A 71,903-nucleotide genomic window follows, 5' to 3' on the forward strand; every position below is an offset into this window, starting at 1 on the left:
AAATACTTGGTCATTGGATCCTCTGAACCCTTTGAAACCTTTTCCCCTAATCTTGAGTGCTTTTCTTACAATACATACTTTCTTGTCTTGTGCCATCGTGAAGTATGATAGAAATGGTTAATTTACTTACTAGGTTATTATCATTTCTACTTTAACAATCACTTCCTAATATTACTACCTCCTTTTCATTAAAAATGAAATTATCATTAATTTTAACATTATCATAGCATAGTATCTCATATATACACAATTGGTTCCTTTATAAGTGTGTCGAATTGGATGATGAAAGCAAATTACATTTATCTTATTTGTTTATTTTAACAAAGGTGATGTATCTACCAATTTCTAAGTAGTTGAAATCTCTCATTGTTGAAATATTTTTGTGTGACAAGTTTCCAATGATTTCTTTATTTACTCTGGGAGGACCATATCTAAATTTTCTCTACTATGTCACTCTCTTGGATTTCCTCACATGACTTTTTTTCCCCTTAAAGTATCATTTTTTATTTTGTATTTTAATCTTACTAAGTATTGGTTCCAAGGCAGAAGAACAGTAAGGGCTAATAATTGGGGTAAGTGACTTGTCCAGGACCATACAGCCAGGAAATTTCTGAGACCAAATTTGAACCCAGGACCTCCCATCTCCAGATCTAGAGATCTCTATTTACTGAGCCACCTAGTTTGCCTTCATAGTGCCACTCTTACCCCATCCTTCTTTTTAACTCTTCTATTCCCTTCCAGTGTCACATTTTAGTTATAAGTTTCATTCCACCTATTCTTTTTTTTTTTTTTCCAGTGGCTATAACTTTTATCACTTGGACAGAACTCTCAAGCATTTAGAATTTAGGATACTGAGCAGATACACAAAGAGAAGGGAAGCTCCATAATGTGACGTCCCCTCCCCCTCCTTACATTTTTGGGATTTCTGGTTGAAAAAGCATGCCGAAGAGATATTCCAGTGTTCCATGTAACAACTCTTTGTAACACTCAGGTTTACTGGCCACTTTTTTTAATATTTTTTTTAGTATTTAAAAATAGTCCTTGCTTATCCTCCCCTATGAAACATGTTGGGAACTCAAAAAGTCTGCAGCATTTTTGATCTGTGGAGAGTTCTGGGGCAAGAGCAGGAATCATTCATATTTCTTTTGTTCTTCAGGATGAGAAAGGACCTTCCTTCTCTGGTGTATCATGTGCAAGTACAGTTGAGGAAAAAGTGGAATATAGGAGATCATAATCAGAATTAGGAATGCATAGTAGTCAAAGGAAAAATTATATTTGTTAGGTAGGCTAATGGAATATAAGCTGGCTTGTCTGATGAAGGGCAAAGCAGCATATATTGTGAGTAACTCGCCCGACACTCCCATTGGGTAGAGCACAATGAAAAGTGTGTACCTGGCCCATTTGATGATATAAGGCAGATGGTTTAGTAGACTAAATGTATAAAAGGAATAACGAATAATCTCAGTGATTGTCCAGGCAATCACAAACAGAAGGACACTGTCTTCACTTTGAACCTCTTTGACACTGTGTGTCACTGCCCATATTAGAAAAATTCTTGACATCACTTGGAAAAAAGTCAGGACTACAGAAGAGGGAACAATTCCTATAGCACAGTGTAAAATCTCCAGGAGGGCTCCAGTCTGGAAGAATTTCAAAGGTTTTTCAATTGAAAAATAAAGGCTGTGATAGCTACCTTTTGCCAAATATGCCCTGACCAAACCAACTGCAATAACAAGCCACCCGGCAGTCATCACTACATTTTAGATGACCAAGTATGCGGTGGCCAAGGGCCCCGGTCCCTTCTTCTTTCGAGGGCCGCCAGCTTCACTGGGCCCAGCCCGGCTGCTGGTCCCATTCCCCTTCAACGTCGAAGATACTGCAGTAGCCGCCGCTGCCGCCGCCATGTCCAAAGCACCTATCTCTACCTGCCCCGGGAGAAGGCAACTCGCCACTGAGTGCCCATTCCACCTATTCTTTAGTGATATATGGTGTCAAATTTGCTTCCCAGAATTAGAATATTTTCTATATTGATATGTAGATATCTAAATCCATAGGTTTTATCATTCTTTTCTTAGCTTTTGTTTGTGAGATGTTGGTTCCCTCTTTTGCTACTCTTTTTTTCCTATGTTGTATCTTTGATTCTGTGGGACCAGGTTGGTTAAATTTATACATGCCATTTTCTTTATCCCTTTCCCCTCTCAATTTACAGTCCTCTTGATTAGATTCTCACAAGGATGGAATGAAAAATGTTTTTGCTGTACCTTTTTATGTACATTTCATCTCTTGTCATTTTTTACTGAGAGTCCATCATTTCTAAGCCATATTACAGAAATCCAGATCTCATTCTCAAATTGCTTCTTGGCCAGCTGTTTACTTCAGGTTTATAAGGCTCTCAGTCCTAGAACCAAATGGTACCTGCTTAACCTTCTAGTCATTCTTCCTCATTTTTTAGTTAAGTAAGTTGAGGTCCAGGATAACTCACCATCAAGGTCAGATAGGAGAGCTGGAATTTGAACCTTCACATTTTAAAGGTAGCTTGGCATTGAGAGGGATGGAAACCTTGGTTCCTATCATATTTGCTCACACTGTATAAAATAGGAATACTACTTAATAGATTGTGGGGCCAAAATGAGTATGGATATAAAGGGTCTTGTGTATTTTGTACCGCTCCAGAATATTTTGGGCAGAGGTATTATTCTTTGTTCTTTAAAATCATTCTTGTCTGTTTTGGTTTATGAGCTGCTGTGCTTATGTTTTGGCTGGCATTTTCATTTAGAAGTAAATATTGAATATTGACGTTTCTACTTAGGTTAATGTCAGCTATTTGGAGTTAGAAATAACTGAAGGTCTTATCTTTCATATCCATAGTTGGAGAAGATTTATAATTTTGCAAGAGATAAAGGAGATTATCAAATAGATAATTTTGATTAAACAAAATTTATAGAATGCTCACTGAAGATAGTAGTGTACCCAGAATTGGAAGAAAACTTACCGAGTGGCAAAAAATAATCTTTGTGAGGGTAATGGAAGGTAATAGATGTTCATGTTCAGATCCTGTCTCAGTCACAGAGGCAGCTTGTAGCACAATGTATAGTGTGCTGGGCCTGAAGCAAATAGGAACTTGGGAAGACCTGAGTTCAAATGTGGATTTGATGCTTATTAGTTGTATGACTCTAGCAAAGCAAGTCCAAATGAGATGTTTGTAAAAGGCCCTTGGCACAATGCCTGGCATGTGGTAGATGCTGTATGAATGCTTATTCCCTTCTTCATTCACTCCCCCTCTGTGACCACTTAAACAATCTGGGCCTCAGTTTCCTCAACTATAAAAAGAGAGAATTGGACTACATGACCTTGAAGATTTTTTGCATCACTAGATCTGTGTCTCTTAGTATCATCTTTGAAAACTTTGGTATCATAGATAGTGCCTTAAAGTTAGGAGCACTTGTATTCAAATTCTGCCAGTTTCTTCAATTGTAAAGTGAAGGGGTTGTCTAGATGTCCTTGAAGGTTCCTTTCCAGCTCTCAAAGTTTTTGAAGACAGATTTTTAAGAGTTCATTGTATCCTTGGCTAGTCAGGAAAGATTCTACAGGAATGTTTAGATTCAGAGCTGGAAACAGTAGACAGAATTAGCATTGAGGTAAAATTTGTCACTTTTTGGGATAAAAGGAATCCTGGAAACTTTGGTATTTAGATAAGCATAGAAAGAGGTATTTCAGATTTTAGGCAAAGTCAGTGAGCCAAGGCAGAATTAGAAATAAGTACTTTGTGTTTAGGGACATTTTGTAGTGTGGAGTGAAAGACTGCCCGGGGATGTGTGTTGGAGGGGGGGGGATCTCAGATTTGTAGGATGATGTAGAACTAGCTTAATTGAGGTCTTAGAAAGCTTAAGTTTGGCGCGATTGTAGGAAGCTGCTGTAAATATCAGAATGGAAGCCATGCTAGAGAGGGAAAGTAGCTTGTCACCAGTATGGATGATAAATTGTATCACAGACATATAATAGCCATTAGGCAGGAGATTGCAGTAGTTCAGGCATGAGGTCTTGCACAGTTGTACTGTAGAAATGGTAGGAGGGGTTAGATGGATACAAGAAATATTCAGGCTAAGAGTTGACAAGATGTAGTGCCTGTATATAAAGGGTTTATAGGGGAATGAGCTAGAGAGTGGTACTAAAATGGAAAGAATTCTTGGGTTGCAGTCAGAGGACTTACAAATGAATTTTGGCTTTGGCATTTGCAGTCTGTGTAACCCTGGGCAAATCATTTGTCCCTGTAGACCTCAGTTATTTCTAAAGTATCAGCTATAAATTTTGTGCTTTTATGGCTCCTGAGGTTTTATGCTTGTGTAACTAAGAAAATTGGTCATACTAATGGCAGCAAATGAATTGGGAGTGAGGGCAGGGAAGTTTGATTTTCATATGTGCTGAATGTGACATGGAAGTCTACTGATAGTCATTTGGAATAACCAATAAATTTGTTCTTTAAGGTGGATTTAGCATTCACACTGAACTGTCAGATTTTCAAAATAAAAGGATCACATAAGATGAATTAATGAAAGAGCCGGAATTTTATTTTTTGTATCTGTCATTTTAATTAAAGGGGATGCAGAATGGTTTATTTGTTTTCTCTTTTACCAGTGTTAAGAGTACAGGATTTGTTTTCTTCTTTTTTAGCAGAATGGAATCTTAATTCCATATTTATGAATAATAGCAAATAAAAGCAAGGCCAGAATTTGTTTTCATAATAAATATAAAATCCTATAATACAACTCTCATTTTAAGGGTGAAAAAAAGGAGGCCCAGAGAGAGGCAACCTGATTTTATTTTTTTTTCTTTCTTTTTTTTTTTTTTTAATTAATATTCGTTTTTAATCTGTTTACATACTTTATGCCCCTACTTTCCCCTTCACCCCCCACTCTCCCCCCACCCATGGCCAACGCACATTTCCACTGGTTGTAACATGTGTCCTTGTTCAGGGTCTATTTCCCATTCATATCCGCCTCAGCCCATGCATTCAAGCAATTGTTTATCTTATATGTTTCCTCTCCTGCAGATCTTCCTCTGAATGTGGGTAGCATCTTTACCATAAATCCCTCAGAGCTGTCTTGTGTCATTGCAGTGCTGCTGGTACAGGAGCCCATTACATTTGATTTTACCAGAATATATCAGTCTCTGTGTACAGTGTTCTTCTGGCTCTGCTCCTTTTGCTCTGCATCACTTCCTGGAGGTCTCTCCAATTTGCATGGAATTCCTCCAGTTTATTATTCCTTTTAGCACAATAGTATTCCATCACCCGCATATACCACAATTTGTTCAGCCATTCCCCAATTGAAGGACATACCCTCCTTTTCCAGTTTTTTGCCACTACAAAAAGCGCAGCTATAAATATTTTCGTACAAGTCTGTTTATCTATGATCTCTTTGGGGTACAAACCCAGCAATGGTATGGCTGGATCAAAGGGCAGGCAGTATTTTATAGCCCTTTGGGCATAGTTCCAAATTGCCAGCCAGAATGGTTGGATCATTTCACAACTCCACCAGCAATGCATCAATGTCCCGATTTTGCCACATCCCCTCCAACATTCATTATTCTCCCCTTCTTTCATTTTAGCCAATCTGCTAGGTGTGAGGTGATACCTCAGAGTTGTTTTGATTTGCATTTCTCTAATTATTAGAGATTTAGAACACTTTCTCATGTGCTTATTGATACTTTTGATTTCTTTACCTGAAAATTGCCTATTCATGTCTCTAGGCAACCTGATTTTATATATAGTTAATATAAATACAATATATATTTAAAACTTGGTAAGAACATCAGAGGTTACTTAGTACACTCCTCATATACTCTGATGTTCTTACCAATTTTAGATTTATGGTTCTGGGATCCTAATGTCACACAATTAGTGATAGCTTTAGAATTGAGAGTTTAATTCAGGACTTTATGACTCTATTCTACTGCTCTTAAAAGAAATGATCAAGGCTTAATATTGCACTACTATTGGTTTCTTTTTTCAATTCACTTTCTCTTCCCAGTGGCTCCTATACTCCTCTACCCACTCCTAACTTTTCCCTTGTAGTCAAAGAATAGCTAAGCAACATAAATGAATACATTGATCATATCTAACAATGTGGGTTTTTTTTGTGTTTTTATAGTACTCTCCTGAGAGGCAAGTGATGCTTCATCAGTCACAATTGGTCATTGCATGATGAGAATTCTGATAGTCTTGATATTTTGCAGTGTTGTTTTTCTTTACATGATTTTCTTCATTGTAGAAATTATTCTCCTGGTTGTGCTTGCTTTGTAATGCAACAGCTTATGTCTTATGTTTCCTTGAAATTTTCTTATTTGCCATTTCTTATGGCTTAACCTATTTACACACTCATGTACCACAGTTTTTACCTAGTAGATGGGCACTGTCTCTCATTTCGTTTCTTTTTTCTTTATTGGTCCTCCAAAAAAATACACTGCTATATTTTGGTACAAATGAGACTTTCCCTCTCTGTGACTTTCTTGGGATGTGTGCTTAGTTAATAGGATCAAAGATTCAAAGGGTATAGTTTACTATAGGCTATTGTGGTATAATTACAAATTGTTTTCTACAATAATTGAAGCTCTAACAGTGTATTATTATGCCTGTTTTCCCATAGTCACTCCAGCATTTATAATTCTAGTATTTTGTTATTTTTTTCTAATTTAAGTATGAAGTGAAACAAAATTGTTTTTATTTCTAATTTTCTTATTAATGTTTTGGGAACTTTCTTTCATTTGGTTGTTTATAATTTGCATTTCTTATTTTTGAAAAATATCTATTCTTATCCTTTGAGTACCTCACCATTGGGAATAGTGCTTCTCATATGTATTCATATCAATTCCCTACCTTGATCAGAAATATTTGATGCAAAGATTTTCTCAGCTGATAATTAATTCAATGAACATTGATTAAGTGCCTATTCTGTGTCAGACACTGCTTAAGTTTTGGCGATACAAAAAGAGGCAAAAGAGAGTCTTTGCCTTCAAAGAGATTACAATCTAATTATATTCCCTTCACCAGCTGCTTTGATTTTGTTTTTGCAAAAGTTTAACTTTTGGTGATCTTGATAGCATATTTAGTTAAGAATTTTCCCTTTCCATGAATATGCCAAGAAACTCCTTCCTTTCTTTTTAACGATGTGATCATTTATATTTAAGTTAATTTATCTGTTTAGAACTTATTTTGTTGTATGGTACAGGATGGCCTAAACCCAATACAATTTTCTCAGCTGTTCTTTTTGAAGTTTTTTTTTTTTTCTTATTGCTTTTTGTTTAGGACAAGCTACTATATTTCTGGGTCTTATTTCTGTTACATTGATTAAGTTTCGTTTTTTTTTTTATCACTACAAGTTTTGCTAATTGCTACTTTAAAATATACTTTGAAATTTGGTAATGCTTGGTTCCTTTAAACTACTACTTTTTTCCATTATTTCCCTTATTATTCTTGATTGCTCATTTCTCAGGATGAATTTTGTTATTATTTCAACTAGTTCAATGAAATAACCCCTTGATAATCTGCTTTGGCATTATATCTACAAATTAATTTAGCATTGTTCTAAGACTCTTGACTTGCAACATAGTGTCTTTTTTAAAATTAGGCCAGAAGAAGAAAGCCATAAGGCAATTCCAACTTTGCTTTATAACTATGGCTTATAAGAAGAATCTCCCACTCTACCTCAATTGACTGTCATCACTAGAATCTCAAGGATTCTGTGCTGTACCCCACAAAAAAAACCAAAAAACTACTTTGTCTTTATTTTCCATTTGTCAGCATCTTACCCACCATTTAAAATGTTTTACCAAGCAAATATCATAAAGCGTAGTGATTTCTTTGAATTTTTAATCCTTTCTGTTTATTATCACTACTTATTTGGTAACAAATCCTTACTGCTTTATGACATTTCTTGTCTTATAATTTAATTTCTCATGTACTTGTCATCCTAGTGACTAATTAGCTTTTAAGCTAATTAAGTGCACATATCTTTGCCTCCTCAACAGCACAGTGCAGAATAAAAATTGCCTTCTGGGTAGTCATGCATACCAAAGAGAAAGACTGGAATAATAGCTCAAATTAAGTGAATAAAATGACTGGATAATAACAAAAAATTCTTAGTATGATTTTCCCTGCTTCTGAGTTTGGAACTGATAATACACAGTAACTTAAGTCACAGGAAGTGAAAAGTGAACTCATTGTTTTCTCAACAGGATGCATTCAGTTTGCTTGCTTATTCAGATCCCTGGAGCAGTCCAGTTGGAAACCAACTTGATCCAATACAAAGAGAACCTGTGTGCTCAGCTCTGAACAGTGCAATACTAGGTAAGTAAAATTAAAAAGCAAAATATAATTGATTTCCTTTAATTTTTGTGCAGTGTGCTAGCATTTTAAGACTGGCAAAATAGCTAGGAGCATCTGTCCAACACTATTAGAAAATTACTTGTGTTTACTGTGAAAGTCTTTAAATGTGCCTTTTTAATTCCACTTCCATCTCAGTCCTGGGCCAGATGAGAGAGTAAGATAAATAATATTTGATGTAATTGTTTATTAAAGTAGTATACACTGTACATTTATTAGTTGAGTAGTATCTTCTTGATAGTAACAAATTGTTAAAATTAGTCATAAGTATTTAAGTGCTTACTATCAGCTCAGCATGAGATACAAAGAAAGCAAAAACTTGGTCCGTGGTCTAATGTAGCATTGGTGAAGTATTGGCATGCATGTAGAGCTGGTGCTGGGGGAGCTGCTCTGTTTCCCCTCTTCCCAGTCCCTGAGAACATTTTTTTTGCAAGCCCCGCCCCTCTGTCCATCCACCCAAAGTGTAGGAAAATATAAGTGAGGTAATAGGGTCACCAGGAATATTATAATAAACTAAGGGGTTTGTGGGAACATACTTTGGGATTTAAGAGAGATTAGACTTGGGCATTGAAGACTTGTACAGCTAAACTACTCCTAACTGACAAATAACAGTCAACTGTCACTCTGGCCAGAGGCCTTGAATTCAACAGACAAGGCAACAGGATGAAACTGGGTTTTAATTAGAAACAACTAAAAGGAGGGATAGGAATGACTACTCAAAACCCTTAACACCTAATAACAAAACCCACAGGGAAAGGGAAGGACTTATTCTACTCTAACTTAGTGATCTAAACTAACAGGGCCCAAGGAGCTATAAATGGAGTCTCTGGGTTTCTGCCTCAAACCTGGAACCTGCCAGGCTTGAGTACAGCTAGGGCTTTGTGGCTTTGGGATTCTCACTGCAATCCACTGATGATCTCTGGATGCCAGGAGCTAAAGTTGTCTCAGGAACCAAGTAGTAAGGGTTTTGCTTGAAGCACTGTCCGCCAGAACTCAAACTTCACCTCTTCTCTTGGCTCTGTAAATCTTGTCCTTTTGCTAGATGCCACACTCAGGATCCCAGGGGAAATCAGGAAGCAGGGTCTCCTTTGCTCTGAGGTCTCCCAGGCTGGCAACAGTTTTTGCCTACCACTAATGGAGTCCACCCTCAGGGCACAGACACACTTCCTCCTCCTTCATTCCAACCTGGAATTCCCAGCTCCAGCTCCTTCCTGCTAGGTACAACTTAATTCCTAATAACTAGCTAATCTAGTCTTACTCATAACAAAAGTAAGCACTTCCTCTGCTCTCTGGGGTAATAAGCAGGGCTAACAGTCAGCTTAAAGTTGTAGTTCAGGCATGCAAACTTGAAACCCTTCGCCAATGCTGGTCTGAAGGATTTCTCAGTATCATGAGGGAGACAACATCCACGCAGCTATGGACAGGGTAGTTCTTGTTCTCCGTCTACCTTTTACCCCCACCTTCTCTTCACTGCAGCTTATTGAGAGTGGTCGGTGCTTTTACAAGATCATTTTGTAACTTGAGTGGAGGGTGAACTGGGGTAGAAAGACCAACTGAAGTTCTTGTCACACTCCAGGCACGAGATGTCTACATACCTCTAAGTGCAGAGTGCAGCATATGAGAGATGTGAAGGTAGAAATAACAAGATTTAGCAACAGCTTGGATATGTGGGATGTTTGTTTAAGGAGTAGATGGCATCACAGTTGCAAGCTTGGGTAACTTGGATGATATTTGTGTCACCTCTTTTGTAATAGGGAATTTCAGAAGAGGGAATGCATTGGGGGTGTAGAGGTGGAATAATGAGTCCCGTTTTAGACATGGTGAGTTTGAGATGCTTATGGAACACTTAGTTCAGTATGTCTCCCCAAGTCTGTTGGTGATGTGTGCCTGGAGGTCAGGAGCTAGACAAATAGATCCAAGAATCACTTAATAATAACTACTATTTATATAGCACCTACTATGTTCCAGGCACTGCACTTAGTGCTTTACAAACACAATCTCATTTGATCTTTACAATAACCCTGGAAGGTAGATTCTATTATTATCCCCATTTTATAGATGAGGAAACTGAGGTAGAGACATAAGTGGCTCAGAGTTCACACAGTATCTGAGGCCAGATTTGAACTCATGTGCTTCTGACTGCAGGCCTACTATGTCACCTAGCTGTTTCTATTATTTACATGGAGATAATTGAAACAATGGAAGCCACCCTGTAAGAAGGGGGCCAGTGACAGATCCAATTTGGCCATGTTCAAATGTCTCATTTTGCATCTCAAATCCATTATACCTCTTTTGTCAGGACATGTGTAATTAATTAGTCCTGCAAAATCATGGTTGGTTATTGCATCAATAAGCTTGAACACTGTATTTTGGTCTTCTCAGATGGGTTTGTCAGGTAAAGCACAGAGGGAAGAGTGAAATGGCAAAAATTTGACCCTATTGTGACATGTAACTGCTGTCTTTGAGCTTGGTTAGGAAGGAAGAGAGCACCGATTTGAAAAAAAGCAACCCTTCCTTCTAAGTAGCCACACTTGAATAAGTGGAAGAAAAGGGAGCTTCCTGACTTCCCACTTTAGAAGGAAGGGTGTTAAGTGGGAGCGTGCTTGCAGAAGCTTATAAGGTCAGCTGAAAGGAGAACTGGAACTTGTGGATTGAATCGAGTCAATTCTCCAAGAGCCTTATTTTCTTCAAGATTAATATCCCAAACAAATTACAATGTTGTTCTCAGATGCCAGATTTGAATTTCCTGTAGGTTTACTTAGCCATTACAGAATTGGTCATGTGTAGCTTACAGTGACTGATGGGTCAAAAATTGTCTTGTTAACCATGTAGTTTAGTTTTTCAACATTAACCCGTGTATTCAGATTTGTGGACAATTTATGTTGTCCATTCAAAGTTCAGCCTTATCTTTCTAGGCTGCCTACACAGCCATACACTTTACCCACTCTAGTCAAGCTAGCCTATGTACTATGATTCATGTTGAGTGATCTCCATGTCTCCTATGCCTGAACTGCTCCCCCTCCTTCCTGCCCAAATATTGGTGTGTGCTCTATGCTTAATAAATACTTTTCCATTGATTTTGAAAAACATTTCTTGGTTAAACATTTTTCAAAAAAAGGAAAGCTCTTGTATAATTGTATAATTGATGTTTTCATTATTGAATTTTCTTTTCCTTGCAGAGACCCACAATCTGCCAAAGCAACCTCCGCTTGCCCTAGCAATGGGACAGGCTACACAATGTCTAGGACTGATGGCCCGATCAGGAATCGGATCCTGTGCATTTGCCACAGTGGAAGACTATCTTCATTAGCTATGCATTTAAGAGCTCAGACTTATTGTGGCATATAGTCAACATGGAAGTAGACCAGCTCTGCCGATTTGAAATTTAGATTTTTTTAAAATTATGTACTGGGGACAGGTCTTTGTCGCTTTACATTGCTTCCTAGTTTACAGCATGATGCAAATGATTTTCTAACTTAGTGTTAGGAGAAATTATTTTCCATCTTTAACCTCTTAGTTATCTAAGAGTTAAAATATTGCTGAATTTCAGATATTTGAATTTGATCATTACAAACCCTCTAAAACAATTACCTAAAACCCCCCCAAAAATCCTGCTTCCTTGGGGGGGGTGGGGAGGTGGGGGAAGGAACTATAGAACAAGTTGTGTTTGTGTTAGCATGTGGGTGATGTAAACTTCAAATTGGGAGACTTTCCAACCCCCTCCTGCTCCCATTATTAGCGATCAATCAGTGTAATTTGCAAAGTGCATAAACACCTGACAGTTTGGATTTATAGTGTTGATGGAAGAAATCATTTTTAATGTGTACTGTAAAACTTGAAATACTCAGGAGCTGAGTGAATATGTTTGTTGCTACTTACAATCCCAACCTGTTAGTCCCAGTAGTTTTGTTTTAACATGGTCTTTTTCAACTTTGTTTCCTGTTTAACTGCAGACAACTTCTGTTGTAGACTCACAAGTTTAACTGTTGTATTATAACAGTATTACATGTCAACAGTGTGGTTACGACCTTTATTTATATAAAAAAAACCAAATATTTAGTCAATTTACAGTGTCTTAATTTAATCTTTGTACACCTTCCATTTTTAAGTGCTTAAATGAGTACTATATTGCAATAAAAATGTAGTGATATAATTAACCAGCCATTAAAAATTTACTTCTACAGATACTAGTTGTGTGAATTTTAAATTACAAAACTAAAATTGACTACAAAGTAAAATACTAATGCTGCCTATTGTTTGGCCGTTACCATTGGGGCAGTATCAGTGTAGGAGTAGGTTTAGGACCTAAAACCTTAAGGATGGGGGCATCTGGGTAGCTCAGTGGAGTGAGAGTCAGGCCTAGAGACAGGAGGTCCTAGGTTCAAACCTGGCCTCAGCCACTTCCCAGCTGTGTGACCCTGGGCAAGTCACTTGACCCCCATTGCCCACCCTTACCAATCTTACCGAAGTACAAGGGTTTAAAAAAAAACAAAAAACACCTTAAGGATGAAGTAGTCAGTGGTACAAAGAAATGGGAAATTCATCCTTCAGGTAGATGAGTTATACCCCAGAATGAGTCTCTACTAAACCTATATTTGGCATTGTTGAAGATGCTGACCAAGAATTTGTAGGATTGGTTGTTTCTTCCAGTTATTTTTTTTTTAATCCCTTACCTTCTGTCTTGCCAATACTATGTATTGACTCCAAGGCAGAAGAGCAATAAGGGCTAGGCAATGGGGGTTAAGTGACTTGCCCAGGGTCACACAGCTAGGAGGTGTCTGAGGCCCAATTTGAACCCAGGACCTCCCATCTCTAGGGTTCTCAATCCACAGAGCCACCCTGCTGCCCTCAATATATCTTAATTTTACCCCATTTTAGATCAGTTCTGTTAAGCTAATAGCAAGATGCAAACTAGACCTAATTTATAAACATTTCTAGTAACAGCTTTGGCAATTGCCTTTATTTTAGCTACAATGTAGGGAAAATGATAATTGAGACCTAAGACATTTTTCCTTCAGTCTTTTTGAAAATGAATGTTAATTGCTACAGATCTTTTGTTTTTAATCAAGTAGTATCCCCATGGCCTTTGCATTGAGGAGTTCAAAATATTATCAGAAATCTTCTGCTCTGCTGTTGGAAGTTTTTTTCCTAATTGCTTCTCTTTAATACACATGTTAAAATGGTGATGGTAGGCCTTTGGGAATTTTATCACTTTAGTTTCTGGGGACAGCATGGCTTAGTGGAATGAAAGTTGACCAGGATTCAAGTTCTGACTATGATGCATTTGGACGGTCACTCAACCTCTAGGCTCTACAGAAGTCTCAAGTTGCAGAGAAGATGCCAACTTGCATTGATAGAGAAAGCTTTCTAATTCTTATTTATTTTGAAGCAGCTAGGTTGCACAAAGAGCACAGCACTGGGGCTTGGAGACAAAAATTCAAGTTAAAATCCTGTTTAATAAACTAGCTGTGACCTTGGGCAAGTTATTTGACCTTTTCTGAGCCTCAGTTTTCTTATCTGTAAAATGAAGGGATTGGACTTCATGGCTTCAAAGGGCACTTCTACTCAAAAATCTGATCCTTTGGGATCCAAAAATTTTAAACATTCATTTCACAATTCATGATATGTTCAAATTTTACAGTGTACTGTACAGGAACATTCCCAAGTAATAGGCAATTCCTATTCCAGACCAGATGTGAAAGTGAATTAATGACCGAATTAATGGCTGAAGCTATACTGGGGGGGGGAGAGCTTACTTTACTGGCATTCATTACCAGAGCCAGCTGCTTCTAGTGTTTGCTTTTCATAACCTTTAAAAATGTTTTAAAATTCTGGGGCAGCTAGGTGGCTCAGTGGATTGCCAGGCCTGGGGTTGGGAAGATGTGGGTTCAAATCTGGCCCCATATACTTCTTAGCTATGTGTGACCCTAGGCAGGTCACTTAACTTCAACCACCTAGCCTTTACCACTCTTCTAGCCTCGGAACCAATACTGTATGAATTCTAAGACCGAAGGTAAGAGTTATAAAATTTACATATACAAATACATCTGTTCTATCTATAAGGGGAGTATGGAACTTAATTTCCATGAATTTGGACTGAGACAAAGTTCCTAATCCAAAATTTTGTGTTATTAGCCCAAAAGACTTTAGTGCAAAGTTCAGTCCTAAAGAGGAAAATGAACAAGTTCTAAAAACAAAACAGGTTTAATAAATTCTGTGTGAACGTTGAAAAAAAAACTGACTTATATGATGTTTGGTCTTCTGGAAGCTAGTTTCTTTTTATGCATCCACTGTTTTTTGAACTTCTTAGCACTTTGCTTTCTCTCTGTTCCTAAAACAAACAAATGTTGAATGGTAAGAACATTTTACATTTAAGTAATTCTCATGGCAATCTTAATAATACTTAAATATCCAAATCAAGTTTTTTAAACTATAGCATTCCACTACATTATCTATCACTTAAGTGGGGCAGAACAATGGAGTACTACAATACTATGACTAAAAAACATTTACTGTGAACCTAAAAGTGAAAGTCATACATGACAAAAAGGATTTCATTAAAAAGCTTGAAGGCCAATATGCAACTTATTGAGAGATAATAGCCAATCACCCTGCAGTGAATTAATAGAAATTACAGTGAATAAGAGGCTTCGTGGGTATAGTGGATAAAGTACAAGATTTGAACTCAAGAGAGGTCCAAAGCTTATCTCTGGGGTGTGTGTGTGATCAGTCAATAAGGTAATTTAATAAGATGTGGTGGCACATACCTAACATCTCTATTGCTAAAGAGATTCAGGCTGGTGGATCATGTAAATTGAAGAGTTCTGGGTAAAAGTAGAGCTAAAACCAGGTGAATATCTCCACTGCGTTCAGTAACAGTATGGTGAGCTTCATTGGAAAAGGAACCACCAGATTGCCCAGGGAGAAGTAAATTGGCACAGGTTGGAAAAAGGGAAAAAGTGAAACTTTCTACATTACCTGACATTTCTGAATCTTAGACAACTTCCTAAGATGGGGCTATGACAATATGACTTATCCATTGTGGCCAAAATCATAGTCTTTGTGTCCACGCACCTCTTAATTTGGACCTGTTTTCAAGGGCAATATTTCTTTAAAAAATGTTAACTGATCTTCCTGTAAAAAAAGTTATTTACCCAATGTTGCTTGTTATAACTTAAAAGTATATTTGGTGTAACTGATCTTTCATGCACAGCAGCCTAAACCTTAAAATGCTACTATAAGCAGGCAAAGGAAGGAAAAGAAACACAAACTAACTTACCCCAATTATTATTCACAAACTGGACTGCAGGTTTTTTAACTAGTAGTCTCTTGTTGTTGAGGGAGAGAAATTTGTTTACTGAAGGAAAAAAAAAAGACTTAACATTTGTTGTTTCTTGGTCAAAAGTTAATTGGGCAAATAATATATATAAAATCAAGGTACCAGTAGTTCTGTTGCTCCCTCGACCGTATAAATACTTCTGCAGGAAGCCTTTGGCTGCTTGCTGCCTTAAATCTATCAGATCTTGGTCTTTTAGTCTACAGGCCATGTATCTCTTCTTTATTCTAGTGACCAAAACAAAAGGTTGAAATGAATGAAGCAAAACTTAACATTAAAAAAAAAACCTATAATATTCATATAATTACACTTTTTTCATTTTTAATTTAGCAAGATAGAGCATTGTTAAGTATAGTAATAGCTAACATTTATGTAGTGTTTTACTATGTGTAGGCACTGTGCTAAATGCTTTACTATCTCATTTGATCTTCACAACTATATTGGGATGTAGGTGGGATTATTCCCATTTTAGAGATGAGGTTTCCCAGCTAATAGGGTTTTTAACAAAACTGCATCTAATGCTTAGATACTTAAAATATTTTTGAGGAATGTTATAAAGTTGTATAATTTCCACTGAGCTTAAACAATATTAACAACCACTATGCAATGGATCCAATTTTGGAAGCCCACTAATTTGTGAAATGTTAACTACTTTCCTAAAATTATTTTGATAATCACACCAATAATATAATTGTCTTACAAAAGTCACCATATATCCCTGTACAACAGGAAGAGCTTATTACCGCTTAGGGAACATTTTTTCTTCTTTCTTCTCCTTGTTCTCATTTTCCACATTACCTAGGGGAAAAGATGGAAGGGAAAAAAACATTTATATAATACCTACTATGTGCCAGGCACTATGTTAAGTTTTTATAAATTATCTCATTTTATCCTCACAATAACCCTGTGAGATGTAGATGTATTGTTAGCACCTCATTTTTACAGCTCAAGAAACTAAGGCAAACCATACAAGTGACTTGCCTAGGGTGATATAGCCAAAACATGTTAGAGACTGGATTTTAACTCAAGTCTTCCTTATTTTAGACCCAACACCACTGTCACCTTAGTTACTTCACCTACAAAAGCAAATTGGTAATAACAATGTCTATTTTCCACGTGTATAAAAGTCCTTTGGTACTGATGCTCTTAATAAGAACATCAGAATTCTACTGAAAGAGTTATTGAATCCAAATTACTCTGGGCTGATTAACTGTATGAATTCTATCTAGGGAACTTGTTCTCTTCTAGCTAACTACAATAGTTATAAAAAAGGCCATAGATTATTTGTTTTGCTATAGTGTACTTATGTCTCCCCCATACACACACACTCAAAAGTACAGATAAGAAAAAAAGTTTTTAAATGCAACCTTTTATTTACATGCTACACAGAAGTGCCATAACTTATAATCACAATATTAAATGCATACCTTTTTTCAGTTCTGATGATGATTCATTAATTCTAATAAAAATAGAGAAATAACTGATTAGAGTAGCTGTTCCTACCAGCAAAAATCAGAAAAATCTTCAAGGTAGTGGCATTATATTGATTTTATTATTTATATTTTAAGGCTTTATAAACCCTTCCCACTCTCCCATAAACCTTTTCCACACTTATTAACCTACAGTAACAGCCAATCTGTGTCCAGGATACAGAACACAGCGCCACCTTTCATTGGTCACCTTTCATTCCAACAGCCAATAATTTGCTATGATTAAGTGTAATTCTGCGATACAAAATTAGATTTTTTTTTAAAACCTGCGATAACAATGAAGCTGCAATAAGTGAACCTCAACATATCGAGAGACAACCGTAGTTGGTTTTGTACTAACAAAGGTGAGGATTTAAAATGTCAACCAGCTTTGGGAAAAAAAGTTTTTCCCAAGGTTCCCCCAAATATCTTACCTTTCAGTTCATACAGCCAAGAGCCTACCATACACATAGTAGACTCTTTAATACACATGGCACTAAGTTAGGCATCAGGCATGTAAAAACAGAAAATAATCCCTCCATTGGAGACTTTGTGCCACTCCTGGGATATGACATGTATGAAGATAATTATTCAGAAAGTAATTTTAGGAGAAAAATTGTTAAGTTTTTCTCCTAAAATTACTTTCTGAATACTTAACACCTGAGGATTATCCAAAAAAGTTTCATGTAGGCAGTGGCAGTGGTTTTGAAGAAAGCTATGGATTCTACTAGGGGTAGGTGAGGAACAAGGGTATCCCTGGGATTGAGAAGCACCTGTTTAAGTATACAGATAAGAGTGTCCAAGGAAGCCAGTTTGATTAAAAATGAAGAAAGGTATGCAGGAAGTGAAAGCCAAATAATAGAGGGCTTTAAATGCAAGGTGAATCTATTATTTTCTCAAAAATTATAGGAATCGCCTGAAAATTTCTGAGTAGGTCAGATCTGTTTTTCAGACATTTCCATTCTAAATGTGACCAAACAGCTGAGTTAGGACAGTATGTAAAGCAGAAGTAACCTAAGGTCAAGCTTTTGAAATCTGATAATAAACATATTAACGGACTTCCAATGATCCATAAGCCAACCAAGATTCTCATATTAAGGAAATAAAATAGAATCTAAGGAACTTGCTGTATACATACCTAAAATGAGGGGAAATTTAAGTATGATGCTCTATCAGTCACTCCAGTTAGAGAAATAAAAAGGAGGAATGATATGATTCATAGGAATATTTCCAGTTAATCTGAAAAGAAAGGTACTTTGCTCTCCCTCATTAGATTAAAACATTTGAAGTCCTAAGAGTTTTACATTTTTTTTTATTTTTTAAAAACCCTTACTTTCCATCTTAGAATCAATACTGTGTATGGGTTCCAACGCAGAAGAGTAAAGTCCAGACATAGTGGGTTAAGTGATCTGCCCAAGATCACAAAGCTAGGAAGTCTTTGAGAGCATATCTGAACCCAGGACTTCCTGTCTGTAGGCCTGGCTCAGCCTACTGAACCACCTGGCTGGACCCTGAGGTTTTTAGTGACAAGTTATTCTGCATTCCTTAATTACAGAGTTGTATTACAACTGATGCTGGGATGACTCCATTTCAAAACCTGGAATATAAGAAAAACCTAGAAAGCTTTATAATTCAAAGTCAGCAAAACAATGTTACTTACTTTGGCTGGGGAGCTGCAGTTAACTCTTCTAAAACAGTGGCAGGAAGTAGTTTTCTTTTCTTGGAGGAAAAAAAAAAGATTTAAAATTAATGCCAGAGGCACTTAGTAAGATAGCTGGTACTGATGAATTACTGAAAGGATAACAAAGAATGGCAGCATAATATCAAGAGTATGGGTTTTAGAATTGGGACCTTGGTTCAGATCCCAGCTTTTATTCCTTAAGACCTGTGTGAGTATGGGCAAGCTACTTCACCTCTTAATTTCTTCATCTGGAAAAAAAAGGCATTGGTCTAGGTTCATATTGGCAAAAACATGGCATGTATGTCAGAGGGGGCTCCTCCCTTCCCTCTCCGTGTACCTGAGGTCATTTCACCTGCCCCTCTGCCCAACAGCACAATGGGAGAGCTTCCTCCCTCCCCTGTCTGGGGTTAAGAGGGGGGTGGTGGCTCACTTGTGGGGGGAAGGTTGTCTCCAAAAGGTTTGCCATCTTTCTTCTAGGTCAGTGATGGTGAACCTAGTTTGTTACTAGAAAGACAGAAAGGCTCAGATAGAACTCTTCCTCTCCCCGCCTACACTGCAACTGATGACATTTCCTCCACATCTGTCCCTCTGCCAGCAGCCCAATGAGAGTGCATAAAGTAAGGTGGGCAGCTCACAGGTGGCAGAGCTGGAGGGAAGCTGAGTGCTTGGGCTACTCCCCTCCACCTCTACACTTGCTAAGGACATTCCTTATTTCATCCACCCCTTTGCCCAGCAGCCCAATGGGAGTGCTACCTCCCTCCCTCTGTAAGGTAAGGTGGGGCAGGGCATGCCCAGCATTCAGGGTGTGTGCACAGCACAAGGTCTCTGGTGGGGGCAGGCACCGGTCTGGGGGTGGGGGCAGGGTCTGGCACTCTGTCTCTAAAAGGTTCCCAATCACTGGTCTGGTCTAGGTTATCTGTCAAGTCATTTTTAGCTTTAAATATGTGATCCTGTAACTTCACGAAGGCAAAACAACTAAGATGACTATGGACATTAGCTCCTATACCAGTCTGAGAAATGACTTAAAATTCTTAAGAGAAACTTTTAATGGTGGAATTCAATAGTATCTCTGGGAATACCTGAAATGGGACACACTGGTCAGGCCTAACTTTTACTGAATTTAACATTTCCTCTTTGGGACTTGAGTTTTTTGAGAACATTCAAAAAACAGCTCTCCCATTTAAGTTGTACTTGATGTTTAAAATATAAATTTTGAACTAAGTGTATGTTTTACATTTCTAGAGAAGAATAATTTGTAGTTACTAACCTGGATATAGGAGTAGTTTCACCTGCCCATCTATATATCCTGTTCAAAAAATAACTGACCTTTGAGGACAGCCTAAGGTAAATGACAATGCTTTTTTAAAGAGAAAGGTAAGAGGAAGGGCATCTTTGTTGCATAACTTCCCCTCCTTTAAATATGTGAGAGTCCATGAAGAAATGAATCAATCACTTCCCCACTACAGTACATTATGAGGGAAGAATATAATTTAAAGGACTCTTAAGTGCTAAAAAATTACTATTAAATTTAGAAATATTTGATAACAGAAATTATAGGTGGAGAGGAAAAAATTCTTAAAGAGATTGCAAATCAATATAGGTAAACAGTGCACCTTCCATTGAAATCTATAAAATACTTAATGTGGAAAATTGAGCTACTAGGCCAGTGAAAAGTGCTATTAATACTTCAATCCATTCCACCGAATGTCAGGTAACCCTGTAACTGTAGAGAAGAAGCATTTTCAGCCAGAATGGACACCACCAACTAGGATCCTGGGCCTAAAAGTTTAATAGAAAGTTTCTTCCTGTGGCGCTTTACGACCTAGTCAAAAGAAATGACGTAAGTCTGAACTGTACTACAACATCAAGGAGAGATGCAAAATAAAGAGCTATGTGAAATGGGAGGAAGGGATGCTGGAGAAATCAGAGAAGGCTTTCTGCTGGAGGTCTCACAGAAATTGGCCTTTAAAAAAAGAGTAGGAATTCCGCAGATAAAGAGGGAAGAAAGCCAGCATTCAAGGTATGGATCATGTAACACACGAGAAGGGACCTCTGGGGCCAATGGATCTAGTTCAACTCCCTCATTTTATAGAAGAGGAAACGGAGCATCAGCGAGCTTAGGAGGCCTGCCCAAGGTCCTGTGAGCCTCAGAAGAGGGATTTAACTCCCAAGCCCGCCAGCAATTTCTCCAAACCTGTCTGGGCTATCTAGGATTCGGCGGCAGGGAAGGGGCACACCCGGGATCCCACCCCTCAAAAACCGGAGAAGTCAAACCGATTCCGTCCCAGTCCTCAGACCTTCTGCTCCGTGAACAGTTCTTCCCGCCGCTTCCTCTTCTCCTTTAGGAGTTCCTTGTCTCTGCGGAGATAGGCAGGGAAAGGTGAAGGCGCATGCGGAGCGCTGCCGTAGCCGCAGCAGTGACCGCAACCACGGCTCCTTCTCCGCCCCCTCCTCCTTCCCCTTCACCCGTCCGTCTGTCCATCATCCAGCCCTTCAGGATCTTTACCTGCGCAAAGCGTCCCGCAGGCGCCGCTCATCCTCCTTGGCCTCCGCTTGGGCGCTGGCGAACGTCACCTCTTCGGGAGCTTCATCCTCCTCATCCTCTTCGTCCTCGTCTGCCATCGGCTCAGCTGCTAGGTCTCCATCGGGGAACTCCAAGTCTAGCCCTTCCTCTTCTGAGCTTTCCCTCTCTGAGTCTTCCCCGTCGCCTCCCTGGTCCACAACCAGCCTGACTGGCAACGTGCGGCAAGATCGCCGAGGCCGTAGATTCACCATTTTCCTCTCTACCTCCGCTCCGTCCCGTGCTCCGGAAGTAAGTTAAGAGTCGAGGAAAAGGATGAAATCACGTGATGTGGAGGCGAGCGCGGGACCTGCTGCCCCCTGTAGGTTTGGAAGGCCGGGCGCCACATGCTAACAGTAAACCCGGGACTTGCGCACGCGCGCAGGTCTGCAACGAGCAAATGTAGGGGGCAATGCCCCAACAATAAAACTAAAAATCCTCAGTGTGACATTGAAAACTCTCTATTCTCACCGACTACTTTTCTGGTCTAATTTCCCTCATCTCTTTTAAGCACTCCCTTTTCCAATCAGAGCAGCTAGAGTTGTTCTGCAGAGGGCACAGTTTAGTCTCCCATCTCCTTTGTACAAGTTGTCTCCCATGCCTAGAATGACTCTCTGCTTAAAGAATCCTCGCTTCTCAAAACACAGCTCAAGGGCTACATACACCTGAAGTGTTCCTTCCCTCAGTTATTTGCATTTTCTGCCTTTTGAAATACTTTTACATTTTTTTATTTACTTGTTTCTATGTCTTTTGGTTTTGAATCTGAATTCCCAGCAATGGCACCTTTTATATAGAAGGCAACTGATGTTTACTGACTTTTACCTCTCATCAATACCCTCTGGTCCTGGGAACCTTCCCTCCGATTGGCGAGTGGAGAGCTCCTCCCAGAATTTATTTAAAGGAAGAAGTGCAGGCTGGCGATCTCTTTATTTCCCACCCGGCTACATCCCTCACTTATTCTATCCCCTTTTTCAGCTTTCTGGTGTGTCATCTTCTCTCATTAGAAAGCTCCTCAAGGGAAAGGGCTGTGTTTTGATGTTCTTTGTACCCAAAACGTGGCACATAGTCGGTGCTTATGAAATGTTCATCGACCGAACTGACTTAAGGAGCTCATCTCAAAACCTAATCTTTTTTCCCCCAGGAGCAAAGTTATAAATTAATCTGAGCCAAATCACTCCATTTGGTCATGCTGGGCTTCTATCAGAACAACACCATGTTTGCCAGAAAAATTCGTGAACTGCTTTCAAAGGGGAGTTTAATGCTATTTAATGCAACATTCTGCTAATAGGATTTAGTAATATTTACTAGGACTGTTTAATATTACACTGAAATGTGTACCCACTCATGGAAAACCTACACTGAAAAATGAATTTCTACTGTTATTCAGTCATAAAATGGAAGGTCTGTATCTACTCTAAGAGCCTCTGATCGGGCTCTCTGCTCCCGAAGCTTTTTTGGTCTTTTAAGTTTGTAGTGCTAGAATCAGCTGTTAATATGGCCTGATTAATAATGGATTTTGTTAAAGCTATGTCACATTGTTTACTTTAGCCATCGTTTCTCTGTTCTGGTGTTCCCATAGGCTACTTCCTTCACTGTGGGGTATTTTGAAAAGTTTCCTCAGCTGACTGGGATCAACTGGGTACCTCTAAAATCATCCAAACTCTATTTGTGATCATGTTGGGGATCCTACATGGAGCATTTTTTAATAAGGGAAACTGTTTTAATGGGGATAAAATGATGAATAAAAGAATAAACAGGGACTACATACAGAGGATTTAGATATCCCCAAATGAATAATGGGGAGAAAACCCTGGGGACACAGTCCTGGCAAAGACTCTTTAACTGGGCAGAGAAACTTTTTCTAGTGACAGGACAGGCAGGGGGAAGATCTGGCCTCGATTCCCATTTATAGATGAGGAAACTGAATAAGATAGAGGTTAAGTGACTTGCACCCAGGTCACACAGTGTCTGAGGCAGGAATGGAACTCCTCAGATCTTCCTGACACCAAAGGAAGCACTTCAGTCATCCTCTTCTTGGATTTTCATCCATGTATGGTCCTCCCATTGTAGGAAACCCTTTCATAGATGCTAGACAACAGGATGTGATAAATGAAGGAATGTGAGAATAAGGCAAAGTCAAGGATGTCTGTGAAATTGTGTCTATTAGACTTGGAAAAGGCTGAGAAGATGGGTGAGGCTCAGATAAACACCAAATGTATATAATGGGTGATCTCATTAAAGTACATCAGCAGAAAAAATAATAAAGTATGCCAACAGAGAAATATAATGGGTAAATCTCTTTATACAATAAATTACAGTGAATTTATTTTCTGCCAAAGTATTTATGTAAACATTGGAGCTGAAGAAAGGCAATGCTTCACTGCCTACCCAAAAAAAGCAAATCCATATCCTCACATCTGGGGAAAAAATACTATCAGGATTACAGATTAAATAAAGGTTAAAAATCTAGATGGTTTATAAAACACTGAAGAATCATGCTTCAGTTCAACACAAATGTGACGGGTAATTTGTTTGATATCATCATTGTGAGTGACCACCAGAATATCTATGGATTTGTTTCATTTTTAGTAATAAGGGCAGGAGACCATTCTCTGTTTATCCACAAGTTTGTTTCCCTCCCTTCCCCCTACCCCTCTTAAGTTTTATTTATAGCTTAGCACTTGAAAATGACATTTTTTTCCTCTTGTTCACAAATAATCAACCTGTTTTTTCAGATTCATGAGGGGAAAGTGCTGCAGGGAGAGTGGTGCCACAAGGTCCTGAGAAATGAAATCTGAAACAAGGATAAAGAATACTGGCATTAAATATGGTTAGCAAGCTAAAATCACACAATTTCTTTAATAGAATTCTTATCTAGTACAGCATGATGTGCTGGATTTGTGATTTCACCATTATAAAGAAACTCCACCAGTGTGGACTGGTACCTTTTCTTTAACACAGGTTTGTCTTGGAAAACTGCCTGGGGCCCTTTAGAGATTCAAATCCGACTATTATGCTTCTCAGAAGCAGCATGGCATAGTGATTTGAGAACTGATTTTTGGATGGCAAGGCCTTGGGTTGGAGCCCCATCTGTAAACATCTTGAGCAAGTCACTTAACCTCAGTGACCTGAGCAAAATAATTCTTACACTAAGTAAAGTAACACCTGATATTTATATAATACTTTGAAGTTTGAAGGTAGTTGCTATTATTATCCCCATTTTACAGTTGGGGAAACTGAAGCAAGCAGGTACTATGCCTTGACCAGGGTTACAGAGCTAATAAGTATCTGGTCATATTTGAACTCAGGTCTTCCCGACTTCAGGCCCAGCCTATTATTCTATCCATTGTGCCACTTGAAGGTATTTATTTTTTCCTTTTCCTATTCCTTAATCATTATTCAACGTGGTATTCTTTGGTTTGATCTTTTCTAGCATATGTGTATGGGAACTGGGCTGTTCTGCTCCTATTCACTACACTACTTTGGCCATAAGTTCTATCTTTTAATGACTAATCATCAGCCAAATGGTTTGTTCCATTGTTCAATACAATAAAGGGAATTTTTGTTTTTGTTTTACTGGGCCAATCATGAAACAATCCTTTGGACAGAATTTACTTCCATTATTGCATATTAGCAACTCTTGTACAGTTGCCTGGGGCATTCATGGGCTGAGTTGTGAATGGTCTCAAAGTTAGTAGGGGTCAGAAGAAGCTGGAAGAGGGGAAAAAGAGGGGACAGAAATAAAGGAGAGGTAGAGAAGGCTCTCAAAGGGAGGCAAGCTAGCCAAGGGCATGAGCATAAACAGAACAAATTTGAATGCTGGGGGAAGGTATGTGAAAAAGAGACTGAAAGGAAAAGAAGAAAAAGTAAAACCCGAGATCACTGAAAAGAAAAAGAATCTGTATAACTTATCTAATTCTCAACTGTACAGGGCATCTTTGCAAAAACTAGACTACATATACTCTTTGATTTTATGAGTAAGTAAATTTAAGGAATGGAATAGTTCTTCTAACATTCCAAATGCCCAACAAGAGGGAGAAGTATGTCTAGCAGTAACTGGTCCTGTTCTTTATAAAGGTTAATACTGTCGGGGGTCTGGAGGGCCCCGTGTGTGCCAGTTCCTTTCCTCTTGTACTGACATGAAAGAAGGAAGTCATCACAGTGGCCCCTGCCCTTCCTGTCACTTAGTTTCATGGCTTACCTGAAGTTTTTCGTAACGGGGGTGACTTCTGTGTTAAATTCAGCCACAGGTATTCCTCTCAATGCTACATGTGGGCCAAACATACCTGCAGGATAAACCAAAGAAGACGTTCCCACCTAGAGAGCAACCAGATCCAAAAGGCAGTATTACCACCCTGCCGACAGCTGGTTTATTTCCACACCCATCTCCCTAAATCTACAACCTCTGACAGGGCTGGGGCTCCCACTGTGTGGGAAAGGCTCAAGTTGGATGGATACAAAGGGGCAGGCGTCCAACAAGAATGACAAAACTGAAAAATCTCTAGTTATTTTCTGGTTATCCAAGAGGAAAAAAGGGATGAGAAGCAGTCTCTAAAACTGTAACAAAGGAGGGGCAGCTGGGTGGCTCTGTGAATTTAGAGCCAAGGCTAGAGACAGGAGGTCCTGGGTTCAAATCTGGCCTCAGACACTTCCCGGCTGTATAACCCTGGGCAAGTCACTTAACTTCCATTGCCTAGCCCTTACCACTCTTCTGCTTGGAGCCAATACACTGTATTGACTCTAGGATGGAAGGTAAGGGGGGTTTAAAAACAAACAAACTGTACCAAAGGGGTTCAGTGGATAGAGAACCAGGCCTGGAGATGGGAAGTCATGGGTTCAAAATGGGCCCAGACACTTACTCCCAACTGTCTAGCCCTTACCAGTTTTCTGCCTTGGAACTGATACTTAGTATTAATTCTAAGCCAGAAGGTAAGAGTTATTAAAAAATAAAAAGAAAACTATCGAAGGTTATAGGAATGATATATTGTGTCTATTCTTTTATATTTTAATGCCATTTAAAAAAATGAACATTTGTTCTTGTTTTTCTGCAGAAGACCTGGGTACACCCTCATTTTTTTGAACCTTTAAACAACTTCATGTCAAGTTTCAGAAAATACTTGGACCGTGTAAGCAGGGAATCACTTACCACTAAACCTAAGTCACAGACAGCAAGCTCTTTGTTAACCGCGTCAAGAACCAAGGGGTCCAGATGTTCCCCAAACCATACCACATGGGGTCGAAGGAGGCCATTGCAATTGTTTACTTGACACCTGTGAATGATGACATTACTCACCTAGCTGCTGAAATCCTAGCTCCGACACAAAGAATAAAGTGAATGCCTTCTGGGATCCCTTGAAACTTCCATAACCCCCTCCCCGCCTCCCCCCGAACTTGCACTCACACTACACAGCAGACTTCCCTGACCTGAGTATGTAGCGAAGCCTGAAGTATCCCCTCAGGCAGGGACTGAGACATTTTGGTTGGATAGCCTCTACATTTTTAACATTTTAAGCCTTTCTCTTGCCACCTTCCTCAATATCCTGATGAAAATTTTGTTCCCAATAACTCAAGCCTTAACGTCATTTTTTACTTTCCCCGCTTCTTTGTACATGGCCTGTTTTCCTGATAGTTTCTCAATGACTTCTCCCGTGTTGGGAGTACTCATGTGGTATCTGACCAAACAAACAAACGAGCATCCCCCGATGGACAAGACAGTCTTTTAGCATGAACCTCTGTGAAATGAGCTAGACTGGCTCTGTAGAGAGGAGACTGTTGCTGAGTCCGTTCCCATCAGAAGTACTCATAATTATATTATGGGGGCAGCCAGGTGGCGTCATGGATGGAGCCTGGAGTCGGGAGGACCTGGGTTCAAATCCAGTCTCAGCCACTAGTTGTGTGATCCCAGGTGAGTCACTTAATCCTGTTTGCCTCAGTTTCCTCATCTGCAAAATGAGCTCGAGAAGGAAATGGCAAACCACTCCAGTATCTTTGTCAAGAAAACTCCAAATGGGGTCACAAAAAGAGTTAGACATGACTGAACAACAAAATTTGGCAAATTATTGCTACCATGCAAGACTCCTAAATGATCTTCCTTCTCTCTGACCATTTTCATATCACTGCTGTGTACTGTCTCATATGGAACTCTTAACCTGGAATCCTCAAACTTTGACAGACGTTCTTTAATAGAGTTGGTGTCCTCTGTAATTCTACGTACTTTATTTTATGCATTCAAAATATTCTTCTGAGAATGGGTCCATGATATGAAAAAGAACTCCTGATAATATATCAAATCCAGACTTCTCAACTGAGGAATAAAAATCCATTTATTTAGACATTCTTATTTATAGTTTTTCATGTAGTATTAATTTTTTGTTATCAATTGTTTTTGGTCAGTTGTGTCTGACTCTTATGATGCCATTTGGGGTTCTCTTAGCCAAGACAATGGAGCGGCTTGCCATTTCCTTTTCCAGCTCATTGATGAGGAAACTGAGGCCAAGAGGTTTAAGTGATTTGTCCAAGGTCACATGTGTGTCTGAAGCTGGATTTGAATCCAGGTTGTCCTGACTCCAGGCCTGGCATTCTATCCAATGCATCACCTAGGTGTTCCTACCAATTGTACACTTCAAATTTATAATCTTTTTATAACTTGTGTCTGATTCTCTGAAAATTACCTTAAGACACTATTGTAAATAGTTTTTTTATAACATAATTTTCTTTGACTTTATGCCAATATTTTATTATGTCAACTCTTTTTATTGCCTTCTTATAGGAAGATCATAGATTAAAAGCTAGAAGAGATATTAGGCCCTCAATTTTAATCCTATCACTCTACAGATGAGAAAATTTCAGCCTAGATAAGGAGAACAGCAGCTCATCCACAACTCCACAGCAAACTTACTGAAAGTAAGCTCCCAAAACAACATAAAAAGAGGAATGGGAAAGGAGAATCAGTCAGTCAATCAGTCAATCTCTCTCTCAACTTCCAGATTTCTGACCCTGGTTTTCCCTTCTTTCTTTTCTGAAACACTGAAGACAGATAACAATTTATACTCACCTGGGAAGATTTTCGAGTGGGATTTTGGCATCTAGAGCATTAGGATCTGGGAGACTGGAGTTAAAATAATATCAATTCAACAATCAACCAGCATTTATAAAGCACCTACTAGCATAAGACACTATTCTAGGAATTAGAAGCTTGCATTCTACAGAATAGGAAAATGTGCGCATGTATAGATGAACAAAAAATAAATACAAGGTAATTTTTTGGGAGGGCTGGTGTGAAGGTCCTATCAGCTATGAGGAATCAGGAAAGGCTTCAAACATTAGGTAGGCTTTGAGCTATGGAATCTAAGAAACAGAAGTGAGGAAGGAGGGCAGTCCAGGCATAGGAACAGTCAAGAGTTTATACACCAAAGAGGGTAGTTTATATTTGATCCCAGGGGTATTAGGGAGCCACTGGAGTTCACTGAGCAATAAAATGGTCAGATCTGAGTTTTAGGAAAAAAATGTTGATATCTGTGGGTAGGATAAGTTGGAGTGGGAGACACTTGAGGCAGAGAAACCCATTAAGAGGCTACTTCAATAATCCAGAGAGAATAATCATGTATTGTAATAGTTAAATGAGAAGGATTATCATTCACATAAGCTGAAAATTCCTTCCTCAAACACCTACATAGGATCAATAGGTTTTTATAGTCACTGATTGGTACTAGCCTTATAGTCATCATAATTGGGTGTCCAAAAACCTTAGTGAAGTTGTAAGCTATTAAAACTTAATATAAAAAAAGAAAAAACCTTAGTATATCTTTAAAAGAAACCCCTAAAACAATTATTAAGGTATTAAAGCTTACAACCGCATTAAGACTTTAGGAATACCCTATATTAAATACTAATCCTATTTAGTTTCATTTGTTTTCAAACTTTGGGATCTTCTCAAATCATGTAACATTATGTGAGAAACTTGGGGGTCTAAAGTCCATGAATAAAACGTTTAAATGCCCCCCCACCCCGTTACATCCAATAAGAAGAGCTTAACAACGTTATACTATATACTTTTTAAACAACAAAGTATAATTACCCCTTTCCTTCTAAAGCTGGACAAACTGGACTGTTGTAATTCGTTCTCACATTTCCACAACTGCAGCATCGAGTTTTAAATAAACTGCCTGAAAAAAACATAAATTAAGAAAGTCTAGTTCTTTAGAAATCAAATAATAATCACCACTCTTGATAAGATATAAAGTAATTCTATCTTTGAAGGCTTTTAAAGCTAGCCGAGACCTTAGAGATCAACTAGGTCTTCAAAGTTAGGTCTATAAATAAGACCAAGAAGGTTTGGGTCTGTCTCCTTCATCATTCCCCCATTCTACTTGGCCTTCCAGGTAACTGCCTTGAGTATGGGTCCTTCAGAGTCACAGTCATTGTCATAGTCAGTAAACATGACTTTGAAACAAGAAACAAAAGGGCTGAAGAGGGAAAGAGTTCTTTGGAATGTAAGAGGGGAAATTATATATATTAAATATATATATATGTATATATATATATATATTTTTTTTAAGGTGTGGTCTCCAGGAATCAATCAGATCTAGATTGATTCCATAATTAAAATAGACCCAAGTCAGGATGGCTTTATGGAAGTTTATTTACAATCAGGAAGGTTGAAGGTAGGGAAAGAGAGAGAGAAACCGGTGAGAGTTAAGAGATTAATTAAACTAGGCTACTAGCCACAAGGCCTTAGCAATTAGAGAGACAAAGAAGCCTCCTTGAGGTAGAGACTCTAGAAACGCCAAGGTAGACAAAAGAAAGTCAGCCTAAGGTACACATATGACAGTTCAGAGGGGAAACCACCTGAGGTCTCAGCAGAGATCCTTCAACACCAAGGTCAAAGTGTGAACTGCCTCAACAGGAAGTTTACCATCATATTTGAAAGAGAGTAGCTTTCGTCACTTCCTGTATCCACCTCTAATTCAAGTGGACAAATGACAGCCTCAACACTGTTTTGGACTGCCCAAAGGGCAGTCCCTTGTTCTTGATTTGTTACTTATTGTAACATGTGGGTAACTCATCTCCCCTCCCCACTAAGGGAGGTGGGGATGGCATTATCTCTGGTGCTTAGAGTTTAACTATGAATGGGGTAGAGCTAATTCCATTTACACAGGAAGAACTTCTTTCCATTCCATGTCACTATGTGTGAATAAGAATACACAAACCCAAATCTTGTAATGCTAGGTACATAGCAGGCTTTCTAGAAGTACTTAGTAATTTGGCTCATCTCAGCAGACTGAAGGAGTGAGGCAATGAAGAAGCCTCACTTCTACTTGCTGCTAGGATTGTCTTATGCCTAAGAGGAATCAGGGCACTGCTTACATGGAAGACTTTTTGCCGGCTCATTTAAAATCCCCACTTCCCACTACTGACTCACTGATTTCCTTGGCTTTTATTCCTTCTTAAAATGCAAATGTTCTTGAAAAAAATAATCCATCATTCTTCACTAGTAACTTAAACTTAAGTGCCAATGAATTCATCATTTTTTCAAGAGAACGGTTTAACCATCCATAAAAGAAAAACCAAGCAGATGAAACATACTGCTGTCCAAATTACGGTATGGAGCTGAACGGACTTCCTCAACTAGGTCAGCGTCCTTACCGTGAAGTTCCAGGAGGTTCTTAGTGCCTGCTTTGGTATGGAGCTCATCTATGTTCTGAGTGATGACTACTACACGCCTTCCTTGAAGACTCAGCCTTTCCTCACAGGCCGCTATTGCTAAATGGGCTGCGTTGGGCTGCTTCTGCAATACCACCTCTCGCCGGTAGTGGTAGAACTCCCACACCAGAGACGGATTCTGGGTAAAGGCTTCAGAGGTGGCAAGGTCCTAGAGGAGAAATGAACATGAAATGATCAAAATGGGGCGAGTGCACCCCACCTCTAAAAGTGAGGCAGAGGGTCTGGGAGCTCAGACACCAGCTCTCCAGGCTCTGGTGGCCTTGCAGAGCTCTATGCCGGGAATTCGGGGCTCACAAGGTACAGTTCTGGCAGCGCTGACCCTCGGAATACCTTCAACCTGAAATACTCAATCTCTGCCAAGTAGGAATTGTAGGGTAAAATGAGAGGGAACACTACATATACAATGTACACTGTTCTCCAAAAAGACCCGCATCTGTAGTTTCAGTAATAATGAAAAAGAGGAGTTCTTAACCTTTTCTGTGTGTCTTTCTCCCCTTGGACAGTTTGCAGAAGCTTAAGGACCCTTTCTCTAATAATGTTTTTAAATGAATTCTAAAAATACATAGAATTATAAGAACCCCTTATCTAATAATAGCATGCTTGTTTGGTTACTTCCCAGAATTGTATCTTTTTCTAAATCATTACTTTCTGTCTTAAGAGTCAAAACGAAGTATCAGTTCCAAGGCAGAAGAGTGGTAAGGGCTAGGCAATGGGGGTAAGTGACTTGCCCAGGGTCACACAGCTAGGAAGTATCTGAGACCAGATTTGAACCCAGGACCTCCCATTTCCAGGACTGCCTGCCTCTCTATCCACTTAGGTACCTAGCTGCCCCAGAATTTTATCCTTTTGAACTATTTTTTTCCATTAGCAGCAAACAATATATATTCATCATCTGAAGACCACCCTGGCTAAACTCAATGAGACTCTGCACTGGGTTGGTCATAGTGGTAAATGTTTTGGTCCCAGTAAGGCTTGAAAACTGTCTACCAAGTTATTAGAAGACTGTGATATCTACATAGATTAAATCATAGTTTGCAATATTATTTCATCAGAGATGAAACTATTCTTAAATTATTTAACTAAATGCCAATTTGATATGTCGAAAGTTAAAAATAAAATGGAATTGGCTGACTGTATCAATGTAGGGACCCATCTTTGACCCTGTTTAATTCAAAATCTGTCTTAAAAACTAAAATTAAGGCATAGGCAGTATGCTGGTCCAATATGAATTTGGTAGAAACCATGAAAGAATGACAGAATCCAGATTTTAAAAAATCCAGAGGCTACCATCATGCAAAGAATTGAATAACATATCATTTATCCCTATTAAATTTCAAGGTCCACCCTTGAATTACAAGTCTCACAAATATAGGACAGGGAAAAATTTCCAGACTTACTAGAAAGCTGTGAAGATTCTGAGGGAAAACCATAAGAAAAAGGACAGGAGAGAGAAAAAGGGACCCTATTTCCAATTGAATCAGCAGAAAGCTCTGGGCAAAAATAAAAGTTGGCATGAGATCTGCACCACAGGAGTGCTCATATTTGGGGCTGTAAGTGATTCTTCAGATTTATGTATCCCCTCTGGGAGTAAGGCTTGCTTATTCAAGAGTTTCTTTTGTTTTCTTTCTTCTATAAACATAACATTCTTCTGTAATATTATGAACTCTATGCTTCCAATTAGGGAATTCTACTTCTTGGCATGGGTGGTACACTATGAGAGCAGTATTAGCCATACATTGTCCAGACATAGACTAGACGCTTCCATTTCGGGGAGGGAGAAGGGGCGAAGCCTGGCTGGCAGGAAGTAATAGGAAAGCAGGCCTGTTTTGCTACTTCCCAACCAATCTGTCCTAGATTCAATATTAAGTATTGGTTCTAAGGCAGAAGAATGGTAAAGGCTTGGCAACTGGGGTTAAGTGATATGGAAAAATAATATTGAACTGTAATAACTTTTATATAAAATCTTTCTTAATCCTTGGGTTTAAAAGGTCAGCCAGCTTCCTAGTTGAAGTAATTTACTCCTCAGGAAGATCTCAAGACATCTCCCTGGCCTGGCTTTATTGAAGGCAGGTAGGAGACCCTGCTTTCTTGTTTATCAGAAAACAAGAATTCTCTCGGGTGATGAAGTCAGTAAGCTGTAGGCACCATTTTGGACTGTTGTGACCTAGCCACCTGGCAGTTTGAAAGGAGATTCTTGGCGAATTTAAAACCTGCCTCTTGTGATGAAGAAATGAGGGAGTGGGTGGGGGTCTCTAGATCCACTTTCTCAATGATGCCTTTCCTATCAGAGCTGTCTTAGGGAGGAACTGAGTGGTGACATCCCAAGGGGAATATATTGGGCTGGGCTACAGGAACTCAGTCTCTTTTGCCACTCTCGCTTGCCCTAACTACACCTTGGTGTCCAGCTGGATTATGGAGGGAGTTAACTGGGTAGTTTAGATTTTCTTGATTGTCCAAATACTAAAGCAAGTTAAATTTAACAAACATTGTATCTCAAGAATTCAATCAATACTGTGCCTTGTCGAAGGTCATATAACTAGGAAGTGTCTGAGGCCACATTTGAACCCAGGACCTCTTGTCAACAGAGCTGGCTCTCTAGCTACTTAGTGACCTTGAGGCTTAGAGAAGGAAATGACAAACCATTCCAGTATCATTGTGAAGAAAACTCCATGAATAGGACTGGTGTGTGATGATTCACTGGGAAGAGAAGAGCTGAACAATAATGTTAATAATAATAATGATGCAAAAGAGTGCCAATGTAACATTTAATACTAACATATAATTAATACAAACAATACTAATTAATAAATAAAATAATAATAAAATAAATAAAAAAAAATAATAAAATAATAAAATAAATAAATAATAAAATAATAAAATAATAAAATAATAAAATCTTTACTTTCTATCTTAGTATCAATAGTAGGTATTTTGTTTCCAAGGCAGAAGAACAGGAAGTGCAGGGCAACTGGGGTTGAGTGACTTGCCCAGGGTCACACGGCTAGGAAGTATCCAAGGTCAAATTTGAATCCAGGACTTCCTATCTCTGCACCTGACTCTCTATCCACTGTACTGCTCCATTTAACTTCTTTTTAATGTGATACAATCACAACAACACTAAAAGAGTGAGAACTAGTCAGTACTTTCTTGGAAGAAATGGATTTTGCTAACCAAAATTCTCTGATTGTACTCATATAATCACTGAAAAAAATTAACGAACAACTTATCACACCCCTGAATAAATAAGGAAAATAATTTAATCTAAAATCCTTATTTTAACATTTTAATTTTATATTCTTAATTTTTTATAATTAATTACATTATAATTATATTATGTTGTATTATTAATTATAATTCTTAATAATAATAATTATAGATGCTAGTTAAAGAAAGATGCTGTAAGGATGCTCACAACAGTATCACAGGCCAGTAGAGCATCATTGACTACAACTAAACCAGTTGGGATCAAAGGTAATAAGATTGTGGTATCCCTGACCCACTAGATTTTTTTTCCCCCTTAAAAGGGAAGGAAATAATTTTATACTTAACTTATGGAGAGGAATAAGATTCAAACGATTAAAGTGGCTTTCTAGGTGCCTAAGTCATAAAAATGCAGAGCATAGTGATGGGCACTTCTCAAGTTTCACCGAGGTCCCGCCATCTTGTCCCACACTCTCTACTGACTGTGAGCACCATCCTGGCAAAGGCAGAATTTGGAAGATCTAAACCCAACTAAGCCAATGTTAGGTTTGCTGAACATTAAACTTTTTTGATAATAACAGTAAGAGTGAAAATGATAGTAACGACAATAATAATAGCTAACATTTCTATAGCAGTTTAAAGTTTATAAAGCACTTTACAAATATTATCTCATTTTATTCACATAGCCACCTTTGGAGAGAGATACTATCAGGATCTCCATTACACAGATGAAGAAAGTGGAAAAAATTCTGATACCCTTCCAAACCAAACCTGAGCCATTGGATCAGCCTCACCCAGAACATAGTATGGCTTACTACCAAGATTGAGAGAAAGCCACTTTAATTACCAAATGTTATCAGGATAGTCGAACACTTTCAAATTTCTGAATGCAAAACCAACCTCAGCTTTCCATTTTCTCCAGAAACCATGAGGTCCTCTGAACGTTGGCAAACCACTTTCAGCACTGACCCCAGCTCCTGTAATAATGGCTATATGCTTTGCCCTGCCAAAGAAGCGCCGAAAATCTGCCATGTCTGAAAAACAAGGAAGGGCAAGAAAGATATATTCATATTATTCATATGTATCCATAACCACATATCCATGTGCACCCATTTCCTATAGTTCTATACCTAACATTTTGGGCACATACCTTATAATTATTAATTATATTAAATATGATTATTTATATTTATTTACATTATATCATTCATTCATATAATTATAAGTATATTTATCTTATGAACAATAAATTATTCATTTTAAACTACAAAAATTACTCTGTAATTAGAAATATATCTCAAGTCTAGTATGGTTGTATATACCGATCTGTCTTTCCACCTTTCTGCCCCATCACTTTGTATGGTGTGAAAAAAAATGAAAGAGAAATGCCTGCTCTACTGTCAAGGGGAGAAAGAGACCAAATACATCTTATAGTTCTCTGGCCATGTACTCGAGTATATAGCATTGGAGTACTAAAGCAGTTATTCTCAAACTCTTTGGTCTCAAGAACCCTTTAAAAAGCACTCTTAAAAATTTTTGGGCTCCAAAAAACTTTTGTTTATGTGACATATCTGTCAATATTTACCATATTAGAAATTAGAACATAAAATTTTAAGATCATTTTAAACTTATTTAAAAATAATAAAATCATTACATGTTTGCTATTTTGTGAGAACATTACCAAAAATGAAAAGAAATAGGTGAAAAGAGTGGCATCATTTTATGTATTTTTGCAAATTTTACACGAGAAGATATTTTCCAAATAAAAAGAAATTATTAAAAAGAGTGGCATTGCTTTCTATATTTTTGCAAATCTCTTTACTTTCTGGTTTCACAAAAGACAGGTGGATTCTCATATCTGCTTCTGCATTTAATCTCCTGAGACTGGCTAGTTTGGTTATATGAAGACAATCCATTTTCATAGACATATGTATCTGAAAAAGGGAGGCATATTTTAATTAAAAAAATGTTTCAGTATTAATGAGAAAATAATTTTTTCCTGTAAGATACTCTGAAAGGATTTTGGAACCCTTTTCTGAAGACTATATTTTGAGAATCATTGGGTTAGAAAAATTTTAAACAGTTCATCTAAGCCTTCATACCACTTTGGCCCCAATCACCTCAACCCCTTGCTGAACATTCATCATTTTAGAGAATCATCTGAAAAATACATTTTTTTAAAAAGTGTCTCCATTGGGACTAAACACATTCATCCAAGAAAAACTCAAATAAGGATAACTGATCTCACTGAAGCAGTTTGTATTAATCTAAACTATTAAAACACCAGGAAAGCTAATATGAAAATGTATAAATAGCTTAAAAATATTTCTAAAGGAATAACAGCACTTTGTTACCAATTGTTTATATGGATACTGAATTAAAAAACCATTAAGAAGCCAGGACAGTGGACTGAGAGCCAGGCCTAGAGATGGGAGGTCTTGGGTTCAAATTTGGCCTCAGACATTTTATGGCTGGGTAATCTTGGGCAAGTCATTTTAACCCCCATTGCCTAGCCCTTACTGCTTTTCTGCCTTGGAACCAATACACAGTACTGATTCTAATGCGGAGGGTAAGGGTTTAAAAAAAAAATCAACTATTAAGTAAATCATAAATACTGAATAAAGGTTCTTAGTGTTAGAAGAGCAAAAATGAAAACTATTTAAAGTATATTCTGGACTGAAATGGCTTGTTCTGTAACTTGCAAAATCTAATAAATATGACCAGGCGAGATTAACATTCAAAAAGCTCTTAATGAGAGAGTCTCTTGTGATTAGTGACTTAAAAGCTATAATTTTGTTGTGTTTTTTTCCTCTAGTCATATTTTCAATATGAACAGTTTCTAAATGTTTGATACCAATACTATGCTCCTTTCCAAGATTTTAGGGAGGGGCAAAAAAGGATGAGAATGCAAGGATACTTTAAAACTCTTAAACTTTGAAGATCTTTTCTTTTTTTTTTTTTTAATTCCGAAGCATTCACATGCTAGGTGAGGGTCAAAAGTTTATTATTATAAGGTCGTTACTATTAAAAACTATACTATATTATATTTAAAAATTACTATATTAAAAAAATAATCATTTGATTCTTTGATAACTAAATTTCAAACCTACTCATATTTAAGAACCATAACATCTTAAACAAATAAAAATATACTTCTAAGCTGCTTAAGAACAAACAAAATTGGAGGCAGCTGGCTGGCTCAGTGGATTGAGAACCAGGCCTAGAGTTGGGAGTTCCTGGGTTCAAATCTGGCCTCAGACACTTCCTAGCTGTGTGACTCTGGGCAAGTCACTTAACCCCCATTGCCTAGCCCTTCCCACTCTTCTGGCTTAGAACCAATACAATACAATACAAAGTATTGGTACTAAGATGGAAGGTAAGGGTATAAAACAAAATTTAGAGAAATAATTTGATAGAAAAAAGGACTGAGAGAAGGTAACCTGGATTGTAGTTCTAGCTCTGCCACTAACTGGGTGACTTGGAACAAATTCTTTATCCTTGCCGGACAAATAAAATATCCACTCAATGCCTCCCTTCTGATACCAGCCATTCCTTTAACTGCCTTTCATTTCACACAGAGAAAAGGCATAAAACGCAGTTTTCTGTGGGAGAGATAAGACCATGAATTAAATTCACATTAAAGTATGAATGACTGAAAGTATGCTCTAGGAAGAGGAGCTAGGATGACAGAAAGGGTCATGTGGGGGATATAAAAACAAGAATTGACTCTATTTTCAATTTTCTCTAGGAGTAGTTATACTATTAAATGCCCATTAGATTGTCAGCTCCTTGAGGGCAGGGGTTGTCTTTTGCTTCCCTTAGACTCTCCAGAGTTTATCATAGACCCTGATATACAAGAGATGCTTGGTAAATGTTTACTGATTGGGTGGAGAAGATTTGGCATTTTTAGTTCTCTGATATATAATCATAATGTTCCTATATTTCATAACTCATGTGGAAGATGAAATGGGTTGAACAGCCATAAATTCCTCTTACTTGAACTTGGACGAGACATTGCTATGCAAATCTTTAAAGTTTTATGGACAGGAGGAGCCTTCAGTCCCAATTCACAAAGCACTTGGAGAATTAGTCTTCTAGTTGCAAAATGGAGCAGACTCATCAGGATTTCTTTAATAATTCTTGAAGGGATGAAAAAAATGCAATGGACATGATCAGAAAACAGATTTTTCAGTTATTACTCATTCAACAAACACTAGGATTTCTAAGCCCAGTATGTGACACATAGGGAGAACCACTTATATGCTTTTGATTGATTGACTGATTCATTCATTCATAACTTTGCTTATATCATTTCAGTTACAACAATAACTCTTGTCTTCTTCTAAACCCTACCTATGCTTCAAGATCTATCTCAAGTGCTTCTAGAAAAGCTTTTCTGAACAGGAGTTCTGTTACCTTGCAAAGCCCTTTTAGACTCATCACACCGAATTCTGTACATTTAGTTATTATTGGTATGCAGGTATTTCTTAACTCTGTGCATGCATTTATTGTATGATATTGCATCGTATGGGTTCTATTTCCTGCTTCCCCCTCCCCACTCAACCATCATCAGATTATAAACTCTATGAGAATAGCAGGTATCACATTTTAATTATCTTTGTGTATGGAACTAGGCATAAAGCTTTGTCTTTGATGCTGTTAAACCAATACCTTTTTCAATCTACTAAGCGAGATAAAATATGAACCCAAATTAAAAATAGGAGGCAATGTAGCAAATGTATGAAGAGAGTTATAGATAAAATACTAGAAGAGGTCAGAGCAAGGGATCTGTGGATAGATCTCAATCTCCCTTGGAGAAAAGGATGGGCAGAAAAAAAGAGATATTCTATTTATGTCTCCCTGCAAGTCACATCTAGACAAACTCATGTGGCTACTGTAATAAGGAACTTCTGGGACAAGATGGCAGATGTCTTGAGTGACAGGAACGTCGGTTAAAGACTTTGGAATGTGCCCAGGGTGGCGTGAGCCAGGGCCAGAAGACAGTTGGAAGCACCCTATAAAGACCCTGGGACAACAGCACACTGGGTCTCATTCTTGAGAATCTTGGGAGGAGGATGGATTGGAGGGAGGGGAGGCCCTAGAGCTGCAATCCAGCATCCATACCCGAGTGCCACAGAAGTTGTTCTACCCACTACTAATAGAGCTGAGAGAGCAAACACCACAGCCAACAAGAAGAACACCACTAGCCTTCCTTATCCTTTGGCTTGTACCACGGCCGGGTCAAGCCAGGGATTGAGAGAGGGAGAAGAAAAGCTCCAGCCTATTATCAAACTCCTCATCCATTTGATTTAGATTATCTTTAGCCATTAGATAGCTTAGTGTTCCCCAAAACCTCTATCCTTATTTCCTTGTTCCTAACCCTTTTAGATAAGCAAATAAATCCTGTTGCAGTTCAATCCAAAGAAGATTGGTGCTCCTTTCCTAATTAATGAACATCTACAGCTAAATAGGGGAAGAGATTTATCAAACCGCAGTCAGAACAGCGTTTGTCTATTGGGCACACCTACAGCAGCCCAAACCAACCATAACCAACCAATCCAACCCCAAACCAGGGACTAGAGGAGCTGTTAAACACATTTACAACTCCCATTAGATTCTTGGCTTGGGCACTGTTGTAGAGGCAGAGGCTTGGCTGAGCTGAACTTCAAGAGTCCTGGGGTTACTAGCACACTGGGTAATCTCCTAGGCAAACATGCCACTCGCTAGCCCAGATCCCTCTATCACCTGTGCATTCAGAGCCAGCTTGGCAGACTCAGCCAACAGAGCCTGTCAGGCCCAAGTGAGGCTTAGCAGCCCTTTCGTATTACCCATCTGCCTCCTATTTATGCACAACAATACACATAAGCTAAATGAACAATACACACACTTTACAAGTGTAGTTGAATACTATTTTGCCATAAGAAATGCTGAAAAGGAACAATTTCATGGGGCAGCTAGGTGGCACAGTGGATGGAGTCAGGCCTGGAGCCCAGGGGATCTGGGTTCAAATCTGACCTCAGATGCTTCCTAGCTGTGTGACCCTAGGCAAGGCACTTAACATTGATTGCCTAGCCCTTGCCTTTCTGTCTTAAGAGTTACTACTAAGATAGAAAGTAAGAGTTAAAAAAAAAAAAAAAGAAAAGGACAATTTCATAGAAACTTGTAAAGACTTGTATGAACTAATACAGAAACAAGAGAACAGTTTATATAGGAAACAGGGGTATGGTAGTAAATATTTAATAACTACCTCTTGAGGAAGGGAGAAAAATATCTGCAAGATACCCACTTAAGTTTAATCTGCACTATTAACATTTCCTCCATCACTTTCTTGAGTCTAGATAATCAATAAAATAATAAGGTCCTGTTTTTTTTATAGTACTTACCAATTTCTGCAATGTATTTAACCATCAGTTCTCATGAGTCTTCTTGGCTAGTTCCAACACACCTCTGAATACTATAAATACAGATTTAAGATCTCTGATCAATACAATCAACCACAAATCCTGAGAACTCAAACAGGGGGATCTTACAAACTTGCCATTCTCAAAAAGTTAGGCTAATGTAAGGATATATTTAACAGATTTCTGTATGATTCTTACTGACAAGTGTTTTGTTTTTTTTTTAACCTTATAATTTCTGTAGTATCAGTATCAGAATTAGTATCAGTTCAAAGACAGAAGAGCAGCAAGGGCTAAGCAGATGAGGATTAAGTAACTTTCTCAGAGTCACATATCTAGAAAAGTGATTTTTTAATTTTCAAATATTGTGTCCTTTCTCTCAAGTAAGAGGAAGAAAACAGTGGCTAATAAAAGCTAATGACCACCCTTTTAGAATACTGTCTTAAAGGAAAGGACTATCAACAAATGCTGCCTTATATGACTGTCTCAAGAGAAATGTCCCTTAACCAAGGAGTAACTAAACTGTAAAAGGAAATTCTTTGTTCTCTTTGAATTAACACTTGTGAAAGGGAATCCTTTATTCTTTTAGCCTAGTTGGAGCTAACACTTTGGTTAACAATAATTTAAGTACCCCTACTTAGTACCTCACTAGATTGTGTAGATAGGATTAGCTCTCCTTTGTCTACCTTTTGATTGAATCAACAAAAGCTTGAACTAGATAGAGGAGCTCATAAACCACTTGGAAAATTCACATCCTCAGAAACTGAATCAGTCAGGAATCTGTGAACCCTTTTGATGAGTATTTAACCCTCCAGAAGGTGAGAACTGGTTCCCACAAACACTGCCCAGAGGGGCAGTACTAGACAATTTGGAAGACAAGAATCAACCATAAAAGGCCCTGAATTTCTGGGCCTAGGGAAGGAAGTGGACACCAAGAAGGAAGTCAACTTCAAGAAGGTGGGCTCAAGAAAGAAAGTGGGCCTCAGGAATCACCTTCAACTTAAGTCATTGTCTTGACCTGCCTCTTGGAGGAAACTTGGGTGAATGGATAGCTGGCTTTCCCTTCCTGTCTTCTGGAGAGAGTTAATTCAGGTTGAAGGTCAGCAAGTCCTAGCTGAGTGGAGCACCGGAGAAATATTTGGATAGATAAGCTAAATAAATGTTTTCTCTACCCTTTTGTATCTCTCTACTTTCACTCTTTCCACCTCTTTTATAAATAAAAGCTATTAAAGGTCATTTCAACTTTGAGCAATAATACTTCGAACTGTCGACTACCATATTATTTCTAATTTTCATATATTTTATTCAACCATTAAAATTTAATTCTTACAAAACAAATTGTAGTATATTATATATTACATTCTCTCCATATATAATATATAATATGATATGATTATATATTACATTCTCTCCATATATAATATAATATATAATATGACAGATGATATTCTATTATACATACATATAAATTCTATTATGCAAATAATAGAATATTATTTTGTAGTTAAAAACAAAAACAAAAAATTCAAGTGAGAGGCAACTAGGTGTGGTGGAAGGAAGCTGAGACAGGAATATCACTCTCGCTAACACATTGTGGCAATTTGACACAGAAATGGGTCCCCCCCATTCTCAGGGATCTAAGACTTTAAGCTGAAGGGAGAGTGCTGATCTGATTGATGGAAGAAGTTTCTCCCTGGATGCCCTCTAAATTGATAACAACAAAAAAACTTATTTGGAGAAAAAGGCAAACCAACCTATGAATAAGAAGGATTTAGTTTTTGGCAAGATTTATATGATATGAAGTAGATATGATCGAGAGACCAATAGAAAATGGAAATATGTAGAATGAGAAAAAATAAACAGGACTTTTTTTTCCCCTATTTCTTTGTATCTCCAATGTTTAGCACAATATAGGCACTTAATAAATGTTATTGTCTGATAGATAAGTTGCATTTGTTTAAAATAACAAAACAACTGCAAAGGCCTGGGGAAAAAAAAAAACACAAAAACTCTGGTCTTTCTATGGGCACCTAGGTGGTTCAGTAAAGAGAGCCAGGCCTGAAGAAAGAAGGCCCAAATCTGGCCCCAGATACTTCTAAGCTGTGTGATCCTGGGCAACTCACTTAACCTCAACTGCTAGCCCTTATTGCTCTTCTGTCTTGGAACTCATACTTTATATTGATTCTGAGTTGGAATGGTAAGAGTTTTATTTTTAAAAAGGAAAGGAAAGGAAAAAGGGAAGAAGGGAGAGAGAGAAGATAAAGGAAGGGAGAGAGAAGGAAAAAAGAAAAAGAGGCAGAGGGAGAAAGGAAGGAAGAGGTAGGAAGAGAGAAAGATAGGAAGAGGAAGGAAGGGAGGAAAAGAGAAAGAGAGAAAAAGATAGGGAGAAGAAAAAGGAAGGGAGGGAGGAAGGAAAGACCAGGCTTGCCTGTTAAGATGAGAACATCCCTTCCTCCCTTCTTTTGCTTAGTGGTGTGTTATACTGCCTATGTAAAACTACCTTCCTATACTGTCCACTTTAATCTACATAGGAATTAGAATGTAAGCTCCTTTAAGGCAGGGGATGTTTTTGTTTTTTTTTTTCTCTCTCTCCCATTTCTTTGTATCTTTTTAGTACACTACAAGAACCTAATAAAAGCTACTGACTGGAGCTGTTTCCCTTTCTCTGTTTAAAAAAAAAGTTTGTTTTTAAAGGATATTTCTCTGGGAAATACTGGGATGGACAGGTGATGCAGAAACAAATAAAACTAACAAAAAGTTCTGTGCAGATAAAATGGACAAGTGCGCCACTACAGGCTGGGGGCAGCATGGTCTCCTCAATCCTCCCTGCCCCGAGCCGGGTCGCCTTCCGTAGGTTCCTTTCCCAGAGGGGCGCTTGGCTGGGAAAGAGCCCACACCCAGGAGCGAAGCGCCCGACCCAGAGCCCGCTACCACACCACACCGCCCCTAGTAAAGCGCAGCGGTCAAGGTCAGGAGGACTGAGCGCGAGCAGCCCAAGTCCCTCTCCGATTGGAGCAGAGGAGAAAGGAGGCGGATCTGACCCCGAAACAACCGGTACGCACCCAGACAGAAAGGGAACGTCCCTTCCCCACCCCCAATCAGCCAGAAGCCCTTCTTCGGCCTACCCGGCATAGGTAGGGTGCTGGTGGTGATATTTTCGAGGACCGCGCTTTTTTCTTAGACGGTTTCTTCCTCCCCAGCAGAAGATGCAATCTTTCCCAGCTGTCCGGGTAGCAAATTCTGCCTCCGGGGCTCACCTGACCGCACACTCTCCCCGGCCTGCTGCAGCTGCAGGCTAGGACCCAGCTCACATTCTCCTTGGCAGTCACATTCTCTAGTTTAGGGAGGGAGCCGGGCGGGGCCTCGCCGGCAGGGGAGGATAGAGCCCCAGCCGAAGCAAAAGCCTGGCAGCTTCTAGGCAGGAGGAAGGGCGGGAGATCCACCCCAGCCAATAGAGCCCCTTAGCAGGCCCGGAAGCGGGCAGGTGGGCTCCGCCCGGCGACTCCCTTATCAAGCACCCACCTGCAGAGGGATCCGACGTCTCGGCAGGAGGAAGTATTTGGGAGCAAGATTAACCCGCTGCTGACACCCAGCAGCGGCTTTACGGTCTGCCGTGGTGGGAGGGAAAAAGGGATGAGAAAGGAAGGAGGAAGGGGAGGAGGAGGGAACGGCGCTAGGGGGCGGGAGACTTTGTGGTCTGGGAGCTTTAGTGTCATTCAATGGAGCCCGCTGGAGCCCAAATTAGACTGTGAGAGTGGGGGAAGGAGAGAAACCAACCCCAAGTTGTCAATCAAAACACAAAACAAGTGTGTAAGGCACTGAAGGCGGTTTTTGTTTTTTGTTTTTGTTTTGGTCCTCCCAGAATGTTCCAATCGCCTGCCTTTGGGTGGAATTTCACACTTTCTACTGGTTTGAAGAAAAACTTGTGCCAAACACCTACAGTTCACTGCAGAAGCTGAGCTGCCGCCCCTTCAATTCTCTGTAATGCTGCTGACCTGTAATCAGTGGTGTAAAGTTGTAAACCAACTAGCAGGGTGCCAAGCGCTGGGGCTGCAAAAAAGAGGGAAAAGACACTCCTTGCCCTCAAGGAGTTCACAATCTAACGGGAAGACAGCAGGCGAACAGACTACAGATGTCCAAACAAGATCTTTCCGAGAGCAACTGGGGATCGTGTTAGAGGGAATAACATTCAGATTAAGGAAAACCTTGCTTTGACCGTATTGCTTCTGTTTTGCCCTTTCCTAACTCTTAATCAAATGCTCCCCACCATGCTGCTTCCTTCTGGCTTCCAAATGTTCTCATGTGACTAATATACACTAATATTCTACCCTTCTCTCTTAATACCACTTCAAGATTATTTGTACTTTTTACTTTTAAAGGAGAAGCATACTCTAGTTATTACTATCATCTCACCAGAGCTTACAAGGCTAAATATACCTCTATGGGTTAGGCTCTCCAGGTGACCTTGTTTTATCCTATACCAATGATGGTGAACCTTTTGGAGACCAGAGTGCTGCCACCTTCCCCCTCTCAAGCACACAGCCCCCACCTCCTTAGCCCACGCAGGGAGGGAGAAAGCGCCCCCACTAGGCTTCTGGATAGAGGGGGTTGGTGGTGAAGTGAGGAATTTCCTGAGCGAGAGGGGGAGAGGAGTGGCCTGAGCGCTCAGCTCCCAGCCAGCTCTGCCAACTATGAGCCTCACGTGTTACCCCTTGTGTACTCCCATTGGCTGCTGGGCAGAGGGGCGGGTCATATGAAAAAATGTCATTGGGCACAGTGGGGAAGGGAAGAGGAGCAGCTCTGCCTTTCTAGTAATGAAATAGGTGTGGGAGAGGGGGTGGCCACATGCTCACAGAGTGCTCTGTGTACCATCTTTGACACCTGTGCCATAAGTTTGCTATCACTGACCTATACTTTGTGCATTTATTTGTTCACTGACATCTGCCATCATGGGTTTTATTGATATTTTGGGTTCCTGCCTTGACTACTGTCTCTTATCTTCTCACCCTAGGATGGAGAACATTCTTCTCTTTATACATGAATAGCAGTTAACTTGGCATTGAGAGAAACATAAAAATAGAGGAATACTTAACAAAAAATATAAAATACCCAGATTACCGAAGAAACAAATTGACTTTAAATAACCCAACTTTAGAAAAAGAAATTCAACAAACCATAAATGAATACTTAATGAAAAAAATTCTAGGACCAGATGGATTCACAAAGGAATCTCATGAAACAACCAAAAAACAATTTACTCCAATAATACATAGACTGCAGCATAAGAAAAGAAGGCACTCTTCCAAACTCTTTATGATACAAATATGGTCTTGATACCTAAATGAAGGAGAGACAAAGTAGAGCAAGAAAACTATAGACCAGTACCTATTTTAAATATAATTTAAAATTAAAATGTTAAGTAAAATATTAGTAAGTAGGCAACAGCAATATAGTAGAAGCATGATACTCTATATTACCAGTTTGGATTTATACTGGTAATGGAGGACAAGTTCAACATAAGACAAAAAAATAAAATGATGAAAAGACTACAAATATAAATTATTTTAATATAAATGAAGCATGATTACATCAATATATTCTTAAGAGCCTTCTGGACAAAATCTAATACTTTTCTCTATTAAAATTTCTAGAAATTCTAGGGATAAATGGACCTTTTCTTAATTTAGTAAATAGTTTTTATATCTAAAAGTGAAAAGCATATATAACAGAGAGAAGTTAGAGACCTTTTACGGCAGGATTAGGGGTTAAGCAAGGATACCCATTGTCATTATTAATATTGAACATAGTAGGCAGGTAGGTGTCTCTGGATTGAGAGCCAGACCTACAGACTGGAGGTCCTGGGTTCAAATTTGACCTCAGATACTTCCTAGCTATATAACCCTAGGCAAGTCACCCATTGCCTAGCCCTAACTGTTCTGCCTTGGAATGAATACACAATACTAATTCTAAAATGAAATTTAAGTTTAAAAACAAAGGAGAGTTACAGAGTAATAACAAAGTAAGTTTCACAGTCTTCTGCCTTGCAACCAATACACAATATTGATTCTAAGATGGAAGGTATGTGTTTATAAACAAAAAACAACTCAACCTAGTGCTAGAAATGCTAGAAATAGTATTAAGAAAAAGAAATTGAGAGAATTAAGCATAGGTAAAGAGGCAACAAAACTTTTACTTTTTGTGGATGAGATGATGGTATGCTTAAAGAATCCCAGAAAGTCAGCTAAAAATAATTAAAATAATTTCAACAAAATTGCAGATTATGACAAAGTCACATAAATCATTTGCAGTTATAGAAGTGTGTATGTACATGTATGTATTTATAAAACTAACAAACCCCAGCAAATAGAAGAGTTAGAAATAGAATTTCCATTCAAAATAATTATAGAAGCTATGAAATATGTGAGGGTATACCTTCCAACAGTCGCCAATGGACTATATGAATCTAACAATAAAAGATTCTTTGCTAATTGCTCATGGGTAGATTGAGACAATACAATGAAGATGACAATATTGTCCAAATTAATTTCTTAATTCAGTGCTGTGCCAAACTCCCAAAAGAATATTTTATAGTGCTAGAAAGAAATAAAATTCATATGCAGAAATAAAAAGTCTCGAGAGTAATAATGGGAAAAAATGGAAAGGAAGGAAGTCTATCAGTACCAGATCTCAAACTGCAAAGTAGTAATCAATAAAATGATTTAATATTGGTTAAAATTCAATCACTAGGGGGCAGCTGGGTAGCTCAGTGGAGTGAGAGTCAGGTCTAGAGACAGGAGGTCCTAGGTTCAAACCCGGCCTCAGCCACTTCCCAGCTGTGTGACCCTGGGCAAGTCACTTGACCCCCATTGCCCACCCTTACCAATCTTCCACCTATGAGACAATACACCGAAGTATAAGGGTTTAAAAAAAAATTTAAAAAAAAATTCAATCACTAGAACAAAATATACAAAAGCAAACACAGTAGTATAGTGTTTAATAAATCCAAAGGCTCCAATTAGTGGGGAAAAGACTCAGTATTTAAAAAAACTACTGGGAAAACTGGACAGGAGACTAGCAGAAAATAAGATTTACACCAGAACCTCACAATGTATGCTAAGATAAGCTCCAAGTGAATATGTAACTTAGATACAAAAGACACATCATTAACATTATTTTAGATTTATGGTAAGGGAAGTGTTCATTACTAAACAAATTATAGAGGATCACACAAGATAAAATGGAGAATCTTGACCTCATGAAATAAAAAATTTTACACAAATCTAATGTGATAAAAATTAGAAGGGAGGTTCATAACATGGGGCAGAGAGGAAGCTTTGCAACAGGTTTTTCTCAGCTATATGAGGATTTGGTTTAAATTTATTAGACTAAGAACCATTCCCCCAAAAACCAAACAGTTAAACAATATGAATAAGTAGTTTTCAAAGGAAGAAATCCAAATGATCAACAATTGTATGAAAAAAATGTTCTAAACTATAAATCATTAATAATTAATAAAATACAAATTAAAGCGACTTAAATTCCACCTTACCTCTAACAGACTGACAAAGTAGTGCCTTTGAGAAAATAAGCACCCTGGTGTACTGTTGATGGAGTGTGAATTGGTCTAGTCATTCTGAGAAGCAATCTGGAATTATGCCCCCAGTTACCAAACAGTTCATATACTTTGATCTACCTGTACCTTTACTAGTCCTGAACTCCAAAGAAATCAAAGAAATAGGAAAAGGATTCATATGAATAATATTTCATGGTAGTCAGAATTAGAAACTAAATATATTTCCATCTTTGTTACGTTGTAGGAGAAGATGCATTAAAAAAAAAAGTAAAGTGAAGAATGGTCTGCTCTGATCTGCATTTAGACACTATCAATTCCTTCTCTGGAGATAAATGGCATTTTTTATCATAAGCCCTTTGGGGTTGTCTTGGATCATTGAATTGCTGAGAACAGCTAAGTCATTCACAGTTGTTCATTGTACATTACTATTGTTATTATGTATAAAATTAATTCTTCTGGTTCTGTTCACTTCACTTTGCATCATATCATGTAGATCTTTCCAGGTTTTTCTGAAATCTTTCTGCTCATTTTTTCTTGTAGCACAATATTTCATTATAATCATTTATCACAATTTGTTCAGCCATTCCTCAAATAATGGGCATCCCCTCACTTGCCAATTTTTGCCTCCACAAAGAGAGCTACTATAAATATTTTTGAACAAATAGATCTTTTCATTCCCTTTTTAAAAAGCCTCTGTGGGATACAAACCTAATAGTGATACTGTAAAAAGGACTTCTTTATTTAATGGGGGACCTGGAGGTCCTCTTACCATAGAGATGTGTAGGGATTAACCAGTCCCAGCCCATAGTGACAGGAAGTAGAAACCATAGAGATAGGAAGAAGGAATTATGGAGATAGGAAATGAGGTAGGAGGTTATAAAAGGGGTGGAGCATCAATTAGTCAGTCAGTTGCTGACAGTTGGGTGGGGGTAGGGGGAGGTCAGTTGCTAATAGTTGCAACCAGTCATCTGCTGACAGGGCTGGTAGTTGCTGAGAAGTTGGCTATTGGGCATGAATTGGTTGTTGGGGGTTGGTTGCTGGTGGTATGGGTTGGTGATTAGTTGGTGGTTGGTGTTTAGTTGCTGGAATATAAAGGTGGGCCTGAGCTTACTGAGTGGGCTTTGGGCTTTAGCCTTTAGAGGGCTTTTTGCCTTTTGGGTTTTGGGCTTTTGATTTGTGCTGTTGGGTTTTTTCTTTAACTTTTTGGAAGGTGGCTGGTCTTCATTGACAGACCTAATTGGGGTTGGATTAAATATTGATTTGGTTGGTTCTGGATTGTGTTGGAACTTTGTGGGGTGGTTGTTATTAGTGGTAGTTATAGGCAGTTTTAAGTAAATTTAGGTAGTTTTAGATAGTAATTATAGGTAGTTATAGTTATAGGATAAGTAGTATAGACATTAGGAAATTTCTTTCTCTACCTCTTTCCTATATTTCCCTCTTTTACTATATTCATTTTGCTATATTTTTTTACTATCTCTATTTTAATTAAACTAAATTGTTAATTGTTAAAGCTGCTAGAAGTTTTCTTTCCTCTGGCTTAAAGGGATAACATTAATTTGCAACTCTACTATATTCTCATTAAAACTTAAGTTATTAAAAGCTGCTCTCTTATTTTGTCAAAACCCTTATTTTAACCCTTACAATACATTAAGTCAAAAGGCAACGAACAGTTTTATAGCCCTTTGGGCACAATTCCAAATTATTCTCCAGAATGGTTGAAGCAGTCCACAACTTTACCAATATTGCATTAGTGTCCCAATTATCCAACATTCCCTGCAACATTTATAATTTTCCTTAGTCAGTCTGCTAGGTGTGAGATGACATCTCAAAGTTGTTTTAATTTGCATTTCATCATAATGGAATAATATTTTGCCATAGGAAGTGATGAAGTGGACAATTTCTAAAAAAAACCAAAAAACCAGAGAGCTTTATGAACTGATGGAGTGAAATAATCAGAACTAGGAGAACAATTTGTATGATGAAAATAACAAAACAGTTTTGAAAAACTTTGAAAATTGTCTAATCAACCCTATAATAAAGCACAAATTCAAAAGAATGAAGATGAAACATGCTACTTGTCTCTTGACAGATAAGTGAAGAATTTAAAAGACAGAAAGGGACATTCTTTTTTTTCTTACATGGCTAACTATGAGAATTTGTATTGCCAGATGAGGTAGATTTGATTTGAGGAATTTGTTTTCTGTTTTTTTTTTTTTAAGCATTTGCTCAATTAAGAAGTGGTGTAGAGGAAGGGACAGATTGATTTAAAAAATAAATGTTACTTGAAAAATAAAAAAAATCCATAAAACCTTATATATGTAGAGAATTTTACATGCCATCAGAAAATTTCCTTTACCTTCCATTCCATTTTGCCAAAAGCAAGATCTTCAGTATTCTATTCATATTCTTGGTAAACTTCAAGGCCAACTCTGGGCTCTGAATGAAATTTGTTTATAGCAGGTGTCCAAAACTTTTCTTGAGAGACAGCTAAATTGCTCAAATATTGCAATCAGCCACTGCCTTTCAAACCCTCAATACAAATAGAAGTTGTTCACAGTTTTGGTCTGAGACAAAGGGAGAATTTTCAAAAGAATGCAATTACTAGTCATTTCATTTCTTCTTCTCTTCTTTCCTCTTAATTAGAATGTTAGAAATATTGGCCTGTGTTTCCATCTTTCTGTATACGTAGAAAGAGCCTAATAAAACTTATTAAATGAATGACTAACTTTGGAGGAATAAGACATGATCAAAACATAAGAAAGGTTGATTTAATGATATGAAGAATAGATTGGATTGACTTATTTTTTATTTTTTGTTGCAAATATATAATTTCTGTTATGTTAAAGTATAAATAGATTTTTGTGAGTTGGTCTAATCAGCATATGTGACACACTTCCTAAAGAACATATTTTGAGATCCAAACAATGACTTATAAATGAACTTTTGTTTTAGCTACAAAAAAGGTCACGAATTTTATGTGGGATACTAGATCTTCAAGGGACTTTGCAATCTTTTACTCCAATTTCCTCATTTTATTAGTAAACAAACTGAGGGTCAGGGAATTTATGTGACCTGCCCAAGGCCATGCAGCCAGTTAATAGGAAGAGGCATAAATAGAACCTGACTTTTAACTCCCAATCCAGATCCTTTTCCAGAGACTCAGCCTGCCTGCCCTCCTCTTTGCCCAAGTTTATAACTTTAATTAATTCATAGGATTATAGATTATAGATTTAGAAGAAACATAAGAAGTCAACTAATCCAATGCCCATCATTTTACAGATGAGGAAATTGAGTCCCAGGCAAGTTAAAAATGTAGTCAGAGGTAGGTTTGATTCCAGAGTCAAGGTTCTTTCCATTTCTCTTATTGATATAGCTGGCATTTCTAGAACTGTATAGAATAGTATACTATATAATTTAATAATAATAATAATAATAATAATGAGGCATCCTTGCTTTATCCTTGTTTGTGATGATGAAACTTCTACTGTTTCTTTTTTGGAAATAATGCTGATTCTTGATTTTAGATATATACTTTTGATTATTTAAAAAAGATATCGAACATGAAACGTAAGTAGGGGAAATATCAAAAATAAAAATAAAAAAGAATAAAAAAGATATCTATAATTTTGGGAATTTTCAGCACATATTAGTGTCGTATGTTAGCAAAAGCTTTTCTCTGAATTTATTGAAATTACAATGTATTTTAGTTAATTTTGTTGTTTACATGGTTAATTATGCTATTCTTAATGTTGAATTATCTTAAAATTTTTTTTATTTCTAAATATTTCTCCATGTTTCATTGATTCATTTTCTTTTCCTCCCCACCCCTGCCCTCCATACTCCCAGAGCCAACAAACAGTTCCATTGAGTTGTACAAATATTATCACTTGATACTGAATTAGTCTTGAATCCCTATTATGAATCCTATTTAGACATAATAAATTGTTTCTGGAAATATTACTGGAATTTCCTTATAGAGATTTTATTTTAAAACTTCACAATGATATTAATTAGTTAAATTTGTCTACCATTAGTACAAAGTGAGAGCACATTTTAGAATCTATCTCGTATAAGTGAAAGAAATAGGACCTAGAGAAGTTAAGTGAATTATCTAAGATCATACAAATTGTAAGTAGCAGACACAGAGACTTAAATTCAGCTCCCCCACCCCCATTCCAAACCTGACACTCTTTTCACTATACCATGATGCCACTTAGTTATCTTTTTCTATTTTTTTTCCTTACTGATTTGATTATTAGAACCTTACTGGTTTCATAAAAAAATTCTTTGATCCCTTTTTACTTTTGAGAACAATTTTTATAGCACAGTAATTACATTTTTTAAATGCCTGACCAAATTCATTTGTGGATCCATGGAGCCCCATAAACTTCTTTCTTTGATAGTTATGGTTTGCTTGATTTGTTTTCCCAAAATTGGGTCCGCTAAGATATCTATTTCTTGTTTTCTTAGTTGGAATATTTTATATATTTGTAATCATGAACTTTGAATTTTCAATTTTCCTGATAAAATTTTCATAGAGTTGGTTCTTATATTTTGGTTTATTTCATTTCTATTGTCAATTGATCTGGTTCTTTTTTGGTTAATTTGATTTTTCTTTTTTTTTCCCTTCTCTGTTTTCCAAGTTAGCTAATGGTATATTGAGTTTTGTATCCTTTTTTTCTTTAAACCCTTTCCTTCTGTCTTAGAATCCATACTAAGAATTGGTTCTAAGGCAGAAAAGTGGTAAGGGTTAGGCAATTGGGATGGACTTGCCCAGGGTCACACAGCTACAAAACATCTGAATTCAAATTTGAACCCAGGGCTTCTGGACAATTGCAGGCCTTGCACTCTATCCATGGTGCTACCTAGCTGCCCTATCGTTTATTCTTTGAAAAAAAATTTTCATTTGTTTATTGGTTTGGTATTTTTTTTTAAGTTTATTGGTTTTTTTTTTAAGTTTCTCTATACTGAAATTTTAAAGATTACTTGTTTATTTAACGGGTATTATTTTGTTTATTTTCTAGCCTTTTAAATTTCATAATCAGTTTCCTGAGCCTCTGTTTTACTAATATAAGTTTTCAGAAATAGAGATTTTGGGGGCTGCTAGGTAGCATGCATGGTAACACCACCTAGGTAACACTAGGCCTGGAGTTGAGAGGACCTGGGTTCAATGTGACCTCAGGTACTTCCTAGTTGTGTTTCACTGGGCAAATCCCTTAACTCCAATTGTATAGCCTTTACTGTCCTTCTGCCTTAGATATAGTCAAGATATAGTATTGATTCTAAGATAGAAAGTAAGAGTTTTTTAAAAAAGAGAAAAAGGGAAAAATATATAATTGATACTAAGACTAAGGTAAGGGTTTAAACACATACATATATAGGGTAAGGGCTCAAGGGCTTGTATAAATATTCATATTCCTCTGAGAAATGCTATAAGTTAATCCTATAAATTTTAACATGCTGTCCCATTGTTAGTTATAATTATTTCCTATTTGTTCTTTGAACCTCACTTAAGATGTCATTACTTAATCTCCCCTTCAGGTCTATATCCTTTGTTAAGTCAATCAATCAGAAATATTTATTACTCACTTGCTATGTGCCAAGTGTACAAATACAACTAATGAAATAATCCCTACACTCAAGGAACTTAAATTCTATGGAAGGCAACAATATATACATATGTGAAATATAGACATTACAAATAAAAGGAGCCCCAAAAGACTTAGAGAAATTTAAAACTATTGATTATATTCATACAGAACACATATATGCAGGTATATACAGAATCCATGCAAAATAAATAAAAAGTAGTTAAATACAAGAAAATTGGAGAGGAAGGTCTAGGAGGGATCTTGAAACTTATTAAGTTTTCAGTGTTAAGCACTCATACTTCTAAAATGATTAAACTTTCCAACTTTCGGGGCTTGATTTATTATTTTGTTAATTGTCTATGCTAAAGAAAGTGATGGGGAAAATGTTAATAATATAGATTCAACTTAAAGGTATATCATGTGTACATTCTCCCCCCTCCATTCCAGTTTATTAAATATTTATCAACATACCAATGGTTAGGATGAAAAGACATGGAGAGAGTAAAGGTCACCCTCTGGAAATGAATTCTGAATTCTGGAGGTTTTTGAAAGGAATTTACTGAGAAAAGCCCTCATGACCAGGCAAAAAGATTGCGAATAGAGAAGAAACACTGTTCATCATTCAAGGGGACATTCAAATGACTCCTATCTGCTTGTCTACACATACTGCCAGGGAGGAGTCTAAGGATGATGTTGATGAAGACATTGGACTGACATCAAGACATCAAAGACCCAACCAAGAGCACAAGGTGGACTGATGGAGAATGGAAGTAGGGCCAGGACATAACCAGATATGTCCATGAGTGAGTGATAGAGCTATCAGACCATCAAATATCAAGCGTATTGATGATACACTTGAAGTCGGGTCCACAGCTCTTATGGATTTTTCCCTTTTCCCTGGAGGGAAACCTTGGAAAGGGCTTTCTCTTCCCCTTCATCTCTTTATCAAGGAGCTACTTCCTATTTACCAGGCCATCACTTGCTTCCTGTTTTTCTTCCCACTAGAGTGAGTGGGCAGAACACCCCAAATTTAGAGTTATATTTCTTTAATTAATCACTTTCATTTCTATATATGTAAATAACAACTACATGGCCATTTACTCTGAGTTTACTAGTTTATAAATATTTTACTCAGATGAGCCCCAAAATTATTCTGTGTGCATATTAGGGGTTTACCTAGAAGGAACAGATGATGTGTCTGAGGTTGGCATTCACTTACTTCGGGCAACTTAGAAGACATCCCAGAAATCTTATGGTACCAAAAGGAAGAGTAGGAGCAGATACTGCCTCAATATGTAGAATTAAAGGCAGGTAAGGGCAAAAAACCCTGCACTGATCTTTGATGTAAACATGCCTTTACAGGCTTTTCACTTATCTTTTTTTTTCCACACTAAGTTCAAAAAGTCTGATCTAGGACATATGATCTGAGCATGTATGTGCATCACTTGATTTGGACTTGGTCTTCAAAATCTCACTTCTACAATTTCCCTTCAGTGTTTTAAGGAATGTTCTGGAGGGCTTAGAACTGTCTTTCTAATGGTGTAGTCCATGATCCCCTATTTTAGTTGAATTTAGGTGAATTTTAGTTGGTATTACCCAGATTTATTAGCTTTTAGAAAGGGATATTTAGGGGACAGCTAGGTGGCTTAGTAGATTGAGAGCCAGGTCTATAGATGGGAAGTCATGGGTTCAAAACTAGCCTGTCTGTGCAAATTACTTAAGCTCCACTGCCTAGTTCTTATTGTTCTTCTTCCTTGGAAGCAATACAGAACGGGGTGAAAAGGGAGGGAGAAGAAAGAGAGAGGGAAAAAGAAAGGAGAGAGAGAGAGAGACAGACAGACAGACAGACAGACAGACAGAAAGAAAGAATGAGATGGGGAGAGGGAGAGAAGGAAAGAGTGGGAAGGAGGGAGAGAGAGAGACAGAGAGATGCTTATTAAGGTTGTATAGTAGGAACAACTAGTTCAAAATATCCAAACTCCCCCGACACCTACCCAAAGTCTGTGACCTACTCAGCCTCCAGTACATAAAGAATCTACAAAAAAGTAGACTCAAGCTTAAAGAGTACATAAAGCAAAAAGGGTAACTATGAGTCTCGGGCTACTGGAAGTCCCTTTCTCCCCTTCATAGGGTACTTTCAAAATTCTCCTTAGATACCATGTTGTTTTCTACAAAGCCTCTTAATAGAATCCTGAAATTCCTTTTCCTTATTGTGTCTGGTTTGTTCTCAGTTCTCAATGCAGACTCTTCTGCCATTCTCTCCTGTCCCTGGGGCACTGCTAGGACACCAAGGAGAATTCCAAATCTTCTGAGCTTCCAAAGTTTATAAGGTTTATAGAGGTACTCCCCTAAACCCCATCCCCAAGAGATTTTTCTCTTAAGGGCTTTATTGGAATTGCTTCCACCACTCAGTGACTATACACTAGAATACCCAAACATGACCTAAATTTGCTGGCTTTTATACAAGCCTTACAGAGTATGACTAAGTCTCCCGACCCAATCCAAATATACCTCCTGTTTTGTCTTTGAAATACCTTTGAATAATTGATTCAGTAGAGGTGTTCTTACTTGGTTAAGGCAGTTAATTTAACTGGGCTTAAGTGATTGATCAGTTGACTCAGTCAGCTGTCACCCTTTTATATTCACAGATATGCACCCTGGAAAATTATTTTAAATAGTAAACATACAGGCTCATTGGCTCCATCATCCAGCCTTTTGGAAGGCAAAAGAAACCTCTTTTTTCTTGCTTGTGAATTTCCTCTCACTTTACTTTGAGCTACACACTTACAGACCAACAAACTCATGATAAATGGCCAAGTTTTCTTTTTATTAGCAGCTACAGATACCATCATATTTATTCCACCATCACCTTACAAACTCTTCATAAAAAACTGGCAAAGGGAAAATAGGAAACAGAAATACAGTTTTTGCACAGCATCAGCACCCAATACACTGTTTGGTAAAACAATGATCTAACTGGTTTTCTATGGATTGTCTATGAATCCTGATATGTGCACATTATTTTATAACAAAGCCATGAGACAAAGGAAGCCTGCTTGCCTTTGTCGTTAGTTCTAAGATGATCTGAAATGAGATTTTCACAGTGCCTTGCCTTTATAATATGTCATTATTTCATGTGGGATTTATACAGTGCTCAATACCTCTTAAAGAGCTCTGGATATGCCTCAACACTGTATTATTCAGGTCAGTGTTAATATCATCCTTTTAAAAATGCAGATTCAGAAAGACACAAAGGTTAAGTGAGTGGTACAAGGTCAAGAAGTGAGCCAGTGATGAAACTGGGATTTGTATGATTCAGTGGGTGAATAAAGTTCTAATACACATCTAATTTTTTTTTAAGATGCACTTAATTTAGTCTACTTTAAAAGTCAGAGGGAAGAAAAAGATTAATTAAGTAGTATGTTCTCTCTGCATCCTGAGCTAATTTGTATTGAGTATTAACTCAAGGAAATGCTGAAAAGGAAAGGTCAATAATCCTGCTGAGTTACCAGTTTGTAAATTAATCTTGAACACTCAGTTGCATAACACGATTGTCCTTTCTTCCTGTTTTCCCCTGTATCACATTCATTTTCAGTAAAGTAACCTTTCTAGGCTATTGATTTTTAGAAAAAATAGTTTAGCCTGAAGATCACTACTATGGAATAAATTAGTTCCCAAAAGTGCATGTTGTGCCTGAAAAGAAGAGGAAGAGGGCGGAGGGAGGAAGAGAAGGCAGGGAAGGATAATATGAAGTCAGTAATGATGACAGTGATGACCAGGATGACTAATGAATTCCTTTCTTGGGGCAGCTAGGTGGCACCTTGGTTAGAGTGCCATGCACCTGGGTTCAAATGTTGCCTCAGACACTTCCTAGCTATGTGACCCTGGGCAAGTCACAACCCTATTTGCCTACCCCTTGCCTTCTGTCTTAGAACTGTTATTAAAACAGAAAATAAGGGGTTAAAAGAAATCAATCATAGGAAGAGATAGTATGGAAAGCACTAGAAATCAGTTAGTTAACAAGCATTTCTTAAATGCCAGTATTGTACCTTAATACCCTAAAAATACAAAGAAAGGTTGGAGTCCCTAATCTCAAAAAAACTCACAGTCTAATAGGGGAGATAACACGAAAGGGAAAACAACCATAGACAAACAAGATATATGGGAGATAAACTGGAGATAATAAACTGTGGTAAACACTAGCATTAAAGGATATAGAGAATTTGGAGAATCACAATTTGCCATTAAAATGCAACCAGTGAGCAACCTTCCCCAAGTGCTCTCATGAAAGACTGTTTTCTTAGTTTTGAGACTGAATCTTCAATCAACATTCATTTAGCACCTACTATGTACCAGGCACTATACTAAGCACTGAGGGATATAAATAAGAAAAAGAAGGCGACTAGTCTATGCCCTCCAAGAGTTTATAAGTAATAGGGGCAGCTAAGTAGCTTGGTGGATAGAAAGCCATGCCTAGAAACAGGAGGTCCTGGGTTCAAATGTGATCTCAGACACTTCCTACTGTGTCATCCTGGGCAAATCACTTAACCCAAATTGACTAGTATTAATTCTAAAATAGAAGGTAAAGGTTTTTTTTTTTTTTTAGCTTTTAAATAACACAATGAGAAAAGATAACACACAAAAGGAAGCTGAAGAGGGGGGAGGAAGAAGGGGTTGCAGGGGGTACTGGATGTGAGGGCAATATGTTATGTGGAGTGTTATGCCTTTCCACAATATTAAGGAAGATGATAGGGAAAAGCTCCAACTCACTACAACTTGATTCCAAGGGTCTTAGAGCCTTGTGTGATCCCCAACTTATTCACATTCTAATATATCACAGTGTGATTCTTCCAAAAGATGGGCTAGTGTAGGGGGCAGCTAGGTAGCACAATGGATAGAGCACCAGTGCTGAAGTCACAAGGATCTGGGATCAAATCTGACCCCAGATACTTCCTAGCTATTTGACCTTGGATGAGTCGCTTAACCCCAATTTCCTGTCCCCTGCTGTTGACAGAAGGTAAGGGTTAAAAAAAAAAAAAAAGATGGGTTGACCTAATCAGCATATCAGCAGTGTTAAAAGCAGTGCAAAACTTGTTTAAGCATATCTCTTCTTTTTTTATTGCTATTGGTAGGAGGCAAATTTTTCCACTGGTAAAAATGAAATACTAAGGCTATAAAGTTTTTCTGTTGATGCCTGTAATATATAAAGGTTTATGGTTAGCATTGCCTTTTCCCCAAAAGCATAATATAGTTTTGCATTTTTATAAAACTTGATTTAAAATAGTATTTCAAACTATACAGTCATCAGTTACTAAAACTCATATGATTTGTTTCTCATCACTGGCACCTTCTGCAGGTTATTCTCCTCCTTACTGGTGTCAGACTTTCCCTTGGAAAAATCTTCCTTTCTTGCAGGTACGTTTTTGGGTCTGGGCTCTGACTTTAAAGGGGTAGGTTTAGTAGATAGCTGTGAAATCTCCTCTGTGGTTCATTATGAACTCTGGTCTTATCTTCTAGAGCATTTCCTTTAGCATTTCCCTTCATGTGATGGTAGCAGCAAGGTTGAGTGGGTGGGAAGATGTTATGAGGAAAATTAAGATTTAAGTATAAGTTAGAAGCCAGGTCTGTCAGGTAAGTGATGGAGAGTTCCAAGGATGGAACAGTGAAGTGAAGAGATCTTTTCTGAGGAACTCTCTGGTTGTAGCTGATGACAGTTGGGTGCAAACTTAGTTGTTTGAAGTGAAGAGCCCAGAAAAATTATTATCTTCTACTGAAACCATCTGTCTGTGGAAAGTTCAGGTGGAGCAGTGAATCCAGTTCTGGTTGGTGGACATAACAGACTGGTTCAGCTCCCTGACTTTACCCTTTTTTGTGGATTATTTGCTGTGGATCCTGGAAAGCTGTGAACATCACTGGAGCCAAAGAGGACCCTGCAGTGAGATACCCCAATCTCCTTTTGCCCCAGCAGACTTGACCTGACTACCTGTGATAGAGACAGAGAAGTTTTTTGTCCTACCTTCTAGCCCTGAACTTACCCATTAAACAAGTAGTTTTAGATTGACCTTTCCCCTCAATACCTAACCTTTAAATTCTTAATAAACTGTTTTACTTTACTTCCTGTGCCTTCCTCAAACCCCAAGAAAGGACCCACAGAAGGAGAGCCTTCAAATCTTGTCTTTCCCCAGTTTGAGTGGTGACCAGTAACTGTTAACTGACATTCATCAACCAGTGTGTTTTTACCCATATCCCACATTCCTTGCGTAGGTTCCCAGTTATCCTCTGTATTCTGTCACTTGTGGGTGTGTGGGTATGTCTTGGCTGTGTGTATCACCCTTGTGTTACACTGTGAGGGCAGTTACATTTTTCAAAGAGAATGATTCCTTCTTAGTTTTTGTTCTGGTTCAAATTAAATTACATGACAAGCTAGAGAATAGTGAATTTCTAACCCTAAGTCAGATAGTTTGGGGAGAGGGCAGTGTACTCTCAAAATATTAAAAAGAAAAGAAAATCTTAGCCTGGAGGTCCTCACCCTAGCTTTTATTGGCTAAATGTGAAGGTCATAGTCTCTAGCTATGATTAAATTACTGTGGGTCTGCCTTAATAAGAGAGAGACTTTCTAGTTATCACACCAGAGCAGATTAAAGTTGAGATGGCCAGAGGGTGCCATTAAAGCTCTTAAACTGGTAGGCAAGGACACTGTTTAGCAGAGACCAAGAAAGACATGTGACAGTTGCAAAATCAGCAGGGACCAAGCCCAAAGAGATCACTAGGGTGACAGGAATCTATCTATCTATCTATCTATCTATCTATCTATCTATCTATCTTTATCTGTGTATGTGTATGTATATGTTTATATTCCTTTTTATATATATTTATATCACCCGGGATGACAAAATACAGTCCCTGATCTCAAGGAGCACTCAATCAAATCTCAATCAAATTGGGGAGACAATCTGAAAACAACTATATATATATATATAAAGAATGTCTGCTCTTACTCCAAATTGGGGATCAGGACATTTCTATTACACACCATCATACCTCTGTGGAAGCAGGATCCCTAGCTTCTTCTATATTGAAACTATTTAATCTATTATATTCTTTCCCTTTTCTTTTTTCTTTTTAAAGCCTTACCTCCTGTCTTAGAATCAGTATTATATATTGGTTCTAAAGCAGAAAAAATGTGACATGATCTAATACAGTTAGACATATATAGGCAAAAATCAAAACAGTTCTCAAATGAGAAGATTCAACAAAGAATGTTTCATGAAGTTTGCCAAGCATTGCTTGCTTTGTAATCAACAATGGCCTTCCCTAACTCAACAGCAATAAAGAAAAGAAAAAGGCAAAGAGAAAATCCATTTTCTTATCTTAGAAGGAAACCCGGTCCCTACAGAGCCTTCCAAACCATTATGAGCTCTCCCAGAAGAGATGTAGGACTTGGAGTGGACTGGTAGTCACTCCGTCACCTTAAATGAGAAGCCCCATAATTTGGCTTGTTACTGGAAAGCTGGTTTATGAATCTTAGGGGGCCTGGGGAATGTTACCCTCAGTCACTTCCAGTAAAAGCCATGCCCATTGGATCCACTCTCATAGAGCAGGTTTAATCATTGATGACCTTGAAAAGAAAAAGAAAATCAGGCTTTCCTTTTCAGAAGGAAAGCTAAATCCCTGCAGCAATCCTGCAACAGAGGAGATTCTCCTAATCTGGATTAGAGGCCTGGGATTGTCTGGAATTTATCCTCTGTACCCTCAAGTGGGAAACCAATTGTCCTAGGTGACAAATTCATCTGTGATTTTCTCAGTGTGTAGGTCCATCAATTTGGGGTCTAGACAAAATTTTCAAGATGTCAATTTCTACTTAGTTCACACCATTTCCCTCCTAGGAGACTCGGTACTATTGAGTGTCTTGGAGATCCAGCTAAAATCTCCTCTGAGACCCTAAATCAAAGGACACAAAAACTCCCACCAGTGGATACCAGTGCAAAGGTATTCCCATGGGAATTCCAAGCTCACCCAATGACAGGCAAAATGGCTCAATTCTAGATACTAAAGAAAATAAGATCAAATAGAACCTGAACTAGGGACAAGCTCCCAAGAAAAGGGAGGAAGCACTTATGATCTGTTACTTGGGGTTTCCAAGACAGTAGGCAAATGGTAGTCTAAGGACTAACAGTGCCTAAAGATCTCACAGATAGGCAAACGGTCAGATCTATTTAATGGCCAATAGGAAAAAAAAAAGAATTTATCACCTAAGAAGTAGGATTTTAGTGGTGAAAGCCTATACTCCTCATGTCAGCCTCAATATCAATACTTGTACGGTGCTTAGTAATAAGCAAATAGTAGTTTTTGAATAAGAGATAAATGTAATCGTTTGCAAAAATTAACTCGAACATTTCTCTACCACCACAACAAAAACTGACTGTACAATTACAACCTAAAACAAACATTTTTTTTCAAATTTCACTCTGATAATTCTCAAAAATGAGACTGATAGATGATGAAAGTACTGGGAGGAGAATCTCTTCATGGGGTCTCTAGAAATGCAAAAGGCCAAATTTTATCCCAGAAGAGGCACCACAAGTAGTAGGACTTTGGACTCCTCCCAGAGTGATGCTGGCTCTATTAATGCTCAGAGGCATCCTTGAGGGGTGTCAGGGTATGCTTTTCACTACTGATGTCATCTAGAACCCCTATTCTGTGATATTCTTTTCCCTGTTATCTACTAGTAATTATCAAGCCCATTTAACCAATTGGTGTAATTTACTATAAAGATAAAGTAAGAGGAGAAATTACAAACAGTTCTTCCCCAAGACCTGGGGCACACCCTTCCCTATACCACCTTAATTTCTGGGAGAACAAGAGCTAACTTAAAGTATTTTCTATATAGCATCCTCCCCTACTAAGTTTTCTTCCAGAATTATTGCTCATTTCTTTTTTACTCCTGTCTGACTCTGTGACATCATTTTTTTGCAACAATAATAGAGTAGTTTCCTTCCCCAACTCATTTAAAAATTTTTTTATTTTGAATATTTTCCCATAGTTACATGTTTCATGTTCTTTCCCTCTACCCCAAACCCCCCAACTCCCCTTAGCTGATGCACAATTCCACTGTGTTTTACATTGATTAAGACCTAATTCCATATTATTGATAGTCTTCTCCAACTCATTTTACAGATGAGGAAACTGAAGCAAACAAGGTCACACAGCTAGTTAAGTGTCTGAAGCCAGATTTGAACAGAAGATGAGTCTTCCCGATTCTGGGACTGGAACTCTATTTACTCGCCACATAGCTGCCCCCATTTCCCAATGTAGCATAGCTAATAGATGAGGTGTCAGCTGAGCTCCTGCTGGGCTATGTGCTTCAGGCCATTCTAAAGGACATCACTACTGAGCTGGGTCTTGAAGAGGGTTCTGCAGTGCCTGAGACTAGATTGTCAGGCTGTAAAACACAGCATGGAGCCCAGCTCCACAACTTCTGCTGACTCACCAGTGCTACTCTTCACAGTTCATAAAGTTAAAACAATCCCCAGTTGGGAAAGAATAGATGCAGTAAAGGCAGAAACAACAGGGTCGCCATGCTTTCTTGGCTTCATACTGGCAGGTTTCCCAACCCAAACCCACAGATACTTGCCTTTCCTTGCTTGAAAGTCACCCCAAATAGGAAAGAATCAGATTGAGAAAGCTAAATATCTTCTTTAAAAACAAAACAGGTTAATTCATATCATCTGATTAAATTTAACTGTGGGGAAATATCTACCAGTTAATTGCTACTAGGGGAAACACAATTTCAATTTCAATTCAATTCAATAAATATTTATTAACCACCTTCTGTATGCCAGGTGCTGTGCTAAATAGAGGATACACATAAGAAAAGGAGAAAAATGTTCCTACCCTCAAGAAGCTTATAGTCTAATGAGGGAAGACAATACTCAAAAGGAAGTGTAAAAATGGGAGTGGGGGCTACCCAGTAAAGGAGAAAGGGCATGATTTTAATGGAGACCAAACCAAGTGGAGCTGCTGATGGCGAATGGAGAGTTACTTAGAAAATTCTGAGCCTTCTTATGAAGAAAAGCTTTGGGAGGGTACCAGTATTACTGATGGAAAATGGAGAGTTACCTAGAAAATTCTGAGTCCTCTTATGAAGGAAGGTTTTGGGAGGGGTCCAAATCGAGAACAGTCTCTGGTGGAAAATGGAAAGTTACTGGGAAAGTTCTAAGCCCTTTATAAAGGCTTTTGGAGAATGAAATTTCCAGTTGGTTAGCTTATTCTGGGGGAATGTAAGATGTTGGGGAGTCCAAACCAAGCAGAATAAATAAAAAGTAAATCAGTTTTAGAACAAATCAATCAGTAAGTTAATAATTTTTAAGGCATATTTTGTATGTATGCCACTGGGCAAAGCTTACCCTTTCAGGGGAGTGGCTTCTCCCCTTTTCGCATTTTACATCCCTCAGTCTTAGTCCAATCCTGATAAAGAAAAATTAAACATCTTACAGAGTCTGTATAAAATGAGATGGATGTGAATAGAAAATAGAATCTTTATTAGTTTGAGAGTCTTTTCCTCCTAGGGGGTTCCCTTGAGCTATTAAGGATATTATCTTAATTATCTATGATAATTGGTCTGCATCTGTGATTTCATTGTTGTAGAAAAAACTTCCTTTACTCATGCAGATAGGAAACAATTCTATAATTTTAAAGAATTTCTTGAGCACTGACGGTTACCTTACTTGCCTAGGATCACATAGCCAAGATGTGTTAAGCAATCGGACAGTCAGTCAATTAGCCAACAAGCATTTATTATGCACCTACTATGAGTCAGGTAGTGTGCTAAGTTCTAGAGATACAAAGAAAAGCCAAAATGTGGTTCCCAGCCTCAAGGGGTTCAACTTCTCATAGAAGCCATAGCATTAAAAAAATGTACTTTAAGATGTTGATCATTTTTCCTTTTGGAAGGTGAGAAGATGAGAGATCAGGCTTACAATTTATCTCAGTTCTTATGCAACAATGGTCCCTCCAAGTTCTTGTTCCAAGCTAGCATCATTTCCAGTTTCTACTGGTTTAGAGTCCTGGACCTTTGTTCCTTAAGCATAATTGCTAGGCAGGTTACAAAACCTGTCCTGGAATCCTGGACTACTGAATTCCTGTGGCTCCCACTTCTGACCCAGGTTGGAGATGATACTCCTTGTATCTAAAATGGAAAAGAAGAAATGAAAAGACCAAAGACTCAAGCAAGTTTCTTGGGGTCATATGGCGTTGGTGGCAGTGATGTGGAAGGTCCCACAGTTTTCCCCTAAAAAGGAGTCCCCTTGTTCCTTCAGAGGCAAATGCTGCAAAGCTATTGCTGGTGAGGACTTTTGCCCTTTGGAATGCCTAGGCATACTTTAGTCCTCATGATTTTCTCAGAAGCAAGTCCCTATTATCCTTTCCACATGGATTATATCATCTTAGCAAATTGATGGATTCTATAAATGCACCAGACTCCCATTACAAAAACATCATGGTGACTTTGCAAAGAGCAGTTTCATTTGAGTGAAGCCAAATTGTAGATCGTAGAAAAGAGTGAGAGAAGTGAAGGCAGTGATTGCAGATGTCTTTCTCAAGGAGTTTGACCATCAAAATAAAGACAGATGTAATATGTAGTAAATGAGGATAGTTGATCAAGTAGAAATTTTTTTTAAGGTTGGAGGAAGACACTAGTGACTTTCTAAGCAGCAAGGAAGCAGTAGATATGAAGATATTCAAGATTAATTAGAGAGCGGGTATAATTGAAAGGGCAATTTGCTGAAGAAGATAGGATGAAATGAAATCAAGGATACATATAAATGGGTTTGCCTTGGCAAGGAGAGAATCTATCTCTGTTTTTAGACAGGAATAAAGGAGTAGATAGTAGAAGACATTTGAGTGAGTGAGATGAGAAAGAGAGGAAAAGAGGGATCTCTTGATGAATACATTTAATTTTTTTCAGTGAAATGTGAAGGATACGTCCTCAAATGAGAAGACAGGAGGAGAGGGGTGTCATGGTAAGAAACTGAGGCATGCCAAGGTTTGGAAAAGTTGCTGTAGTCAGTGGGATAGAGAATCTATTAAAGAGGTAAGAAAAGATTGCTTTGCTACAGAGAAAATACATCTTAGATGATGCAACATAAATGTGTAGTGTTCCTAGTTCATGTGGTTTTGTAATTTTCTTATAAAGTAGTATGCAAATAGGAGTGAAGGCACAAGATGGGGAGAATAATTTAAGTTTGAAGCCTGCCAAGGTCTTCCTGACTCAAAGCCTAGCTTTTTATTCACTCTGCCATATTATCTTCTATCTGTGATAATTAAGGATGCAATTGATCATTTGAATTAGGAAAAGGAATAGAAATTCTTGGTTTTATGATTATGTCCTATATTTCCTCAGTGTTTTCTTTGGAGACTAAAGAGTCCATCTTTCCTTATACATATAAAAAGGTAATGACAGAAGGATATCTAGGTGGCTCAGTGGACAGAGAGCCAGACCTGGAGACAGGAGGTCCTAGGTTCAAATTTGGCCTCAGACTTCCTAGCTGTGTGATCCTAGACACTTCATCTCTATTGCCCAGCTTTTACCACTCTTCTGCCCTAGAACTAATATTAATTCTAAGATAGAAAGTAAGGGTTTTAAAACAAAACAAAAAACAAAACAAAACAAAAAAGGAGATGACAGAAAATATAATCATAATTTAGATGTTAAAGTCAAGAAATACATTTTGATTCAAGGGTAACTAATATGGAATATTTAATTGGACAAAAATGTTTTTGTAATATAAGAAAACCAACACTTGTTTCAAAAGTATAACTAATAATTTTGGCAATCTGAATATTAGTTATCCTTAGTCAATTCTTAAATAGTAAAAATATCGTATATCATTTCCTTTATTCCATGTTTGAACTTTTAAAAAATGGGACCTTAATTACTCATCTATAATTAATTATAAACTCTATGGAAAAGTTCCAATTTCTTCTTGTTTTGATATTTTAGTTATGATTTTAGCACTGCCTGAGTATATTTTTGAAGTGGCTGTTGAACTCCAGGATTACTATGTATTCATGTCTTTTCTCATATATGTAATTTTCATAATTACTTAAGTTATAATGATTTTTGGGCAGAAAATTTCATGATGAATTCAGAACTCATTATTTTAGTTTTGAAGTGTAAAAAAAGATAGGGATCAAGCCAGTTTTCTTTTATGTGAACTAATAGTATATGGCAAATATAATAAAAAAAGTTTTTTTCTTTTTTTTTTTAGTTATTAGGAGTAAGCATAAGATGAAGGAAGAGCTAAGACCATTACTTGAGTTGGAATGATGGTAATAGGCTATATTGAGAAAAATGAAAGATAAAATTTTTATTTTGTATTTTAGTGTTTTTCCCTTATTTTTTCCTATTGTTCACTTTCTGACTCCTTCTCCTTTGACAAAAGTTTCCCGTGAATTATATTACAAAGCTATCTCAGTCTCCTCCTACTTTGGATAATTCATGGTTTACCAGTTTTGGTCACTGCTTCAAGTGACTTCTAGAGGGACAAACTGGCTCTAGCTAAATGCTGAAGTAGAGTGCCACATATGTCTAGCTCCAATACCTTTTCTTCTTCAGTTCTCTAGCTGAGCTCTGTTGTGAAAGAAGTTCTGGGAGCTTCTGTCTTAACTTGAACAAGTGCCTGTTGTTCGGGCTTCTTGAGACACAAGAGGACAGTTTGGAGTGGAGGCAGAGAGTTGAGTTCTGCTGCAAGTCCATTAATAAGCTTGTACATCATTGATGTCACAGCATGGTAAGCTGTGGGAAAAGGGTTGCTGAGTGAGTGCATTTAGGGTTAGGTATTATTGTATTATATTTTTCTTAAAACCTCATTTGGATTCTTGACTAGTGAGATAGCTAAAATTGCTCCATGTCTTATTTATCTCCTTTATTTTGGAGATAATTGAGAAGTCATGAAGACCGGAGAAAGTGTCTAGTCTTCTTGTTAGTTATATGACTTGGCATGTTGGTGAAATAAAAAAGATTGTGATAAACAGGGGCAATAGCATAGGACTGGGAAAGAACAAATGTCCTGAATTTTAAAAAATGAAATAAAGTGGTATCTGAATAACTATCCACTAGGAAGTTAGATTTCTATTCCTGAAAAAATTCTAGGGATATAGTTTACGAGCACTTATTAGGAAAACTAATCACTAGAAGCCAGCATATTGTCATCAACATCAGATCATGTCAGACTAAGTTTCCTTTTGGAGGGAGTTAAGTGGCTCAATGCATAGAATGCTGGATCTGGAGTCAGGAAATACCTGAGTTCAAATCTGACCTCAGATACTTGCTAGCTATATGACTCTGGGCAAATCACTTAATTCTGTTTCCCTTACTCCACCAAAGATGAAAATGATAAATCATTTCAGTATTTTGGCTAAAAAAACTCCATTGCCAGTATAGTCCATGAGGTTATGAAGAGTTAGACATGACTGAACAAATGAACAACAACAACAAAAACAATGAGATTTATAGTTCAGGGAAATATTGCAGACATTATATGTTCAGCTTTCAATAAAGGATTAGGTTGTAGTTCAGGTGAAAAGATGAGGTAGATGATGAAATAGGTAAATTTGGAATTGGTTGAATGACTAAAGCCCCAAAGTAGCCATTAATGGGTCAATGTGAACTTAGTGCTCTATTGTGGGGTATTTCCAGAGATTACTTCTACAGTTTTTTCACTGACTCAAAAGCATAGGTCAATCAAATTAGCAAGTGTTTATCATATACTTCCTATGTGCCATGCTCAATACTAAATTTTAAAGACACAAGTAGAAAGAATTAAATGTCGCTAATTATCAATGAGATAAAGCATTCTTACTCTCAATTCCAGAGGGAGAGTTTGTCAAATTGCAGATGCTAGAGAAGCATGGAGAAATAGCTAATACATTGTATGACAAAGTCCAGATCCGAAAATCTCTTGGCAAGCTAGAAGGATGGGATGAAGGAAAGGATGGACAAATGGAAAGTTCCATATGATTTCAAAAGACCAACTTCACAAATACAGGCTAGATGGGGGATTTAGGTTTGGGGGGGGGGAACCACAAGATTTTAGTAGATTGTGAACCTTAGTGGATCACAAATTCAAGAGTATGATATGGTGGTCAAAAAATGCTAAATCTGATTATGTTAAACAGAGAGTCACAGTGTCCAGATTGAAAGAGGTGACTATCCTACCATATACTGCCCTCATAAGACCACATCTGGATTATAAATGTCCAGTTTTGTGTACAAACTGGGAAATGAGAAGAGAAGAACCAGTAGATGAGATAATTAGAGCATATGAAGAAACTTGGGATATTTGTCCTGAAAAAAAGAAGCCTTGGAGGGGACATGATGACTTCTTCAAGGCTCTGAAGTGCTGAATTATGTAAAAGAGATCAGATTTGGTTTTGGGACCTCAGAAGGCAGAACTGGAAACACTGAATGGGAATTTCCAAAGAGGCTGAAATAGGCTTGAGGTAAGAAAAAACTTTGTAAAGAATGAATGCTTTCCCAAAATTGAATAAGCTGCCTCAGAGAGATCTTCAAGCAGGGGTGGGATATCCATTTGTTGTTATTATAGAAAAAATTATTGGCTGCAAGTTGGGCAAGATGATTTCCAAGGTCCTTTAAGGTTCTGTGATTTAATTTCGTAATTTTAAAATGATGGTGGTGGTTGTTCAGGGTGTTAGTGGTGTGTATATGTTTGAGGGTATGTATCTAAAAGTCTCAGTGTCCTAGATAACCCCCTAAGACTATAAGTAGTGAGTAGGTATCAATTGGTATCAGTAGAAGGCTTTTCCTTAGTGTTAACTGAGTCTACTGCAAGTTTATGCCATATAATCTCAACTAGGTCTTTACTGCAATATGCAATCCCTTTATACCTTCCTAATGACTCATTATTCCATTAACTACAACAATTTTACCAAACCTTTTTTTCATTCCTTAAGCTTCCCTTAGATCTCCCTCCTTCCATCCTCTCACCTAAAAACTGCCTGATTTAATTGAAAAAAAATTGAAATCATTACTGGGAGCTCCCTTTTCTCTGTTTCTCCTCATATCACATTACTCAGATGCCTTCAGCAACCATCTTCTCCTTTATTCCTGTCTCACATGAAGAACTATCCTTTCCCCTTGCCAAGGACAACCCCTCTAACAATGCTTAAAGGATCCCATTCCATCCCATCTTCTCCAGTAGACTGTCAACTCTCATCTTTACTCTTTCACTAATCTTCAATCTTTCCCTATCTACTGGTTACTTCCTTTTTGCCAAAAACACAATCACATCTCCCCCGTCTTCAAAAAAAACCTTCACTTGATCCATTTATCTCCAGTAGATATTATCCTCTATCTCTCCTTCCATTCATGGCTAAGCTCCATAAGAAGACCATCTTTAATAGGTACCTCTACTTCCTTTTCTCTCACTCACTTCTTAACTCTCTATAGTCTTATTTCTGATCTCATCATTCAGCTGAAACTACTTTTTCCAAAGTTACCAATGATTTCTTAAATACCAGATCTTATGGCCTTTTCTTATCTCATCTTCTCATCGTTTGCACTTTCAGTCACTCTCTTCTTCTTGATGCTTTCTTCTCTCTAGGTTTCCAGGGCATCATGCTCTCCTGCTTCTTCTCCTCCCTTTCTGACCATTCCTTCTCAGTCTCCTTTGCTGGACTTCATACATATTATATCATTAACCCAGATTGCCCCTCAAGGCTTTGACTTTGGCCCTCTTCTCTTTTCTTTTTGTGTAATTTCACCAGATGATCTCACCAGTTACTATGATTTCCTTTATCATCTCTTTGTAGATGATTCTTGAATTTATTTGGTCAACCCTAACCTCTTTCCTGATCTCCAGTCTTACATCTTCAATTGCTTATTGGATATCTCAAACTGAATATTGCACAAATACCTGAAACTCAGTACGTCCAAAACTGGACTCATATTTATCCTCAAACCCTCTCCTCTTTCCAGCTTCTTTATTATGTTGGAGGACACCACCTTCTTCCCAGTAACCTCGATTTACAATTCGTGTATTATCCTCAACTCTTTACTCTCTCTCACTTCTATCCTATATTCAATCAATTGAAAAGTCCTGTCATGTCTACCTTTGTAACATTTCTTATATACTCCTCTATCACAGCTATCACCCTGGACCAGGCTGTCATTACCTAATGCTTAGACTATTGCCAGAGCTGGCTGCTTGGCTTCCGCCCAATTGTCAAAGTAATCTTCCTTAAAATGTAGGTCTAAACATGTCATCAACTTCTCCCACATTAAATAAACTCCAATGGCTCCCTATTACCATCAGGATCCAAGAGAAAGTTTGGCTTTCAAAGCTTTTCATAACCTGATCCCTTCCTACTTTCTAGCCTTCTTACATTTTCCCTTTGCTTACTCTGCTGGCCATTGATTCTGACTTCCTTACTATTCCTCCAGCAAGACATTTCACCTTCCAATTCCATGCATTTTTTATTGGTTGCTCACCATGCCTGGAAATCTCCTCTTCATTTTTACCTCTGGGATTCCCAGGCTACCTTTAAGTATTAGTGAAAGCCCTACCTTTTGCAAGAAGATTTTTCTGGTTCTCCTTAATCATAGTGTCTTTCCTTTGAGTCTATCCAATATATCCTGTATGTATTTTGTTTGTTGAGAATTGTTTACATGCCTTTTCCATTTGATTATGAGCTCCTGAGAGAAGGGACTGGTTGTTTGTTTTTATTTATTTTTCTTTTCTTTGCATACCTGTTGCTTAGCACAGTGGCTAACACATAGTAGGTGCTTAATAAATATTTTGTTGGCTGACTGAAAGGGATTCTCTAAACCAGCAAAATCATAGGTCCTAAATTGCAAGATCCTATCAACTCTGTTGACTTAAAACCATCCATTCCTCTCTGCTACCAGTCTGTTACCTAATGAAGGCCCTTATTTCCACCCTTCTAGACCAGTGATGGGCAAACTACAGCCTG

The 71,903-nt window shown here is 37.9% G+C and overlaps 4 protein-coding genes across 6 annotated transcripts in view; 1 reads left to right on the forward strand and 3 right to left on the reverse strand.

The window, feature by feature from the left end:
• The window catches only part of RANBP9 (RAN binding protein 9), a gene marked incomplete at its 5' end in the record, with an annotated part of 94,462 nt that extends 81,895 nt beyond the window's left edge, over window positions 1–12,567 (forward strand). The window contains 2 exons of the mRNA XM_044683582.1: window positions 8,233–8,344; window positions 11,560–12,567. Of these exons, the coding sequence (XP_044539517.1) occupies window positions 8,233–8,344; window positions 11,560–11,690 (243 nt within the window). The remainder of the gene's footprint in view (window positions 1–8,232; window positions 8,345–11,559) is intronic.
• LOC123240226 (very-long-chain (3R)-3-hydroxyacyl-CoA dehydratase 2-like) lies at window positions 1,057–1,919 on the reverse strand. The gene is given in 1 exon segment (XM_044667653.1): window positions 1,057–1,919. A coding segment is annotated over 1 exon segment (774 nt). The 5' UTR covers window positions 1,905–1,919; the 3' UTR covers window positions 1,057–1,130.
• Window positions 12,568–14,568: 2,001 nt separating the features above from the next.
• NOL7 (nucleolar protein 7) lies at window positions 14,569–21,871 on the reverse strand. The gene is made up of 8 exons (XM_044658141.1): window positions 21,373–21,871; window positions 21,164–21,224; window positions 18,846–18,904; window positions 17,144–17,175; window positions 16,460–16,514; window positions 15,822–15,943; window positions 15,660–15,737; window positions 14,569–14,711 (listed from the first exon to the last, which is right to left on the reverse strand). Exons 1-8 carry the CDS (start codon window positions 21,639–21,641, stop codon window positions 14,623–14,625), a joined length of 765 nt encoding a protein of 254 aa, XP_044514076.1. The 5' UTR covers window positions 21,642–21,871; the 3' UTR covers window positions 14,569–14,622.
• A 1,839-nt stretch (window positions 21,872–23,710) lies between these two features.
• Window positions 23,711–44,358, reverse strand: SIRT5 (sirtuin 5). 3 transcript variants are annotated; one of them, XM_044667672.1, is made up of 10 exons: window positions 44,271–44,358; window positions 40,734–40,804; window positions 38,347–38,489; window positions 35,251–35,384; window positions 31,072–31,297; window positions 29,504–29,591; window positions 28,481–28,534; window positions 26,573–26,696; window positions 25,628–25,743; window positions 23,711–24,220 (listed from the first exon to the last, which is right to left on the reverse strand). In XM_044667672.1, the coding sequence occupies exons 3-10, from the start codon at window positions 38,468–38,470 to the stop codon at window positions 24,145–24,147; spliced, it is 942 nt and encodes a 313-aa protein (XP_044523607.1). In that variant the 5' UTR covers window positions 38,471–38,489; window positions 40,734–40,804; window positions 44,271–44,358; the 3' UTR covers window positions 23,711–24,144. The 3 variants fall into 3 exon arrangements, 2 of the variants coding, with proteins under 2 accessions (XP_044523607.1, XP_044523598.1); XM_044667663.1 differs by having other exon boundaries at window positions 43,874–44,303; XR_006505770.1 differs by having other exon boundaries at window positions 24,138–24,220; window positions 25,628–25,712; window positions 43,874–44,316.
• Between the last annotated feature and the right edge of the window lie 27,545 nt (window positions 44,359–71,903).

The sequence above is a fragment of the Gracilinanus agilis genome, chromosome 1 (genome assembly GCF_016433145.1).
Source record: "Gracilinanus agilis isolate LMUSP501 chromosome 1, AgileGrace, whole genome shotgun sequence".
NCBI classification, from domain to species: domain Eukaryota; kingdom Metazoa; phylum Chordata; class Mammalia; order Didelphimorphia; family Didelphidae; genus Gracilinanus; species Gracilinanus agilis.

What these genes read in the sequence shown, in the direction of transcription:
- NOL7 (XM_044658141.1), bottom strand. Translation starts at nt 21,641, where the DNA reads ATGGTGAATCTACGGCCTCGGCGATCTTGCCGCACGTTGCCAGTCAGG. An exon ending in AACTGTTCACGGAGCAGAAG is followed by an intron (nt 18,905 to 21,163) that starts GTCTGAGGACTG and finishes TTTTCCTCCAAG; the next exon opens with AAAAGAAAACTACTTCCTGC. An exon ending in ATCATCAGAACTGAAAAAAG is followed by an intron (nt 16,515 to 17,143) that starts GTATGCATTTAA and finishes CTTTTCCCCTAG; the next exon opens with GTAATGTGGAAAATGAGAAC.
- SIRT5 (XM_044667672.1), bottom strand. Translation starts at nt 38,470, where the DNA reads ATGAGTCTGCTCCATTTTGCAACTAGAAGACTAATTCTCCAAGTGCTT. An exon ending in AATGTCTCGTCCAAGTTCAA is followed by an intron (nt 35,385 to 38,346) that starts GTAAGAGGAATT and finishes CTTGTTTTTCAG; the next exon opens with ACATGGCAGATTTTCGGCGC. An exon ending in CCACTCGAAAATCTTCCCAG is followed by an intron (nt 26,697 to 28,480) that starts GTGAGTATAAAT and finishes CATCATTCACAG; the next exon opens with GTGTCAAGTAAACAATTGCA.